The sequence below is a fragment of the Oncorhynchus masou genome, chromosome 28, assembly GCF_036934945.1.
Source record: "Oncorhynchus masou masou isolate Uvic2021 chromosome 28, UVic_Omas_1.1, whole genome shotgun sequence".
Lineage (NCBI taxonomy): Eukaryota > Metazoa > Chordata > Actinopteri > Salmoniformes > Salmonidae > Oncorhynchus > Oncorhynchus masou.
Genome location: NC_088239.1, coordinates 24,359,711 through 24,418,340, shown reverse-complemented (window position 1 = coordinate 24,418,340; position 58,630 = coordinate 24,359,711). Strand labels below are relative to the sequence as shown.

General features: G+C 43.5%; 2 protein-coding genes across 3 annotated transcripts; both read right to left on the bottom strand.

The window, feature by feature from the left end:
* Positions 1-5,863: 5,863 nt before the first annotated feature.
* Positions 5,864-22,934, bottom strand: nle1 (notchless homolog 1 (Drosophila)). 2 transcript variants are annotated; one of them, XM_064941641.1, is made up of 13 exons: positions 22,864-22,934; positions 19,804-19,977; positions 19,392-19,612; positions 19,233-19,312; positions 18,640-18,716; positions 16,200-16,297; positions 15,919-16,111; positions 15,657-15,792; positions 15,443-15,489; positions 15,142-15,344; positions 8,705-8,864; positions 7,304-7,374; positions 5,864-7,216 (listed from the first exon to the last, which is right to left on the bottom strand). In XM_064941641.1, exons 2-13 carry the CDS (start codon positions 19,936-19,938, stop codon positions 7,204-7,206), a joined length of 1,434 nt encoding a protein of 477 aa, XP_064797713.1. In that variant the 5' UTR covers positions 19,939-19,977; positions 22,864-22,934; the 3' UTR covers positions 5,864-7,203. The 2 variants fall into 2 exon arrangements, with proteins under 2 accessions (XP_064797713.1, XP_064797714.1); XM_064941642.1 differs by having other exon boundaries at positions 19,804-19,943.
* A 17,214-nt stretch (positions 22,935-40,148) lies between these two features.
* nell3 (NELL (neural EGFL like) family member 3) lies at positions 40,149-46,674 on the bottom strand. The gene is made up of 4 exons (XM_064941639.1): positions 46,526-46,674; positions 45,623-46,302; positions 43,077-43,712; positions 40,149-42,913 (listed from the first exon to the last, which is right to left on the bottom strand). The coding sequence occupies exons 1-4, from the start codon at positions 46,666-46,668 to the stop codon at positions 41,376-41,378; spliced, it is 2,997 nt and encodes a 998-aa protein (XP_064797711.1). The 5' UTR covers positions 46,669-46,674; the 3' UTR covers positions 40,149-41,375.
* Positions 46,675-58,630: the final 11,956 nt, after the last annotated feature.

Below are 58,630 nucleotides of genomic sequence, written 5' to 3'. Positions count from 1 at the left end.
ATTGCAGTAAATGTTCATGCACCTGGGGAAAAACCTCTTGATATGGCGACTCCAAGCCTAACATGGGTCTGGATTGATGTCATTGCATCCATGGCCTGGAGGGGGGCATGTCAATAGGGATGGCAATCATACACCTTCCATCTGTAACAACACACACACACAACTTATATGATGATGTTGTCTAGGTGAGGATGTACTCTGTGCAGGAGGAGACTGAGGAGGAATGTGAGCAGGATTCCTCAGGTCTGTGAGGAGGAATCTTGGGTCTGCTACACAACAGACTGAGGATATACACCTGTGCTTTCATGATCCCCAACATCTAACTAAACACACATGCCGATAGTGGGGTGGAGATATTATTCACCTGGGCAGGTATGGATCAGATGTAGATCGTCAACATATTTCCTGAGGATTGCAATTGTCTCTGGCAGCACTATCAATAACAGCAAGAAAGATCAGTGGACCAGTGTTCCCTGGGCCACACCCCTCTGAGTTCTTTCCAGTCAGAGTGGCAGTCCTAGTAGTGCACCCTTTGCTTTTGGCCAGCCAGAAAACTACAGAACCATGGTAGCATTGCTGGTCTCACGCCCAGTTGGATCAGACACTCTATTACTGTGGTGTGGTCAAAAGGCTTTGGAAAAGTCTGGTGATTAAGCGGGTATTGTGGATGGAGTGTCAGCCTCGTTGTATAGGCAATCAAGCATACGGACCAGGGCATGAGTGGCTGATCTGTTCAGCCTGCTCCAAAATTGTCTAGGCTCTACGTTTGGTGACATGTCCTCTAATCCAGGATGCGGCAAAATTCTCCGCTACTTTAGAGAGAGCTGTGGCGTTAATGACAGCTGTTTTTCTGTGTCTGATGGGCCGTGTGAGAGTAGAGGTTTCAAGCGAGGAGAATGCTTCTCCCAGACGTGTCAAATCCCATGGTAAGGGGCTGGGAACACCGGGGGACCAACGCAACCAAGCTGGGCTGCTCCCCAGAGATTTACCACACCTACTCGGCTATAATGATGCTGGTGGCCACGGCGGTCAGAGGAAGGAAAGACACCCACCTGGGGAAGGCCATTCTAGCAGGTGAATGTAGCAGCTAGCTACTGGTATAGAAATATGATGTAACACTGTAGCTCTAGCAGAGATGATTTCATTGCACAGCAGTTACTGTAGCTAACGTTAGGGGAAAGCTGTAATGCTAGACAGACAGCTCACCCCATGGAACTGCATTCTCTCATCTCAGTGAGCTAGCTAGTGGAACTAGGTTTAATGACCTCACCCAGTCATTCATTCTTTGACAAGACAAGCTGGCGTTGCTATGGCTAATGCCTAGCTAGATAGATACACAACATTGTGGAACAATGATCATGTCTATCTAGCTATTTTGACAAGTGAAGTTTGCTATCCTAGATACCTACAACATAGGATACGAGTAGCTATTGCCTGTCTATCACTCCCTCTCTGTTCAGGTTTGGGATGTTCTAGGGGGTGATACAACCATCACCTAGATAACACACGCAGCCCATGGTGTGGCCTGGTGGCAGGCAAAGCGGAGGCCATTATCGTCGTCTGTCCAATGAAAACGCTTAAGGTGGGCGAAGCTCCAAGTTAGATATAAAACATGACACATTGTAACAACTTGCCAAGAGATAGAACATTAATATTATGTATATTATCACAGCCAAATCACTATTCTGTTTGAAAAACAGCTTCTATCTCAAGGCCATCAGACTGTTAAATAGCCATCACTAGCCCAGAGAGGCTTCTGCCTTTATACATTGCTCGTCCATGTATTTATATATTCTTAATTTCATTCCTTAGATTTGTGTGTATATGTTGTGAAATTGTTAGATCTTACAACACTGTCAGAGCTAGAAACACAAGCATTTCGCTACACCCGCAATAACAGCTGCTAAACACATGTATGTGACCAATAAAATGTGACGCACACACACACAGGGACAGAGCGAAGCACTGTGTGTGTTTAGGAATTTGTAGGATTTATCGGTGTGTGTGACACAGAAGAAGCTTGAAAATACAAGCTAGCCACCTTACATTAGCAAACCTAATGCATAGCTGGAGAAAATGTATTTGGATAGTAACTAATAGTTACACAATATTTAGCAGGCAAACAGTAGTTGTGAATTTCAAGTGTACCTTGATCGCCTCTAGTGCTGCTCAACAGTGGATGGTCACACGTGTGCTTTTTGTAAAACAATCATACCATGCGACTGGCTCAATTGAGTTTATGACTAAAAAGAAATACCCTGATATACCACTGAAGCCTAACGTAGGGGTTGGAGGCCCACCAGTACAGCAGCACGATGGACTGTGCCTTCCAGATCCTCAAGAACAAAGGACCACAGTCGTGAGTAACACTCTGTCTTGCTCTTCCCCCACTCGGTCGTGTGGATGTGGCCATTGTCTAACCCAATCACCCTTTGTGCGTGGCTAGGTTCTATAAGGGTACGGTGCCGAGGACGGGCAGGATTTGTCTATCGTGTTTGTCATCTATGAAGAGGTGGTCAAACTCCTCAACAATGTCTGGAAGTCTGACAACTAAAATCAGGGGACAGGTGGAGGACAGAAGAGGGGGGGGGGCATGGGGAATGACTAGATTGCTGATGTGTTTGATAGGGATCACTCGAGTGGCACTTTTTTCAGGCAAAATGAGAATTGAGATGATCAGAGTGCACTTGTATCCCAACTACAGCTTGTAAATATTACAAAACCAATGTGCGCATCTTGTGTCTGCCGAGACCTGTTTTGTAACATGATTCGCTTTGAAATACTGCCAGTGTCGCTTGTGTTATATTTATGATAGTTTGACAGCTTGCAGATGAAGTTAGACATGCTTTTGTTCTCAGAAATCAGTCCTGAGCACACAGCCAGACTTGCCTCGAGACTGTATGCAGTGCACTGACTAGTTCTTCCCTGCACATTTTACTTAAATAAGAACAGCACCAAACACCTTAGCTAGATGTATAATTGCGTGACTAAGATCTCTTCATCTACAAAAAATCGAAATTAGTTATTTATTGAATTATCTTAAAGATTAATTCGTATTATTTTGAGGAAGTGGCTAGTTACTGAGAACAGAATCTGCCATGGTACGATATGCGAACATAACACACCCACATAAAACCCACTCCCATGGCAACTCTCATTTGGCATCGGTAATGGCTGCTAGCATTTCTTAATGAGCAATTTTTCAAACGAGTCCAAAACAGGAAGCACAATTATCCTTTACGTAACCATACCAAATATAAAACGTCATTCTAATTTGGAGTGTCACAGATATAACATTTATGTCACGTCTACGGAGGCCAGGCTGAGCACTTAGAATGTTTATACAACTTCTGTACAACATAGTGACCCAGCTGTCTTGGTAATGGCATTTGATGAGTATGCTTGAGCTACTGTGTCTACTCCAGGTCTGTATAAGTCAGCTTGTATCCATGATACTGAGTATTACCATAGACCAACACATGATGCTGTATTCCACACTAGCTAGCTGGCCCTATCGATCTATGGATGTTTGCCGTCTATAGGATATCCCATAGACAATTTTCCTGCAATTCTACAGTTTAACATGGGGAATCTATATTTATGAACAGAACCATTTTAGATTTTGCCACAAAGTATATTGAAAAGTGTTTATGACTAGATAACCAATCTACTCCCTTCCCTGAAAATCAGACCCCCAATATATAATACGGGTCTGAAACCCCGAGTGGCGCAGCGGCCTAAGGCACTGCCTCTCAGTGCTAGAGGTGTAACTACAGACCCTGGTTTGATTCCAGGCTGTATCACAACAGGCCGTGATTGGGAGTCCCATAGGGCGGCGCACAATTGGCCCAGCGTCGTCCGCGTTTGACCGTCATTGTAAATAAGAATTTGTTCTTGCCTTGCAAAATCAAATATTAAAAAAGAAATACCAACCCTGTGACTCAAACATCCCACCCATTTCTCTGATGAGCCCACCCACAGTGATCAATTGACAGGCAGGAATATTCATGTGGCCAGAATGAAGCATGACAATGAGGAAATAAAATAAAACATTTGGAGGAACAATTTTGTTTTACCCAATAAAAATAATTTTGTACTTGGTAGGTTAAGCAAAGGTTTGTCACAAATAATGCAATCATAATAATGTAGTACAATTTGTTATCAGGTAGGGCACTGAACAAGAACTTCCAACTTGAAAATGCAAACTGAAGTATTTATTTATAATGATCAAATGAGATTTTTTTGTGAGGGCGGCTTTATTTATATATACAGTATATACACACACATACATATACACACACATACATACACACACAAATTGCAGCCATAATCTGCAATAAAAAATTATATATAGCTCTAGTAATATGGGTCACTGACAAAATGAAAAAAGGTTTTTAGAAAGGTTTGCATTTTTTTAATTTATAAATTGAAATACCATTTACATAAGTATTAGGACCTTTTACTCAGTACTTTATTTGGCAGCGATTACAGAGTCGAGTCTTCTTGGGTATGACGCTACAAGAATGGCACACCTGTATTTGGGGAGTTTCTCCCATTCCTCTCTGCAGATCCTCTTAAGCTGTTAGGTTGGATGTGGAATATCGCTGCACAGCTATTTTCAGGTCTCTCCAGAGATGTTCGATTGGGTCCAAGTACAGACTCGGCCACTCAAGGACCTTCAGAGACTTGTCCTGAAGCCACTCCTGCATTGTCTTGGCTGTGTGCTTAGGGTCATTGTCCTGTTGGAAGGTGAAGCTTCACCCCAGTCAGAGGTCCTGAGCAGGTTTTCATCAAGGATCTCTGCTCTTTGTTCTGTTTATCTTCCCTTCGATCCTGACTAGTCTCCCAGTCCCTCCCACTGAAACAAAATCCCCACAGCATGATGCGGCCACCACCATGCCTGATTGATGGAGTGCTGCAGAGATGCTTGTCCTTCCATCTCCACAGAGGAACTTGAGGTCTGTCAGTGACCATCAGGTTCTTGGTCACCTCCCTTTTGGTGATTCCAAACATTTCCCATTTAAGAATGGAGGCCAATGTATTCTTGGGGACCTTCCATGCTGCAGACTTTTTTTGGTAGCCTTCCCCAGATCTGTGCCTGGACACAATCATGTCTCGGAGCTCTACAGACAATTCCTTCAACCTCATGGCTTGTTTTCTTCCTCAGACCTGCGCTGTCAACTGTGGGACCTTACAGACAGGTGTGTGCACCTTTATAAATCATGTCCAATCAATTGAGTTTACCACAGGTGGCTCCAAGTTGTAGAAACATCAAGCATGATCGAAATGGTCTCTGATCCATGTTCCTACTTTTTTTTTTAAAGGTATCTGTGGCCAACAGATGCATATCTGTATTCCCAGTCATGTGTAATCCAGACTAGGGCCTAATTTATTTATTTAAATGAACTTATTTCCATATGAACTGTAACTCTGTCAAATCTTAAATTGTTGCGTTTATATTTTGCTTCAGTGTATTCTAATACAGACTAACTCTAAACATGTGTAGCTGCTCCATTTGCTCAGGCACCTATCACTATGTCGACAATGCACCTTTTAAAAGGCAATGTTCATGACATTTGAAGAGATCACATTGACGGTAAATGCTGCAGATGTCATCTCAAAGGTATATTACCAAGAGCAATGTGCTTCTCTACAAGGTGCCTTGGAATGAATCCCTGACTTTAGTCCAAAACCGGCAGGAGATTCAACACTGCATCAAAATAAGCATGTGGTCACCCAATTAGCGTCGATTCTTGAAGTCGGGTAAACCAATCACAAAGACTGTTCTGTGAAAGAGTCCATTTTATTGCTCTCTGGTTCTATAAACTAAGGAACAAACACAAATTGACGTCCACAAAACGACAGTACTCAGAACCTTCGATATCTAAGGTGTTTAATGATGAAGCACGATGATCTTGGTTTACATAGTAGAATACAGAGGGAGAGGTCCTTCAGACAGTGACTAGATCAGACACAGCAGATAACTTAAAAATAGAGCCATCGGGCTAGGTATAGAGGACCAGTCAGTCAAAGGACAGAGCAGCTAATGATCCTGTCACTAACTGTCCAGTCACTAACGTAGAGGGAAGCAGCAGGGCAGGACCTCGCCTTTCAGTTGACTGACCACAGAGGATTAGAGCAGAGACACAGCAGGTGTCAGGAACGTAGGCTGTATTAGTCAAGAGAGAACCAGCAGGTCAGAAGCAGCCAGGACCAGGGAGGTGATTATAGTTTGAGTTGTATAGAAAAATTGCTATTTCGTTTGTATATTATTTAGTTTCGGTTTTAGCTTTAGTGTTAGAGATAGAAAGCATGTGTGGGAGGCTAGGAGAAGGGGGGGGGGGGTAACTTCTTGCCACTGGGGGGGCAATAATACAAAATGAGATGGTCATTTGGGTTGTTTAAATTATAAAATGTGGTGCCAAAAATATAGTAGAAGGAAACCCTGTTGCACACGTTTACACCAATCCAATACTTTTCAACTTTAGTAGTACATTTAGATGTTTTCCTGATAGCTAGTGATAACTAGTGATACACAAGCCAGGCCTATTTGAAATATCGCCATCTTCTGGCAGCATTTACCCCCCAGATTCAGTAGCTTGAACCCCCCCTAAACCTTAAACCCAATTACATTTGTGCAGAACATTAGGGGGGAAAACTAAAACTGATCATTCATGATGGCTTTTTTTTTTTAAAGTCGTTTTGGAGTCAAATATAGTTTGCATTTTTCAAACAGGTTTGTTAATTATAATTTATTAAATCCCTTTTTCCTGATTAGTTTTACTTTACTATGTTAACCTTGACAGAGGCGGGATGCATTAATAGAAGACACCAGGTGTTCCAACGACCGGTATTAAGACTCCTTTACTCCTACAGTCCCCTTGCTGTGTACCTGCCAGCTAGGGCTCAGGTATAGACGTCAACACACACCTATTAGATATAGTACCTTACTAGCCTCCGGCTCCCTCCACTACTTCCATGCCTCTGGTTATATCCTCCCCTCAATTTCTCATCACTCTCTCCCTCCTACATCACTTTGATCGGCAGTCCTCAGTAAGTGTGGTTGTTGTTGACAGGTAAAGCAGGGCATTATGTTCCAATGTAGGACCAGGAAGTCTCAGACCACTGGCCCCGCCTTCTGTCCGTCATCCTGGCTTCCTGATTGGTGGAGACAGGGGCTAGTAAGGCAAGTGATTGGTGTGGCTACCTCCTCCATCTGTTAAGATACAGGAAATAGAGCGGTTACTCTACTGACCACGAGAGAGATCGTGTGAGGTAGTGACTGTGTGAGAGAGGGACTTACATTCTGAGACACTTGTCTTTTCCTCCACTGACTACTCTCTGGCCATCAGGACTCCAGTCTACTGCAAACACCTGTGAGTGAGAGAGTGACAAACATGTGCATCTTCAATATGTACCCATTGTTTCTCTTTAGTTAATTTAACTATATATATGTCACAAGTAAAAGCCTTGGGTAGCAAGTTGATACAATTCCAAGTCTGGAAGGTTATAACCACCCTCCGTTTTAGGAAGTATAAAATAAAAACATTTAAAAAAACTTCCCTTTTTAGTCTACACATTTTATCTGCCCATATAAAGTCTTATGACCAAGAATACTTTTTTAAAGGATCTACTCAGTAGGGTAATTGTTATTACCAAAAATAAACAAAAACTTTGGGAGCAATGCCAGTTATTATTTTTCTTACTGCCATCATTTCATACATTTTATATCCTTAGATTTTAGAGTATTCTGATTCTTTTTTAGCCAGGGGGCCATTGTGTTTTCAATATTGGCCAGGTATAACAGGAAACCTGCTAAATTTGTTTATATTCATGTTTACCAATACCTGTTACCTTTGGGTCCTGTCTAATTCTTTCTGCAAGTGGTTCATTTGCCAGTGCAAACAGGAGGGGGGAGAGGGTACATCCCTGTCATGTGCCGTTTAAAAAGGAAATCTGCTGGTTTTTAAAACAATAACACTTAACATAATTCCCAGTCAAATCCTATTGCGTGGTATGATGACTAGGGAGCAATGAAGTTCTAACGCAGTCACACAATAGCTTGAATTTTGTACCGAAGTTGACAATCACGTTAACTGTTGTCCCTTTCATTTGTTATGTGCATAAAGCGACTCAACAACAAAAATGACCTAGCAAGTGATCACAGCTCTTTCCCTTAGTTACGGGTCTCACTCAATTTCGATCCGACCGCACCCAAGATCCCATTAGGCTTACAGAAATGATTGCCTATAAAAACATATCTAACAGATGGGATACACAAACAAAACTGTAACAAAGCTACATTCCTTGCCAAATCGCAACACTCTAATCACAAATACAAAATGGACTGGTTGATTAAAGTAGTGTTCCAACCATGAGCTGCAGCTTTGGAATAAATTAGTCTCGTCTATGTTGTGTTTTTTCCCGAACTGCTATAGTGTGCCATTTAGAGTAGGTTCTAACCCCCAACAGACTCTTACAAGATTCTTTAAGAAGAAATTAGTGGGCCAGTTAAGTATTTAAAAAATAAAAATAACACTGCAATTCACAAACAGTTGCAAACACTTGTTGAAATTCTTTCACTTATTTAACTGATGGAGGTGCCATTACTTCTCTTAACACGTGTGGACCCAGAACTTAATTGAGCATCTCTTCTTTTAATTTTAGAGCCCCATTTGTGGAAAACACCATCCCTCCCTCTCACCTCATCTGCGTGTCCAGGTAGATCAGTGTGTAGTTTGCCAGTCTTGATGTCCCAGACCTTCAGAGTGGAGTCACTGGAACCACTGACCATCAGTCTACTGTCTGCTGACCACGCCACCTGGTACACTGCTGCTACATGACCACGCAGAGACTGTAGGTACCTACACACACACATAGTTAGAGTAGGTTTACATATTGTACCAATGTTTTTATTCTCTGTAAAACAGAACTGGTGCTTAGTGAATCAAATGTTCAGTGTGAATCAGAATAGAACAGAGATCTGGAATCTGTCATTATGCAAGCACAGTCGATAGAACATGGTGCTGGCAGCCCCAAGGTTTGTCGGCTCAAATCCCGCTGGGGCCATCCGTATGTCAAAAAATGTATGTATGCATGTCCAAGTCACCTTGGATAAAAGCGTCTAATAAATGGCATGCATTATGGATTAGAATTCCCCCACTACTATACATACTCCCCAGAGCAGTTCCCCCACTACTATACATACTCCCCAGAGCAGTTCCCCCACTACTATACATACTCCCCACCACTATACATACTCCCCAGAGCAGTTCCCCCACTACTATACATACTCCCCACCACTATACATACTCCCCAGAGCAGATCCCCACTACCATACATACTCCCCAGAGCAGTTCCCCCACTACTATACATACTCCCCAGAGCAGTTCCCCCACTACTATACATACTCCCCAGAGCAGTTCCCCCACTACTATACATACTCCCCAGAGCAGTTCCCCCACTACCATACATACTCCCCAGAGCAGTTCCCCCACTACCATACATACTCCCCAGCGCAGTTCCCCCACTACCATACATACTCCCCAGCGCAGTTCCCCCACTACTATACATACTCCCCAGAGCAGTTCCCCCACTACAAAACATACATACTCCCTACCGCAGTTACCCCACTACTATACATACTCCCCAGAGCAGTTCCCCCACTACTATACATACTCCCTACCGCAGTTCCCCCACTACTATACATACTCCCCAGCGCAGTTCCCCCACTACTATACATACTCCCCAGAGCAGTTCCCCCACTACCATACATACTTCCCAGAGCAGTTCCCCCACTACTATACATACTCCCTACCGCAGTTCCCCCACTACTATACATACTCCCCAGCGCAGTTCCCCCACTACTATACATACTCCCCAGAGCAGTTCCCCCACTACCATACATACTTCCCAGAGCAGTTCCCCCACTACTATACATACTCCCCACCGCAGTTCCCCCACTACTATACATACTCCCCACCGCAGTTCCCCCACTACTATACATACTCCCTACCGCAGTTCCCCCACTACTATACATACTCCCCAGAGCAGTTCCCCCACTACTATACATACTCCCCACCGCAGTTCCCCCACTACTATACATACTCCCCAGAGCAGTTCCCCCACTACTATACATACTCCCCACCGCAGTTCCCCCACTACTATACATACTCCCCACCGCAGTTCCCCCACTACTATACATACTCCCCAGAGCAGTTCCCCCACTACTATACATACTCCCCACCGCAGTTCCCCCACTACTATACATACTCCCTACCGCAGTTCCCCCACTACTATACATACTCCCCAGAGCAGTTCCCCACTACCATACATACTCCCCAGAGCAGTTCCCCCACTACCATACATACTCCCCAGAGCAGTTCCCCCACTACCATACATACTCCCCAGAGCAGTTCCCCCACTACTATACATACTCCCCACCGCAGTTCCCACACTACTATACATACTCCCCAGAGCAGTTCCCCCACTACTATACATACTCCCCACCGCAGTTCCCACACTACTATACATACTCCCCAGAGCAGTTCCCCCACTACTATACATACTCCCCAGAGCAGTTCCCCCACTACCATACATACTCCCCAGAGCAGTTCCCCCACTACCATACATACTCCCCAGAGCAGTTCCCCCACTACCATACATACTCCCCAGAGCAGTTCCCCCCACTACCATACATACTCCCCAGAGCAGTTCCCCCACTACCATACATACTCCCCACCGCAGTTCCCCCACTACCATACATACTCCCCAGAGCAGTTCCCCCACTACCATACATACTCCCCAGAGCAGTTCCCCCACTACCATACATACTCCCCAGCGCAGTTCCCCCACTACCATACATACTCCCCAGCGCAGTTCCCCCACTACCATACATACTCCCCAGCGCAGTTCCCCCACTACCATACATACTCCCCAGAGCAGTTCCCCCACCACCATACATACTCCCCAGAGCAGTCCCCCCCACCACCATACATACTCCCCAGAGCAGTTCCCCCACCCCACACAGTTCCCCCACTACATACATACTCCCTACCGCAGTTCCCCCACTACCATACATACTCCCTACCGCAGTTCCCCCACTACCATACATACTCCCTACCGCAGTTCCCCCACTACCATACATACTCCCCAGAGCAGTTCCCCCACTACCATACATACTCCCCACCTCAGTTCCCCCACTACCATACATACTCCCCACCGCAGTTCCCCCACTACCATACATACTCCCCACCGCAGTTCCCCCACTACCATACATACTCCCCAGAGCAGTTCCCCCACTACCATACATACTCCCCAGAGCAGTTCCCCCACTACCATACATACTCCCCAGCGCAGTTCCCCCACTCTTATTACATACTCCCCAGCGCAGTTCCCACACTACCATACATACTCCCCAGCGCAGTTCCCCCACTACCATACATACTCCCCACCGCAGTTCCCCCACTACCATACATACTCCCCAGAGCAGTTCCCCCACTACTATACATACTCCCCAGAGCAGTTCCCCCACTACTATACATACTCCCCAGAGCAGTTCCCCCACTACTATACATACTCCCCAGCGCAGTTCCCCCACTCTTATACATACTCCCCAGCGCAGTTCCCCCACTACCTATACATACTCCCCACCGCAGTTCCCCCACTACTATACATACTCCCCAGCGCAGTTCCCCCACTACTATACATACTCCCCAGAGCAGTTCCCCCACTACTATACATACTCCCCACCGCAGTTCCCCCACTACTATACATACTCCCCAGAGCAGTTCCCCCACTACTATACATACTCCCTACCGCAGTTCCCCCACTACTATACATACTCCCTACCGCAGTTCCCCCACTACTATACATACTCCCCAGCGCAGTTCCCCCACTACTATACATACTCCCCAGAGCAGTTCCCCCACTACTATACATACTCCCCAGAGCAGTTCCCCCACTCTTATTACATACTCCCCAGCGCAGTTCCCACACTACCATACATACTCCCCAGCGCAGTTCCCCCACTCTTATTACATACTCCCCACCGCAGTTCCCCCACTCTTATTACATACTCCCCACCGCAGTTCCCCCACTACTATACATACTCCCCAGAGCAGTTCCCCCACTACTATACATACTCCCTACCGCAGTTCCCCCACTACTATACATACTCCCCAGCGCAGTTCCCCCACTCTTATTACATACTCCCCAGCGCAGTTCCCCCACTCTTATTACATACTCCCCACCGCAGTTCCCCCACTACCATACATACTCCCTACCGCAGTTCCCCCACTACTATACATACTCCCCAGCGCAGTTCCCCCACTCTTATTACATACTCCCCACCGCAGTTCCCCCACTACCATACATACTCCCCACCGCAGTTCCCCCACTACATACATACTCCCCACCGCAGTTCCCCCACTACCATACATACTCCCCACCGCAGTTCCCCCCACTACTATACATACTAGCAGTTCCCCCACTACTATTACATACTCCCCAGCAGTTCCCCCACTCTTATTACATACTCCCCAGCGCAGTTCCCCAGCGCAGTTCCCCCACTCTTATTACATACTCCCCAGCGCAGTTCCCCCACTCTTATTACATACTCCCCACTCACCCAGCGCAGTTCCCCCACTCTTATTACATACTCCCCAGCGCAGTTCCCCCACCCATACTCCCCAGCGCAGTTCCCCCCACTCTTATTACATACTCCCCAGCGCAGTTCCCCCACTCTTATTACATACTCCCCAGCGCAGTTCCCCACTCTTATTACATACTCCCCAGCGCAGTTCCCCCACTCTTATTACATACTCCCCAGCGCAGTTCCCCCACTCTTATTACATACTCCCCAGCGCAGTTCCCCCACTCTTATTACATACTCCCCAGCGCAGTTCCCCCACTCTTATTACATACTCCCCAGCGCAGTTCCCCCACTCTTATTATTACAGTTCCCCCACTCCCTCCCCAGCGCAGTTCCCCCACTCTTATTACATACTCCCCAGCGCAGTTCCCCCACTCTTATTACATACTCCCCAGCTTATTAGTTCCCCACTCTTATTACATACTCCCCAGCGCAGTTCCCCCACTCTTATTACATACTCCCCAGCGCAGTTCCCCCACTCTTATTACATACTCCCCAGCGCAGTTCCCCCACTCTTATTACATACTCCCCAGCGCAGTTCCCCCACTCTTATTACATACTCCCCAGCGCAGTTCCCCCACTCTTATTACATACTCCCCAGCGCAGTTCCCCCACTCTTATTACATACTCCCCAGCGCAGTTCCCCCACTCTTATTACATACTCCCCAGCGCAGTTCCCCCACTCTTATTACATACTCCCCAGCGCAGTTCCCCCACTCTTATTACATACTCCCCAGCGCAGTTCCCCCACTCTTATTACATACTCCCCAGCGCAGTTCCCCCACTCTTATTACATACTCCCCAGCGCAGTTCCCCCACTCTTATTACATACTCCCCAGCGCAGTTCCCCCACTCTTATTACATACTCCCCAGCGCAGTTCCCCCACTCTTCCCCCACTCTTATTACATACTCCCCAGCGCAGTTCCCCCACTCTTATTACATACTCCCCAGCGCAGTTCCCCCACTCTACATACTACTCCCCAGCGCAGTTCCCCCACTCTTATTACATACTCCCCAGCGCAGTTCCCCCACTCTTATTACATACTCCCCAGCGCAGTTCCCCCACTCTTATTACATACTCCCCAGCGCAGTTCCCCCACTCTTATTACATACTCCCCAGCGCAGTTCCCCCACTCTTATTACATACTCCCCAGCGCAGTTCCCCCACTCTTATTACATACTCCCCAGCGCAGTTCCCCCACTCTTATTACATACTCCCCAGCGCAGTTCCCCCACTCTTATTACATACTCCCCAGCGCAGTTCCCCCACTCTTATTACATACTCCCCAGCGCAGTTCCCCCCCTTATTACACTCCCCAGCGCAGTTCCCCCACTCTTATTACACACTCCCCAGCGCAGTTCCCCCACTCTTATTACACACTCCCCAGCGCAGTTCCCCCACTCTTATTACATACTCCCCAGCGCAGTTCCCCCACTCTTATTACATACTCCCCAGCGCAGTTCCCCCACACTCTTATTACATACTCCCCAGCGCAGTTCCCCCACTCTTATTACATACTCCCCAGCGCAGTTCCCCCACTCTTATTACATACTCCCCAGCGCAGTTCCCCCCCTTATTACATACTCCCCAGCGCAGTTACATACTCCCCAGCGCAGTTCCCCCACTCTTATTACATACTCCCCAGCGCAGTTCCCCCACTCTTATTACATACTCCCCAGCGCAGTTCCCCCACTCTTATTACATACTCCCCAGCGCAGTTCCCCCACTACTTATTACATACTCCCCAGCGCAGTTCCCCCACTCTTATTACATACTCCCCAGCGCAGTTCCCCCACTCTTATTACATACTCCCCAGCGCAGTTCCCCCACTCTTATTACATACTCCCCAGCGCAGTTCCCCCACTCTTATTACATACTCCCCAGCGCAGTTCCCCCACTCTTATTACATACTCCCCAGCGCAGTTCCCCCACTCTTATTACACACTCCCCAGCGCAGTTCCCCCACTCTTATTACACACTCCCCAGCGCAGTTCCCCCACTCTTATTACACACTCCCCAGCGCAGTTCCCCCACTCTTATTACACACTCCCCAGCGCAGTTCCCCCACTCTTATTACATACTCCCAGCGCAGTTCCCCCACTACCATACATACTTCCCAGCGCAGTTCCCCCACTACTATACATACTTCCCAGCGCAGTTCCCCCACTACGATACATACTCCCCAGCGCAGTTCCCCCACCTTATACATACTCCCCAGCGCAGTTCCCCCACTACTCCCAGCGCATACATACTTCCCAGCGCAGTTCCCCCACTACATATACAGTTCCCCCACTTCCCAGCGCAGTTCCCCCACTACTATACATACTTCCGCAGTTCCCCCACTACTATACATACTCCCTACCGCAGTTCCCCCACTACCATACATACTCCCCAGAGCAGTTCCCCCACTACTATACATACTCCCCAGCGCAGTTCCCCCACTACTATACATACTCCCCAGCGCAGTTTCCCCACTACCATACATACTTTCCGGTGCGTCCGTCCCAGATCTTGATGGACTTGTCGAAGGAAGCAGAGGCAAGGAGGCGTGTGTCGGGGGAGAACAGGACCTCGTTGATCAGAGCGCTGTGACCCGTCAGTCTCGCCAGAGGCTTCTTATCCTCTGCTGGGTTCCAGAGGAACAAGGTGAAGTCATCAGAGCCCGACACAAGACGCTCCGGGGCCTCACCCTACACAAAGCGTAAGAGGTTCAGTGGACCCCAGGACCCCCTTGGTGGCAGCTAGTGGGGATCCTAATAAATACATAGCAGAGACAGGAGACACTCACCCTGACTTTGTTGTATCTCTGCAAGGCTTTCTCTTTGAGTTCCTCAACTGTAGAGAGAACATAGGTGTCAAAACTATGTTCAATATCACTACCCCAAGAGTTGGGCAGAGCCAGAGATGTACGTATAAAGTTGGAAAGAGCAAATAGAGAGGCACAGAGGAAGGAGAGAGAGGCACAGAGGACAGGTGTACGCACAGAGGACAGGTGTACGTACATGTGCCAGTCTGGTCCTGGGGGTTGATGGTAGCGTCGGCGGGTTCAAAGGCGCCAGTCCGTAGCACATAGTCAGTACTGAGAGCCAGGGTGTTGACCCAGTGAGCATGGCCTTGAAGAGTCCTGCACTGGACCCCCTGAGGAGGAGGGGGAAGAGGAGAGGGGTTAGATGAAGTAGAATGTCTGCCTCCCAAATGGTACCTTATTCCCTATATAGTGCACTACTTTTGACCAGGGTCTCAAACACACACACACACACGTACGTCTTTAGCCCTCCAGACTTTAATGGTCCTGTCCTGTGATGATGTGTATAGCAGTCCGTCTCCTCCCCACTTCACACAGGTAACAGACTGGGTGTGCCCCGTCAGGATCCTCTCACAGCGCCCCAACACAACGTCCCAAACCCTGACCGCCCCGTCCTTACTGCTGCTAGCCAGGTAACGGCACTCTGGGTTACTGAGAAGAGAGCGCACAAGATAGTTATATTAGAGAGAAAGGAGAAAAGAGATCGAGATGAAAAGATAAATAGAAGAGTAAATCTTACAGGTGTAGAGGTTCCCAGGAGATCCATGTGATCCACTTGGTGTGTCCTGTCAGGGTCCTCCCCATCTGCTGTCCTGTCACTGGGTCCCATATACAGATCTACACAGAGAGACACTGGTTAACACACACACACACACACCTGAGACTGGGTCCCAGATACAGATCTGAGGAGAAACAGTGAGTGTGTGTGTCAATTCCAATGTCATTTCAATTCTGGAGTTGAAGCAAGAAGTGGAGAAATTACTTAGAATTGCAGCAATCTTAAATACTATTTGGGGAATTGAATAATAATTTAGACTGTCTCAATTGGAATTGAAAAAGAAAGCCATCCTTGGAATGGAATTATAATTTCAAAACTTGAATTGTATTATAATTGTGCAAATTCCAAATTACTGGAGTTAATGCATTTAGCATTGAAATGGAATGAAACTTTTTTTTAAATCAAATAATTATAACCATGAACGTGTATACATTATTTGTTACGTTTTCTAATGAGGAATTGACGTGCAATATATTTCCAGTTAGATCATTTTTTTGTCCAATTAAAGTGATAGTTCAACTAAATTACACATTGGTTTCCTTACCCTTAAGCAGTCGGAACTATTGCGGTGTCATTTTGTCATTTGGGTGAACTATCCCTTAAAGGGTAGGAAGCACGAGTTTTTACTCACCAAAGAAACAGTGTGGTCAAAGACAGTTGTAGTCACAATCTGGTTACATATAACTACAAACAGTTACGTTACGTTTTTTTATACATATTTATTAACTTATCTGCAAACATCTTCTAAACTACCCACAATGCACCATTCTTCAACATCATATGGAACCCAATATACTGCCGTTACAAGAGCCATGCTCTACTGAGCTACAGAGGACTACAACATGTTGCATTGCTTACTTTTAACTTGGAACAATTCTGGTGTCAGGGGCTGATTAACATGTTTCCCTGCATGCCGTTTGACCGGTCCATTTTTTACAATTCTTTGTGTCGGTGTAGATCGAACGCTCTTTATATTATGCCGCACAAAGAAATATATATATATTTTTAATCTACTCCAACCCGTCAGTGGTTGGATTTACTGCACCCGTTGTTGAGATGGTGGAGCCAGTTCATATGGTTTAGGTTGTCTGGTCAACTTGCAATCAGTCGGAATGCAAAAGGTGGGTGATGAACGATCCTAAATACTGCAAATTCAACAATTGGTTGGATTTCAATGGGAAATAAACACCACCCTGAAGGTTATCATGCATCTTCTGGTATTTGAATGAACTTACAATTGCATATTACATTTACGCAGCCCTTGATAAGAGGCTGGACATGCAAGTGAAGGCTACAAGGTTGATAACAATTGAATGCAACAATCATCACAAACAAAACAGTCATGAGTGGTAATTCCAGTGTTCACTCCTTAGGCACACTGGGATATATGCAAATATCTGCATATATCCCAGAGTGCCTGTTAGTGAACGTTGGAATTACCACTCATGACTGTGTCTGCTAGTGATGGTTGTTGCATTCAATTCTTATCAACCTTGTAGCCTTCAACAAATGAGCGCCTAAGCGAATATAGTATCCTTAAAAATGCAACCCTTTATGAAAATACATTACATATCACAAGGCTATACCACAACAGTCTAGTTTTACCCTAACACAGATACTGAAACAAACAATTTTTATAAAATAAAAAAAATCTACCTGCAATAAAGTATGCTGGAAAATATGATAATGATGGGTGTGGTTTTGAGTGTCTGAGTGTAACTTTACACAGTAAAGTAAAAAGACAATCACACTCAGCTCAGTTATTAACACCTAGGGGTTATTTTACAACACTGAATGTTAATTTAACTCCTAAACAAATAAACCTCTCATCCATTTTTATTGAGAGTGGAACTCCACTCTACTTTCAGTATCGCTGCTTTCACAAAAGGTGGAGATGGGAATTGAACCCTGGTCTCCGGTGGGGAAGCACACATTTGCTTGTTGCTGGGAGTGTTGCCCACATGACCACGGCTGGCTGATGTGAACAAGCCTCTTATTTCTATAATGAATCTGGTTGTAAACTATGCATTTAAGCAATTAACAACATGTTTAAATGTTACATAAAGGGTATATTACATAAATGGTTGTTTGAATAAAATAAATAAAAAACGTAGCAAATGGTTTAGCGATTGTAATAATTTATAGAGCATGGAGCTTTGTTCCCACACTGTGACAAACAAATTGGGGAAAAACCTGTATAACGAACACAGTAGCCATTACCGCGTGGAATAGAGCATTTCAAGCTGTTCATATTAAACAGCTTTCATTTATCTAGAATAATGAATTAGGAATTGTATTTTTGAATAATTAGAATTTGAGATTAGTTGAATTGACGGGTTTTCTAGGGAGAGGGAACTTAATTTGTGGAATTGACCTCAACCCTGGTGTAAGTGTCTCTCACCTGGCTGTTCTTGCAGCCAGAAGCCAGCTTCCGTCCGTCAGGTGACCAGGAAATAGTCAGCACCCAGTGGGAGTGGCCTAAAGGAGGAGAGGAGACAGTGAGTGTTCACAAGGGTCAGGTCGATCAATTCTACACATTGCTCTCTGTGTGTGTGATGGCCCGATTATTTGAATATTTGAACGGACGTTAGTATTCGATTACCTGACAGAGTATTCATTTAAAAATAAATAATATACTGTACAAGTATTCACAACCCTGACTTAGGACTTGGGTCCTAAGTCTTAGGACTTGGGTCCTAAGTCTTAGGACTTGGGTCCTAAGTCTTAGGACTTAAGACCCAGTTCACGAGCTCTATGGCTTCTTCTACATGTCGCCAGTCTTTAGGCATTGTTTCAGGCTTATACTCTGAAAAATTAGGGAGATACAGCACTTTCAATGAGTGGACAGTGGACATTTCCAGACAGACAATTCCAGCACCTGCTGGTTAGTCTGGCTTAAACACTTTTTTGTTGTGGTATAGTTTTCGGTATCGTCATACTAAACCTGGTATCGAAGTAAAAATTCTGGTACGGTAACAACACTAGTGCGTGTACCTCTGGAGGTATGTTGTGGTGTCTCGGTGGTCAGGTCCCAGAACCTCACTGTAGTGTCTCCAGAACCACTGGCCAGGTACCTGAGGAACACACATTACAGCTAGCCCAGCGTGTGTGTGTATATATCTCTGTCTTTTGTGTGTGTGTGTACATACTTACTTCCCAGTAGGGCTGAATGCGGCAGAGATGACAGCCTCTGTGTGTCCCTGTAGTGAGGAGGTACAGCGAGCGACAGCCCTGACCCTGAACACCGCCTGGGGTTGGTACACTACGGGCAGAACCGTCTCAGTCTCCACCCCCAGGGCCTTCACACACACCCTCAGGCTCTCCACCACCTCCGCCTCGCCACGCACAAAAAATGCCAATGGTACCGGCTCCTCCTGGAGTGATATTGAGAAGAGGTATTAGTCAAATCTAACGGGGATCCAAATAAACTATCACAACAGCCCAGGACAGAGGAGAGGGAAGGGAGTAAGAGGCAGGGTTAGAGAGATGGAAGTTAAGTGTGGATCATGGGGCTGTCCTTGGGGATTTAAAGCAATACGTTGCAGTGTGTGAGCGTTGTGTGTACCTTCTGTAGCAGTGCATTGCAGACCAGCTGTAGTTTGTCAGGTGTGATGTCCAGCGGGACATCAAAGGGAGAACCCAGCGGCTCCCCCGCTTCATCCTGAAACTGGATCAACAGCCGTTCCACATCACTGGACATCCTTTCTGCTCAGGGATGGATTAGGGGTTGGAGCTAGAGCTGGGACGATACAAGTAGAACCATGTTTTTCCATTGTAAAAATAAAAACACACGAAGCAGACCAAACTCATTGGTCACTAAAAAAAATTATACATGTCAAACAGCTTGTAGTATTGCATGGTATACCAAAACTTCTGTACTTTACCCCATACTAGACCATGAAAAACAGTCCAGTACTAGAAATTTGTTACTTTCGGTACTTCTATCAAATGTGTCTCATGGATCAACTCGCATACTCATGTCTATCAGCACAGCCGAGGTCCGTCCCCCTTACAGCGGGAGACAGGCACTGTGCCCTGCTCCAGTTACCCATTGCTAGCCTGCCCTGCACTGGGAGTCTGGGCTGCATCATAGCTCCTTAGTCATGCTGCACAGAAGTTAACACACTAATCATGTCTACACACCATGTAGAAAATGTTGAAACTCAATAACTAGGGATGAGAAAAATTGACAGTTCAGGTTCATGAGTCTGCGTTTAGGGTAGCCTAGTAACCGGAAGGTTGCAAGTTCAAACCCCAGAGCTGACAAGGTACAAATCTGTCGTTCTACCCCTGAACAGGCAGTTAACACACTGTTCCTAGGCTGTCATTAAAAATAAGAACTTGTTCTTAACTGACTTGCCTGGTTAAATAAAGGTAAAATAAAAAAGTTGTAGTGTAGTCTACCCTGACAGACAAACAAACACGCCATAATAAGGGGCCACAACATTATATCTGAAAAGGGTAATTGATGCAATTTCATATTATGAGACAAAACACCCCCACCCACTCAGCAACAAAAAAGACTAGCCAACCACATACATGCAAGACTGGCCCAAAGATACTGTATCACTGACACCGGTCCCATAAATGGCCTAAACTAGGATATTCTACACACAACAGACCGAAGACTGAACACATCCAGTCATTAGAAAACAGTAGGCAGGCCAGGGAGAGAAGAGGAGCAGGCAGAACCGTGGGCATAGACTACCGGTCAAAAGTTAAAACACCTACCCATTCAAGGGTCTCTTATTTTTACTATTATCTACATTGTAGAACAATAGCGAAGACATCAAAACTATGAAATAGCACATATGGAATCATGTAGTAAGCAACAACAACAAAAAAGTGTTTAAGTCAAAATATATTTTACGTTTGAGATTCTTCAAATAGCCACCCTTGGCCCTGACAGCTTTGCACACTCTTGGCATTCACTCAACCATATTCATGAGGTAGTCACCTGAAATGCATTTCAATTGACAGGTGTGCCTTGTTAAAATAATGCATTTCCTTCTTAATGCGTTTGAGCCAATCAGTTGTGATGTGACATGGTATACATAAGATAGCCCTATTTGGTAAAATACCAAGTCCATATTATGGCAAGAACAGCTCAAATAAGCAAGGAGAAACAGACCATCAGCTGGTCTTCAAGACATGAAGGTCAGTCAAAACTGAACATTTCAAGAACTTAAGAATGTTCCTTCATGTGCAGTCGCAAAAACCATCAAGCACTATGATGAAACTGGCTCTCACGAGGACCGCCACAAAAATGGAAGAGCAGAGTTACCTCTGCTGCATAGGATACGTTCATTAGAGTTACCAGCCTCAAATTGCAGCCCAAAAAACACTTCACAGATTTCAAGACATCTCAACAGCAACTATTCAGAGGAGACAGCGTTTATCAGGCCTTCATGGTCAAATTTCTACAAAGAAACCATTACTAGAGGACACCAATAAGAAGAGACTTGCTTGGGCCAAGAAACAAGCAATGGACATTAGACCGGTAGAAATGTGTCCTTTGGTCTGGAGTCCAAATTTGAGATTTTTGGTTCCAACCGCCATGTCTTTGAGAGCCGGTGTGGGTGAACGGATGATCTCTGCATGTGTATTTCCCACCGTAAAGCATGGAGGTGTGATGGTGCTTTGCCGGTGACACGGTTAGTGATTTATTTAGAATTCAAGGCACACTTAACCAGCATGGCTACCACAGCATTCTGCAGCAATACACCATCCCATCTCGTTTGGGTTTAGTGGGACTATCATGTACCTGTCACCTGCAAAATAATTTAAATACCTGCTGACTTCAGTTAGTATGTATGCAACATGTGCACACATTTACTCATGACCGAAGGCACGAGCACAAGACAGAAGTACGTGCACACTAAGTGAAGTCAGCAGGCTTTTACATGGCTTTGCACATGTGTAACCGGTGTGAAATGGATAGCTAGTTAGCGGGATGTTGTTTCCCATACTCTGCAAGGGCCGAGGCTTTTGTGGCGCGCTAAGTAACGATGCTTCGAGGGTGTCAGATGTGTGCTGAGGGTCCCTGGTTCGAGCCCAGGTAGGGGCGAGGAGGAGAACGAAAGCAATAATGTTACATGCACCAGGTAATATACATGTCTTCTTTAGCACCGCACTCTAGAAAGTGGGTTAAACATTAAGTTACTTTTCCGTGGATTTTTTTCTCAAAATTCCTACATGTTTAGGACAGACACCACAGACAACCGGTAGAGTACGATCAAACGTAAATGTAAACATTCTGGCTTGGAAACAACTTTTACACGATTTTGCAGTGTAACTATCCCAAATAATTAGGCGCTCGTAATCCACTAAAGTATGTGAAGCAACAGGGAGAGATTGCTTCCCATCTAACGTTATGCCAACAAACTAACGTAAATAATGATAATAATTGAAGTCAATAAATTATCATATTTGGTTCAAACAGTAGCCAGGCTAACATGCTAGCTTATTTCCCATACATGTTATTGTGGCTAACTATGCCGGTTCTGATCATTTGTTTCGGTTCCTCCAACAATCACATCCTCCTAACAGCAGCTGACAACTCAACCTTAAAACCAAACGATTTTACAACTTCAATCCGTAACGTTAAACACAAATAGATAAATACCTTTTCAGTGTTCCAACAACTTCTGAAATGCACGTGTGTAGGAAATGCACGCAACGGAAGTTTCTCCACGTCACTAAAATGCGACTGACTTGGTTAGAAGTGGATAACAGAAGTCTGTGGCTTTATCGTACAAATTCATTAACAAATTATAGCTTTAGGGTCTTAATTGAATTTTAGGTATAAGCTTAGTGTGGTTGAGGATAAGGTTAGGTTTCAAATCAGATTTTAAGAAGATAAATTGTAGAAAAGGCGGGGTTTATGACTTTGTGGCTGTGTTAACTAGTGACGATCGAAATGGAGAGGCTATACAAAGAGTATCTATTATATTGACAAGATAGAACTGTCAGTCGACTAATTGTCCGTAAAAGGCAGGCGGGAGGAGGCGAGAGCAGGTGGGACCATTCTAGCCAATGAGTGGCTAGATTTGCGCGTGAACAGACAATTCCGATATAAAACTGTTTTGGTCAAAATCGCCAGAATGCCACGTGCATCCATTTATAGCAGTACATTTGTAGCCAGTAGATGTGGTGGGTACAATCACTGAGGAAGCCAGATTAAGTTGTTTACTTAAACAATTCATTCATACACCACCATGATATACAATAAGGCAGTGACAACAAAAAGACAACAGTCACATAGAGGCAGAATAAATTCAACTACACATACTTTTGTCAGGTGAAGTCCACAAAGGAAATATTGCATGAAACAAAACATATAACCTGCAGCATGGTCAAGGATGTTAATGTTTTCAACAGTTTACTAAAGAACTACTGATTTAGAACCAGAGTTACTGCAAGTCAGAACAAAGACAACATGAGCATTGCCTCCACTATTCCAGCACCATAAACAATAAGGCTATATGTTTAGTTTAATATACTGAAAACAAACTTAAAGATTACAAAAATAATAATAATATTAAGTTCAATCAATGTTGCTCAATATTATGTGGCTGGCCAGGATTTCTGTCTGTTTAAAACAAAAGAATGTCGACTCACCCTACTTGTAGACTTGTTGAACGCCAATGCCATCCTCCTTGTTGGCAAAACGTTCTGACTATGGCTCGGTCATACAGTACACTTTTTTATTTTTGTTGTCATAGGCTACCGAGCTAAAATGCTAGCTTAACTTCCTTGCATGGGCAAAAATAAACCACAGAACCAGCAGGGTAGCCTAGTGTTTAGAGTGTTGGACTAGTAACCAGAAGGTTGCAAGTTCAAACCCCAAAGCTGACAAGGTACAAATCTGTTGTTCTGCCCCTGAACAGGCAGGTAACCCACAAGGCTGTCATTGAAAATGCAAATTTGATCTTAACTGACTTGCCTTGTTAAATAAAAAATTTAAAAAACAGTGCATTTAAAAGTTTTCAGACCCCTTGACTTTTTTCACATTTTATTATGTTACAGCCTTAATCTAAAATTGATTAAATAAAAAATCTGAAATCTACACTCAATATCCCATAATGACAGAGCAAGAAAAATAGTTTTTTCAAAATGTTTGCAAATGTATTAAAAATAAAAAACAGAAATACCTTATGTACATAAGTATTCAGCTCAAGTGCATCCTGTTTCAATTGATCATCCTTGAGTTTCTACAACTTGATTAGGATCCACCTGTGGTAAATTTAATTGATTGGACATGATTTGGAAAAGACACAAACCTGTCTAGATAAAGTCCCACAGTTGACAATGCACGTCAGAGCAAAAACCAAGCCATGAGGTCGAAGGAACTGTCCGGAGAGCGTTGAGACAGGATTGTGTCGAGACACAGATCAGGAGAAGGGTACCAAAACATTTCTGCAGCATTGCAGGTCCGCAAGAACACAGTGGCCTCCATCATTCTAAAATTGATGAAGTTTAGAACCATCAAGACTCTTCCTGGAGCTGGCTGTCCAGCCAAACAGAAATTGGGGGAGAAGGGAATTGGCCAGGGAGGTGACCAACATCCTTGTATACCATGGTTTATATTTGTACCTATGTTAGCAAATGTTGTAAACAAAAATACAGTTTAAAAGTCACACACAATATATAAATGTATAAACCATGGCAAAGGTTTATACAAAGAGAAAAAATATATAAACATACCTTTTATAACAATTCTACTCATTTTGCCATGTGGAACGGAGAACGTTTGGCTGTTTTAAGGCACGTTTTCTGCAGTTCTACACACTTTGCCATGGGGTGGACAGAAGTTATTGCAGTTGTAAAGGGCAATTCCACCACTTTTCAATCTCATAGTCACAATCTCTGCTGCAAAACCCCCTGAATAATCAGAATAAAAAATTTGTAAAATATTGGGTGAATGTCAGTGACAAAACAAGAGAAAAACTGTTGATGCACAACCACATTTTCAAACCCCTTGTGTATTCTGCTATTCTAACAGTTGAGACCCCAACTGAGCCCTAGCTGCCGGGGTCCCGCTTTATGCCTGGAGCCGGCCCTGGACAATGTAAATGAGGCTAATCATTATACCAGATTTTGTACATTCCTTGTGCTGACATGAAATTGTTTAGTGCAAATCCATCTGGAAGCAGGAGATGATGAGATCCTTAGCATACACACAACTACCAGTACAAAGTTCAATGCCAGATACTTTTCTCCCAGAAGGCCTGAGTGGCACTGTGCCACTGTGATAAATGAACATGGTTTGCATAAGACTACTACAACAATTTAAAATGTGTTTAAATTGTAAAATTAAATACAAATAATTGGACTATAAGAAATACATTGTATTTAATGGGTTAAGGCAAAGCAGAGATAACACACACACACAATACTTTTCATTTCACACATACAACATAGTACAGAATGTTTACAATATCATAAACAATATTCTTTTGCATGTTGTTCCAAATTATATTTCATTTATTAATGTGTACATAAATACATTACTGTGAAACTGTTTCTGTTTGATCAGCAGTTATTGATACACCCTTCGTTCGGTTCAATGGGGCACTCTTGTCACGAAGACAAAGTGAAAGGTGCTCTCTACTCAAATGGCACAGCATCATCATTCAGATTCACAGCATATGGCAACCATTTAGTCTACCGGAGGGATGTCTCCTTTTCATATCTGGAAAAGGTAGAAGCCGACTCTGCTGCAGCATTGCTCATCTTCACCGTGGGAATCCAGTCAACATGTGTGTCCTGATAGAGGTCAGCTAGTGAACCTACAGTACACAACTGAAAAGCCACCTCATGTTAGAATATCACTTCTTCCGGTCACCTGTACCATCAGGGCTCTTAATTGTTCGGTTGTGCTTAATTAATTCAGGTGTTTTAGTGGCATATAAAGATTTGATCGATTGTTAGATTAAACACATCCAATTGTCCTATTCCGTTGAGGCCTTTGCCCTATGCTGTAATATCCATACATTTTCCCTCCACTTTGAGAAACCAGTTTTTATTTTTGTATTTGTTTTTACAATGTCCTCCAGGCTGGATGGATGTCGTTTATTGTACAATGTGTGTCTCCCCTTTTCAAAGGCATCGCTTTTAATGGTTGCATTCAAGACAAGGTTGTTGTTATTGATCTGTTTGTCGGTGTCAGCAGAATTGGCTACACTGTGAGTTGTCATGTTAAAAAAGATTCTGCTAATGTCTCCAGCCATATAACGTGGAATAGAATTGCATGAAATGTGTTTATCAAAGGCCACTTTTTTTATCTCTGTGCAAATTAAAGAGAAGTAATGTCTCTGGTATAGCCTCTAGGCCTATGCTACTATGAGCTCAGCCATAGACAGTGATTAGATTGAGCTTTAATAGCCTAGATTATGACTATCCAATCCACCCATCACGTTAGGGGTAACAGGCTTGCAGTAGTCTGCAAATGCGATGATAGATGCATGCAATGCTTTATTTATGAAGATGCATTCTTATGGTGAAAACAATTGCCTCCCCAAAACTTAACACACGCACCACCTAGGAGAGAGACGCATGCTAATAGCTAGACTTCAAGCATCTAGCAAGCTAATGTTGACTAATTTAGTCTTGTTAACACTTGGTTAGCATGACCGCTAACAGCTAAACTCGAAATTGATCTGATTTACCAGTGATGAAATGATTGGAGCTGACTCTGTACTGACGGCTGTCAGTACAATATTATTTTGCTTTTCTGACAGTTTGTGCATCTTATCTCCTTGGTGTTTCATGATTTCACCATCTGGAAAGGCTGCTGGATGTTATAGGCACGATGTGTCAATAATTAAGGTGGCTCTTGTTTTTTTTCACTGACTGGTTCTCAGCTATGTCTCTCACTTAAACACCCACATGGACTGTCACACACAGCCTCTGAGTGCCACCCCCTTCCAATGCAATGTTTGGATTTTCAAATCCAAACAATGTGAGGTCTCCCCCCCAGGAAAGAATCAATCAAAGCTCAGTCCATTTCTGCGTGAATATTGCAGTAAAAATGGACTCCTGTTCAGACTAGTGTGTCACAGCTCTCCCTTGCTGTGTACCACGTCACGTAACCCAGGCTGTAAAAGTAGTGCCATATTTGGAAAAGGGTGTGATATGAGATATATATTATGTTGTTTTGATCAGTATGGTGGATGTGGGAGGTCAAAGTGGAGGAAGTGGATCCAACATTGAGAGTTTCTTAACATCATTTTCCTGGTGGCTCTCAGTGACTTATGACCAGGTTCTCTATGAGTGGGCCAACATGGTGAGCTCTTCCTCCCTGGTCACATAAAGTCACAGAATGATTTTGGGTACTGTAAAAACCCACTACTGGTACACAATTGTAAGCCTATGTTTACAATGAAACATTTGTACGTACACTGTAAATATAATTGTTACATTAGCTTCATAATTAAGAAAATACAGACATTGTTTCTCTTTATGGAGTAATAGAAGGCAGTTTAATATTTCATGACTACACAGAGACATCTTATAGAGATCAATTACATACATATATTTAGACATATAGTCGGTATAGATACTCATAGATGATTTAAGGACATTTGAAGGAACTGTTTGAGGACAGTTATAACATAAAGAAAGATGATTGGTCCAGCCAGTATGTTGATGTAAATACACAGTGAACATAAACCAATGATATCACTGCCCAGGGAAGAGTGGTCAACACATCATTAATAAACTACACTCTTTACAGTAATAATACATATACTAGGTACAGTAGTCCATAGCGACAGTCCTATATGTTGACTAGTGGTATCAGACATGCATACATATACATGGTCATGCGCACACACACACACACATAAAGAAGCAAATTATACAATGTCATTTTGAACATCCATTTGAACATAAGTTCTGCAATTTTTGTTTCATTCTTTAGACACACAAAGAAATAGCATCCTGGAGTCATCCTGATAGAGAGCAATGTTACAGACTGATAAGATAAAACACACCATATTTCAAGGAAACTATTCATTGTAGTGTAGCTTTTTGCATTAATCCATTGTGCACTTTTGTGTGATAAGAGTACGGTACAACTTTTTATTAAGATGTTGATTGTTTCAACACTTATACAACAAAAATATTTATGGGGACGGCACTTGGTACTATCCCTGATTTGGAACCCCAATTTACATTTACATTTAAGTCATTTGGCAGACGCTCTTATCCAGAGCGACTTACAAATTGGTGAATTCACCTAATGACATCCAGTGGACCAGCCACTTTACAATAGTGCATCTAAATCATTTAAGGGGGGGGTGAGAAGGATAACTTTATCCTATCCTAGGTATTCCTTAAAGAGGTGGGGTTTCAGGTGTCTCCGGAAGGTGGTGATTGACTCCGCTGTCCTGGCGTCGTGAGGGAGTTTGTTCCACCATTGGGGGGCCAGAGCAGCGAACAGTTTTGACTGGGCTGAGCGGGAACTGTACTTCCTCAGTGGTAGGGAGGCGAGCAGGCCAGAGGTGGATGAACGCAGTGCCCTTGTTTGGGTGTAGGGCCTGATCAGAGCCTGGAGGTACTGCGGTGCCGTTCCCCTCACAGCTCCGTAGGCAAGCACCATGGTCTTGTAGCGGATGCGAGCTTCAACTGGAAGCCAGTGGAGAGAGCGGAGGAGCGGGGTGACGTGAGAGAACTTGGGAAGGTTGAACACCAGACGGGCTGCGGCGTTCTGGATGAGTTGTAGGGGTTTAATGGCACAGGCAGGGAGCCCAGCCAACAGCGAGTTGCAGTAATCCAGACGGGAGATGACAAGTGCCTGGATTAGGACCTGCGCCGCTTCCTGTGTGAGGCAGGGTCGTACTCTGCGGATGTTGTAGAGCATGAACCTACAGGAACGGGCCACCGCCTTGATGTTAGTTGAGAACGATAGGGTGTTGTCCAGGATCACGCCAAGGTTCTTAGCACTCTGGGAGGAGGACACAATGGAGTTGTCAACCGTGATGGCGAGATCATGGAACGGGCAGTCCTTCCCTGGGAGGAAGAGCAGCTCCGTCTTGCTGAGGTTCAGCTTGAGGTGGTGATCCATCATCCACACTGATATGTCTGCCAGACATGCAGAGATGCGATTCGCCACCTGGTCATCAGAAGGGGGAAAGGAGAAGATTAATTGTGTGTCGTCTGCATAGCAATGATAGGAGAGACCATGTGAGGTTATGACAGAGCCAAGTGACTTGGTGTATAGCGAGAATAGGAGAGGGCCTAGAACAGAGCCCTGGGGGACACCAGTGGTGAGAGCGCGTGGTGAGGAGACAGATTCTCGCCACGCCACCTGGTAGGAGCGACCTGTCAGGTAGGACGCAATCCAAGCGTGGGCCGCGCCGGAAATGCCCAACTCGGAGAGGGTGGAGAGGAGGATCTGATGGTTCACAGTATCGAAGGCAGCCGATAGGTCTAGAAGGATGAGAGCAGAGGAGAGAGAGTTAGCTTTAGCAGTGCGGAGCGCCTCCGTGATACAGAGAAGAGCAGTCTCAGTTGAATGACTAGTCTTGAAACCTGACTGATTTGGATCAAGAAGGTCTTTCTGAGAGAGATAGCGGGAGAGCTGGCCAAGGACGGCACGTTCAAGAGTTTTGGAGAGAAAAGAAAGAAGGGATACTGGTCTGTAGTTGTTGACATCGGAGGGATCGAGTGTAGGTTTTTTCAGAAGGGGTGCAACTCTCGCTCTCTTGAAGACGGCAGGGACGTAGCCAGCGGTCAGGGATGAGTTGATGAGCGAGGTGAGGTAAGGGAGAAGGTCTCCGGAAATGGTCTGGAGAAGAGAGGAGGGGATAGGGTCAAGCGGGCAGGTTGTTGGGCGGCCGGCCGTCACAAGAAGCGAGATTTCATCTGGAGAGAGAGAGGAGAAAGAGGTCAGAGCACAGGGTAGGGCAGTGTGAGCAGAACCAGCGGTGTCGTTTGACTTAGCAAACGAGGATCGGATGTCGTCGACCTTCTTTTCAAAATGGTTGACGAAGTCATCTGCAGAGAGGGAGGAGGAGGGGGGGAGGGGAAGGAGGATTCAGGAGGGAGGAGAAGGTGGCAAAGAGCTTCCTAGGGTTAGAGGCAGATGCTTGGAATTTAGAGTGGTAGAAAGTGGCTTTAGCAGCAGAGACAGAGGAGGAAAATGTAGAGAGGAGGGAGTGAAAGGATGCCAGGTCCGCAGGGAGGCGAGTTTTCCTGTAGGTTCATGCTCTACAACATCCGCAGAGTACGACCCTGCCTCACGTCACCCCGCTCCTCCGCTCTCTCCACTGGCTTCCAGTTGAAGCTCGCATCCGCTACAAGACCATGGTGCTTGCCTACGGAGCTGTGAGGGGAACGGCACCGCAGTACCTCCAGGCTCTGATCAGGCCCTACACCCAAACAAGGGCACTGCGTTCATCCACCTCTGGCCTGCTCGCCTCCCTACCACTGAGGAAGTACAGTTCCCGCTCAGCCCAGTCAAAACTGTTCGCTGCTCTGGCCCCCCAATGGTGGAACAAACTCCCTCACGACGCCAGGACAGCGGAGTCAATCACCACCTTCCGGAGACACCTGAAACCCCACCTCTTCAAGGAATACCTAGGATAGGATAAGTAATCCTTCTCACCCCCCCCCCCTTAATGATTTAGATGCACTATTGTAAAGTGGCTGTTCCACTGGATGTCAGAAGGTGAATTCACCAATTTGTAAGTCACTCTGGATAAGAGCGTCTGCTAAATGACTTAAATGTAAATGTAAATGTGAGTGTAATAGTTTCTACAGTGCTGCTATTCGGGGGCAAGCACACACCGTAACCAATCTCACACACACCATATCGTATTGTACTTTTACAGGACCTTCAGTAAGTATTCACACCCCCTTGACTTGTTCCACATTTTCTTCTGTTACAGCCTGAGTTTAAATGGATTAAATTGAGATTTGTTGTCACTGGCCTACAGACAATACCTCATAATGTCAAAGTGGAATGATATATTTTCTAAAGTTTTACAAATGAATTGAAAATGAATAGCTAAAATGTCTTGAGTCAATAACCCCTTTCAAGCCTAAAATAAGTTTGGGAGTAAAAATGTGCCTAACAAGTCACACAAGTTGCATGGACTCACTCTGTGTGCAATAATAGTGTTTAACATGATTTTTGAATGATTACCTCATCTCTGTACCCCACACATACAATTATCTGTAAAGTCCATCAGTCGAGCAGTGAATTACAAACACAGATTCAACCACAAAGACCAGGGAGTGTCACGCCCTGGCCTTAGTTATCTTTGTTTTCTTTATTATTTTGGTTAGGTCAGGGTGTGACATGGGGGATTTATGTGTTTTGCCTGGTCTAGGGGTTTTTGTATGTTTATGGGGCTGTGTCCTTTCTAGGTAGTTTGTAGGTCTATGGTTGCCTAGATTGGTTCTCAATTAGAGGCAGCTGTCTATCGTTGTCTCTGATTGGGAACCATATTTAGGCAGCTATATTCTGTGGGTATTTTGTGGGTGATTGTCTTCTGTCTTTGTGTCTATGCACCAGATAGGACTGTTTTGGTTTTCACATTTGTTGTTTTGTATTTTGTAGTGTTGTCATTTATTGTCCTTATTAAAACATGTTGAACTCTAACCACGCTGCATTTTGGTCCTCCTCTCCTTCAACGGAAGAAAACCGTTACAGGGAGGTTTTCCAATGCCTCACAAAGAAGGGCACCTATTGGTAGATAGGTAAAAAACAAACAATGAATATCCCTTTGAGCATGGTGAAGTTATTAATTACACTTTGGATGGTGAATCAGTCACTATAATGATACAGGCATCCTTCTTAACTCAGTTGCCTGGGATGAAGGAAACCGCTCAGTGATTTCAACATAAGGCCAATGGTGACTTTAAATAAGTTACAGAATTTAAAACTTCTCAGGGCTAGGTGTCCCATCAGCGGGACACCTGTCGACAAGTTCCGGTGAAATTGGAGGGTGCGCAATTCAAATAAATAATCATAAAAATTATTATTGTTAATCTAAATGCATTGTCCGATTTACAATAGGCTTTAGAGCGAAAGCATGCCATGCGATTGTTTGAGGACAGCGCCACATATCAAAATATTTTTCAACCAGCACAGGCTTCGTAAAAATAACAAATAGCAATTAAATATTCACTTACTTTTTGAAAATCTTCCTCTGATTTGCAATCCCAAGGGTCCCAGCTACAACATGCATGGTTGTTTTGTTAGATAAAATCCTTCTTTATATCCCAAAAAGTCGGTTTAGTTGGCGCCATTGATTTGAGTAAACCACTTGTTCAACATGCAGAGAAAGGAATCCAAAAAGCTACCGCTAAACTTTATTAAAAGAAGTCATAATACGTTTCTACTCAATCTTCAGGTACCCTAAAATGTAATTAGACTATAATATTTCATACGGAAAGAAGTATGTTCAATAGAAAAGCTAAATTAGCAAGTGAGCGTCCTCTTCACCGCACACGCACAGACTGATTTCCAACTCTGACTACCTGTACCAAAACTCAAAATTCTTCCATGTTTGGGAAGAGACAAGCCTGGAACCTTGAACAAAGACTGTTGACATCTAATGGAAGGCCGTAGGAATTGCAATTTGGGAACTGGAATTGCATAGGATCCATAGCTTTCCATTGAAAGAGCATGGGCTCTCAAAAAACAATATTTTCTGGTTGGTTTTTCTTTGGATTTTCTCCTACCATATCAATTGTGTTATAGTCTCATACATCATTTTAACATTTCTACAAACTGCAAAGTGTTTTCTATCCAATGGTACCAATTACAAGCGTATCCTGGCTTCTGGGCCTGAGTAACAGGCAGTTTACTTTGGGCACGTCAATCAGACAGGAAGGGGAGAAAAATAGACCCTAGCCTGCGATATAGGCATCCTTCTTAACTCAGTTGCCGGAGATGAAGGAAACCGCTCAGGGATTTCACCATGAGGCAAATGGTGACTTTAAAATAGTTACAGAATTTAATTGCTGTGATAGGAGAAAACTGAGGATGGATCAACAACATCATAGTTACTCTACAATACTAACCTAATTGACAGAGTCAAAAGAAAAAAGCCTGTACAGAATAAAACATATTCCAAAACATGCATCCTATGTGCAACATTACACTAAAGTAATACTGCAAAAAATGTGCCAAAGCAATATACCTTTTTGTCCTGAATACAAAGTGTTATGTTTGGTGCAAATACAGCATATTACTGAGTACCACTCTCTATATTTTCAAGCATAGTGGTGACTGCATCATGTTATGGGTATGCTTCTAATCGTTAAGAACTGGGGGGGGGGGGGGGGGGGGGGCAAGGCACAGGCAAAATCCTAGAGGAAAACCTGGTTCATTCGGCTTTCCACCAGACACTGGGAGATGAATTCACGTTTCAGCAGGACAATAACCTAAAACACAAAGCCAAATCTACACTGGAGTTGCTAACCAAGAAGATAATGGTTGCGTAGCAATGATCAACAACAAATTTGACAGAGCTTGAAGAATTTTTGAAAGATTAATTCGCAATCCATGTGTGCAAAGCTCTTAGAGACTTACCCGGGAAGGACTCACAGCTGTAATTTCTGCCAAAGGTGATTGCAACATATATTGACGTGTGTGTGTGTGTGCGTGTGTGTATAGTTATGTAAATGAGTTATTTCTGTATTTCATATTCAATGAATTTGCAAACATTTCTAAGAACATATTTTTACTTTGTCATTATTGGGTATTGTGTGCAGATAGGTGAATTCAGGCTGTAGCACAACAAAATGTGGAATAAGTCAAGGGGTATGAATACTTTCTGAATGCACTGTATGTATTGTAGTGGTGTAATGTGTACGCTGGGAGTCGGGAAGCAAGTTCAGGGAGTGTATTTAAAAAAATATATATATAACATAGGCCAAAACAAGAAAACCGGGTAGCCTACAGCCATGAACACTGGAACAGAAACAATATCGCCTAGGGAAAGAACCAAAGGGCGTGACAGATATAGGGAAGGTAATCAGGCAGACGATGGAGTCCAGGTGAGTCTCATGAGGCGCTGGTGCGCTTAACGATGGTGACTGGTGTGCGTAATAATGAGCTGCTTGGTGACTTCGCGCATGCGTGACAAGGGAGAGGGAGCATGCGTGACAAGCGGTGCTGTGTGGCTTAGATAGTAAGCGCATGTCACTAGCAACACCAGAGTAGTGAGTTCGATTCCCACTTGGTTTATGACTCGCTGTCGTCACTTTGGATAAAACACCTGCTATGTAAGGGGTATGAATTACAGCATTGGCCAATGCATTTTCAGTTAAACAGTGTGAAAAGACCCCAGCAACTTTATTTCGGATGCATGTTTACTGCATAGGGCATGCATTACATGCAAGTACATCTCTGACCTTGTCAATTTCTGATTTTGTTTCAACTTGCTGTGAAGTAAATATCACAATAGTTATGATAATACATTACAGTAAATCATACTTTTATATATTTATGCAAACATCGATTTTCATTAAATAGTTCATAATCTGTTGTAGACAAACCCGTTTAAAATGTATAGGTTTACCAAAGGTGATTAGGTGATTATTGATATAGGTGATTATTGATTAAGAGAGGTTGGATTAAGTTATAGTAAAATGTATTTTAACAAATGAGAAGACAATCATATCAAAAATGATGTGAGCATTGCGAAAAGCAATTACTTTATATTAACGTGTATTGCAATGTGAAACATATGTTTCTAGATAAAACACTAATTAAGTTTGTTTAAAGTGACTATGATTTTATGTCTTGTACTTAGTCAATTGAAGATGTACTTAAAGTTTTGTAACAACTGCATTTTTGATGATCTGTTTTGAGTTTTGTTGTAAGCGTTGTGAAAAAGTACCACATACTTGTGAAAATGGTACCAAAGCAGTTGAAAAAAAAAACAATATCAAAGTTTAACCGGACAAAGTCTCTGCCACACGAGATTTACTGGTGAGAGCGACAGAATGTAACGCATGAATAGTTGTCTTTAGAGAGGGATTCATTCCCTGACGAATCCCAAAAAGATTATCATGGACCCGTGAACCATTAGCATCTCTGCTATGTTATTCCTATTTTAAGTCGTGCATGTGATTATATTACCTTCCTGCAGTAGGGTAGCTAAACCTAAACAGATGTTTGTGTGTTTTGGGGTAGGTGTTTTTCATCTCACACTGTCTTCTAATGCTATGAGGTTGAAGCAATATATCTGATGTCTGGGTCGTCTTCTCCCCTTCATTTCTACCTATGACTCTGTTCACCGGATCCTTGACGGGATGGAAACAAGGTATAGGGGTCACACGAAGAGTGTCAACATCGTTGATGCCCTATTTCAACTGGGCAGCTTTATTGTCTTTCCAATTCTTTGTCTTGTGTTTTGTGTTTCTAATGGGCTCTTCTTCTTCGGTAATGTAATGAGCTTCCACTTGGGGGAAGTATCTGTAAGATAATGGAGTCTGACTGTTACAGACGGGGAAAGGGAAACGTCTGCACAGGTTCCACTGACCTGTTTTAAGCAGTTATAGGCTGAGCTAATTTGCTAACATCTATAACAGTGTCAATGCTCTTGTAACATAAACAGCTTTGTGGTCGAATGCACAATGCATATTCACAGACCTCAACCGGCTGCGATCAGTCATTTGTGTGGAATCAGAGATAGATCATCTGTAAGCGCCTGCTGGAGAAGGCAATTAACTGTAGAGTCCACCAGGGAGTTCATGTGAAATGGGGAGCATTCATCCACTGTTTAAAAAAAATACACCACGGGGACATGCTTGCTCATATCCAGCCAAGAAGCTATTTATCGTCAGCGTTCTAATTGGTTATTCATGAAGATGGCCGCAATCTCTCTCTGACATGTTTTTATAGAGACACACAGCTTTTTCCCAGCCTCATTGAGATTCTGCATGACTCCATCATTCTGATTGCTTTTGACACCAACATGATTAAGGTTGTAAAAAGAGTATGCAAATTAAATGGTACGATCTTGGTAATCAGAGAATTATGCCAGAAATCAGGGTGAAATATGCAGAGCTGTGGCCAAAGCTGAGAATCAAAGATATTGTGAATTGAATTATTTTTTTAGCTGCCCCAATAACTGGCCCAAACCTTTACTGATAAGAACATAAACTTGGTCCAAAATGTGTCCAGAAAAGGCATATTTCATAGTTCTAGTAAAGGGTATTCTTTCCCTGCAGCAAATGCTACTCTTTCAGCATGCTGTGAGCAAATGGGAGTAGAAGAGAGGGGGCAGGCAGGCACGCAGAATTTTGCAGCCTTCTGAACTGAAAGGCTTTTGCTTGGGCCCGTTAACAGTAAGTTTCAGCCTGTGTTTGTGGCTAGTGACCTGCTACTTCATTCCAGCATGCATCACTAACCCCTCTGAGGGATAAAGAGAGTGAAAGACTTGCACAGATGGAGAGAAGAGGAATGAAAGAGAGGAAGAGATTATCTATAGCCCCATTTATACCTGCCGCTAACATGCGTCCTGATATTGTCCTGATCTTGTTCTTATCTTGTCTGTTAACAAAATAAGATATGACCTGTCTAAAATTGTGAGCACAGTCAGAATGTGGACAAGATCAGGACAAAGGACACACAAGGTTTAAACGGGGCTTTAGAGCAGGAGAGAGAAACATAATATGGTTATAATACTGTGTTTAAGGAGATTGAGACGTAATCAGTGGCCAAGAACGTTAGACTGAAACCTCTCATCAACTGGTCATAACCCTGCAACCAGCGGTCAGAGGGGTTCACGTGCACGCATACGCACGCATATACACAGCCATACACACACTCTGCTGTTAGCTATAATTGGTGAACCATTAGTTTCTTATTAGCAGAGAGAGTGGGCGGTGTCATTATTAAAGTAGCCAAGCATGGAATGTGGTCTGTAGCAACCAACTGAGATAGTGTCGCAAAGTGCCCCTGTCTTTTAAGAAGGTGCGTTAGCATAATGGAAAATTCCTACTTTCACTCTACTACTCCAACAAGAAATGTCAAAGCTGTTAGATACAAGCACCAGTGGAGTTTTAGAGCCTCACAAAAAGCTAAATACACACTATGAACATTGCAACAGTACATAACTCTCATCCAATCCAAACAGACACATTCAACTTGTTCTTCTAATGGATTATGCTCATCCAGTACAGTGCAGTATGTCTGCTGGTTGAGTAAATCATTATGGATATGCTCTATTTAGAGTGAGCCGTCACAAATGGGTTTTCCCCCTTTACCCTCTTTTCAAAGTGACGCTATGTAATGATGTGGTGTCTGTGACGTCACATCCTCTTAAAATATTTTGGGGGGTTAGACGTCAACCTTGGGCCGGAATTCTTTTTTTAATAAAGAAGAAAAGGCCACGTTTAACAGTATACAACACGAAGACACAGACAGCCAATCCATGTTAGGCTAACCTCCTGTATTGTGTTTATTTGGTGGCTTGTGGCCTCAGAGAAAAAAAGCCCACATGGCTTACATTGACTGCAGACAAGAGGATTGACTGGCTTTCACATCCGCTTTTGATTAGACTCCTTCACTGGGTTTGTCCTTTTTAAGTCAACATTAGAGTAAAAGGGGCCAGGATTGGGTTTGGAGAGGGTTCAGCGAGGACTACAAATCACTGCAACTGATGTTGCTATAATAGATAGGCCATGGGGAGCCATGGAACTAGCTAAGGCTTCAACCAGGATTCCTGGAAAACCAGGGAACTTATTGAACGTTCCTGGAATATTGCAACCCTAGGTCTAGCTATCATACTGTACATCCCAGTGTTGCAGTTGAGGATGCTTAATAAAGTTTATAGTAACTAAGTCCATGTAGTTACTCTAGCCTATTTCATTGTGGTAATAAGAATGTAATTACTCAATATAATTTCTAGATACGTAACGTTATGGCAGTTAAATAGCACTCAACACCCTCCCACAAGTGAATGCATTGCAATCTAATAGCATCCAGTTTAGTACTCATTCAGAAGACTGTTGTGGAAAAAAGATGAGGATGGAGTTGGTTGTTTGTCAGTGTGACCTCAAGTCTTAATGGCCCACTGCAGTCAAAAATGTTATTTTTCTGTGTTTATATATATATATATATATATATATATATTCACACTATGAGTTTGGAATAATACTCTGAAATTCTGAACATTTTGATAATAACCTTTTAGTGTAAGAGCTGTTTGAAAAGACGGCCTGAAATTTCAGCCTGTTTTGGTGGGACGTTTTGGCCTGCCTGCTGACATCATTAATTGTCCAATAAGAAAGAGAGTTCCAAACCTCTCTGCCAATAACAGCTAGTTTTCAGTTTTCAAATTCAGTCTAAGCTAAATTCTTGTTTGAGAAATACTCTTTGCCAAGAAGCTATTTTTGTTTCTTTTTGACCATTTTAATGAAAAACAATCATAGTAAGGTACTTCATTGTTACCCAGAAATGATTTGATATTAAGATAAGAATGGCTACATTGGACCTTTTTAAAGGTTTAAAACAGGCAAGCAAAGTAAAGGACTTAAGCCCAATTATTTATATATATACTAGATGACAGAAAGGGTGCAATGTTTTGAAACCACCGGGCCTCCATCTTGACACTCCCCCACCTTCGTAAAAAATTATTTTGTAAGCTATAGAAATGCAATTGTAAATATCTACGTTAGTTTTTGCCACATATATTCTATTACAGACACCTACCTTCATGCATACATTTACATTACATTATGTGAGCTAAAAAATATATAAAACACTTCCTTAATGTATAATTTTGTGAAAGTACTAAGTTACTGTCCCCACTGCAAAAAAAAAATGCCTTCAAAGCCTGTCATTGGCAAATTCATTGCATCAGAAATCCAGGGTTTATATACATCAGTGGTTAAGCCATAAGAAGGTAAATAAACTCACTTCATATATATGCTTTGTGGTGATGAATGATGTCTCTCCAAGCACCACTGGATAAGTTTACAGTGATTCAGGTTTCATAGCACCTTAATGGTCTATCTTTTAAATGATACTGGACTGTCTTTTTATGAATTAACACTGACTGTCTCTCACACACACACACATGATTTGTGTCAAACATTTGAGTGTTAATAAGTATGAGAATTGTAGAAGAAACACATGGTTCACATTAAAAAGTGAAAATTCAGTTTGAATACTTCTGTCTTAACGGTCCATAGTTTATAATGCACACTATTCTATTGCTCTAGACACGTGCACAACGTACTTACAGGTAAACACCCACATACACGCAGATGCACACAGACATCCTCTCTCTTCTCGTTTTCCCTCTCTCGCTCGCTCACACACACAGCTCTGTCTCTCTGCTGCCTTTGATGTTTCCCCTCATACACTGTGGGTCCCATTTGATCGACAACATGAGAAACCTGGAGCGTCGCTCCATCTCACACACCTGTTTTCAATTCAGACTGCAGACAGAAACAGTCGATTATTTCTCACAATCAGTTTTCGTTCCGATTCAGCCGCTATTAGTCAGTTTACCTGTGTGTTAAATATGATGGATTGATTCTAAAATGATTCAAGACCAATAATTAGTACAACTGTATGATTTCTTTCTGCAATTTGGACACCTACTTTGCTTAAAAAGTTGATTTCAAATAGGTTCAATATGTTTGGGACTCCATGACATGAGTAATGTCTGGCTGTTAAGTTTTCTATTTAAGCTGTGGAAAATACTGGGTATTTCATGTATGATGGTTGTCAGGGTGGTGGGGTCAGTTTTAAAGCTGTCATGGTTGAAAAGACTGAAGAATTAGGCTCATATGTGATGCAGTCACATGGTGGAGGTGCTGTCATTCACATTTTTAATCAAAGCCTCTATTTCAGGACATACATGTTCTACATGAATGACATCTCAATCAATCTCAGTTCATCCCAAAAATCACACCTAGATGCTGACCTCTTCATCACTTTTTGGTACGTATTTTATTTTTTTTTAAAGCAAGAGGGAGAATCAACATCGTACAAAATTTGTGAATTTTTATTTGGCTTTGAAAAAAACAAGAATACACTCATTGTTGTTCTACAATACATAGAACAAACAAATCACCAAGCATTGCATGGCGAAGTGAAAATAAAGCAGAAGTATTTCAGTGACCGACCGCTTTGCTTCGCTGCCAAATCGCTGAAACACTTCATTGTGTCTAATTGTTTGGGGGAAAGAACATGCACAAAGGCAATTAAGAATGCTATGCATAGGCAGCACTTCCACAGGGCCAAGAGTTTTGAGGCTAAAGCACAACATACATTATGCAGTTAACGGTTAACATATTGTTGCTACATAAAACCTGATTTGTGTGAATTATCAAATGTAAAAATGATAATCTGAGGATAAACTTTCCCTACACCATTTATGTAAGTATATGTAATGTATACTACACTTATACTGTAGTTCCATGGTCACATAAATATTTGTAACATAATTATATTGTTTGACATACATGTATCCGAGAAGCACAGTATTGACACAACTGTGATTGTTTTATCAAGCGATTGAAGTACAATTCTGTTTATGAAGTAAGGTATTGTTTCCAATAGTATATCGATACATTTTTTTTCCCAATGTTCCTCTATTATTTTAAGTGACATAAAATTCAGAATAAGTTATTGAAAATATGAAATAAAAATAACAGCCTGGTGAAAGTTAAATATAATACATTTTAAAATATTTAAATGCTCTTTTATCAAAATACTCTAATACACACGCATTGAAAGGCAACATTTCATATTCATGTGCAGGAAATTGATGGAATAAGATATAGCATAATAAAAAGCATAACACACATTATAAACACACACACATCATTCAGCTTACTTCATAGAAAATAATTGGTCACTGATCAACCAGCCGAAGTACTTCGAGCAACATCAGTACTTGTCCTCCCCAAAAAAATCAATGAATCAACAAAGTATCAGTCATAAGATACAAACAACATTAACATAACAAAAATGTTAACATTAGACAAAACACAACCTTCCATTTCAAAAAAGTTCCTCTACCTTGGAAGCATCTGTGACGTTAAGTGAGGTTCCAATTTGATCTGTAATTTGAAATTGTGCGAAACTATGTATGTTTCCAAAACGTGTTGACAAAATGTGACAGAGTCAACAACAAAAAAGGTCCTCTTTTTGGATCACAACGCCACCCAGAGGATGGATATGTTAGTGCCTCCCTTGTGGGTGATCTGGTTAACACGACCACGTACGCAGTCCAGTGTCACATAGATGGCTGTACCGTTTTGGACCTGGAAGGAGGCCCTCAGGCCCACGTTGGCCCATTCGCTGCCCTCAGGCATGTGCCCAGAAATCTGCTGGGCCACGGGTGTAGCCTGTCCACCCTCCCCGCTGCCCCCCTGCCGGTGAAGAGTGAGCTTCACCACGTTACACGAATGGATCAGCTTCAGGTTGAGGGCAACGTTAGCTGTCCCATCCCCCCAGAAGACAAAGTTCTTTTGGGCGTTGGGTTCCCCAGAATGGGCCAGGCGCACTTGGTCTGATTCTGGGCTGACCTGCTGGAAGAAGAGGGCTTTGTTGCGAACGACTCCAGAGGGAAGGCCTGTCCTGGACACTGTGGCAGTCAGGGCAGAGGAGACAGCTGAGGGGATCCAGATAAGGCTCAGAATACTGATCCCAGTACTGTCTCCAAAGTAGCGGATATTACACTGAGATGGGGATAGGATCTCGAAACTAAGCGAGTGCCCACTATCCACCCTGACAGCCCCAGAAAGGGTGATGGATGTGTCCCTGTAGTTGACGCCCGACTTGAATGCCTGCATCAATTCCTGGTTGGTCCCGTTGCGGTTGGCATAGGCCACCAGAGAGAAGCCCTCTCGGATGCAGGTGTGGCCCATGGAGTACAGTGCTTGCTGTAGGACAAATTTAACCACGCCACTCTCTGTGAAGCGCACCCCGCGGCTGTCGTGGGTCAACCCCACCATGTAAGGGTCAGAGACGGAGGTGATGCGGAAGGTTGGACGGTAGTTGGTCTGGTAGTGGGCTGACATTGACATCTGTGCTGTCATGGCCACGGCTCCAGTATCGTGGGACAGCCAGAGCATGCTGAAGGAAGGCCCGTTGAGTTCGTAAACATGAAGGTCCTTGCTCTGGTTGCAATGCTGGTTGGGACTCTTCAGGAACAGAGTCAGCATGTGGTTGGGCTCGACCTCTGCGATGCCACTAACACTAACTCCCTGGAAGTACTTCCCGTCTGGCTGCTCAATGCGGACCCCACTGAGGTCATGGCCCTCCTCCTCTTGACTGCTGTTGAGTCGCATGCCCACCTGGAGGAAGTTCCTGCAATTGTGCTTTAGGGCAAAGTTATGGTCCAGCCACATCAAGCCGTGCTGCTGGAAGGATAGCCGGCCGGCATGGTTGGACAGCAAGTCGCTGGCTTCTTTGCTCTGGACATTGAGCTGGAGGCCAGGGAAGATGTGGCTGCCGGGGGCCCTGGCTGGGGGCAAGGTCACGGTGGCACTCCAGGACTGGGACATCAGGTTGTCTGTGAAGGGTCCACAGACAGAATCACTGGTGGCTGTACAGGGGATGGCAATGGGTTCTCCATTGCAGTCAGAACAAGCCTGGCACTCCGGAAGCTCCTGGTTGTAGAAGTAGTCATGCCCACATACTCCAGCAGCAGCCTCCCTTTCTGACATGCCCAGGCACCTGAACCCTCCTGCTCAGCATCAAACAACGACAAAGAGATGGGAGAAGGAGATCAGAAATATGAGCATGTGCCAAATTGCTTGATACTCTTAGTTGACTATTCAATAAAAGGACTTCTGGAACCAGGATGGATATCATGTCTAATTACAAATTATAAATGTTATAAGCCTTACCTGGAGTGTTGATGCACTTCACTCCCTGTCCACATAGGTTTGGTAATTCAAGGCATTCGTCTCTGTCCTGACATATTCTGTCTGCATTGGGAGAGCACTGGGAGACCAGGAAGAAACCAGGTGGGCACATGGTACACTTCTCACACTGCGGCGGCTCCCTCTGGAAGTCACAGTAATCCTCCGGTCCACACGGGGCGCCACACCCCAGCAGGGGGTGCGGAAGGTGGGCTTCCCCGACCACATCCATCAACTTAGCATCTACATCCATGTGCATGTCCTTGCGAACGGCATAGGACTTCTGCAGGTGGCTCCGAGCCTGGCTCTGGAGGCCTGCCAGGTGGCTCTCGAAGTAGCTCTGGAGTTCCCCTTGGAGGCCTTGGAAGGACACCTGTTTGACGGTGTCAGAGAGCAGGCCATACTGTGCCTTGACCACGTCCATCTGCTCGTACATGCGCCGCTGCTGCTCCAGGATCTCCCGCTGCTGGGCCAACAGCGCCCCCTGCTGTTCGGTTAGCTTTTGCTGCAGGTCGCGGATGATCGTCTGCTGAGCCTGAAGGGCCTCTACCAGTTTCTCCTGCCCCTTAGCCAGTTGGAGGTGTAAGATGAGTGCATCCTCTGAAGGCACCTCATTCTCCCCTGTGAGATGGAAGAGGGCAGGGTTTAACGTGTGGAGTAGTCAGAGATAGGATGTGGAACTATGTATAGCTAGCTATTAAACTGGAATCAAGTACTAATAATGTGCTCCTGTACTCTAAGATGATTCAAAACAGTTCAGCAAATCATTACTGAAATTGTGGTTAATGTTAAGTTAAATATACTGTGAAATTATGATAATACAGTACATCCCTTTTTGAGATTAAATACTTTTTAAAATTTTTGTTAAACTATTTTGCCACAAAATCTAAAAGTCCAACATCAAGTAATGGAAGTTTCCTAGGCCGGCTTTTTATAGACATCAAAGCATTCTAACTTTTCTTGACTGCCAGACATTTTTCTAGTTCAATTGGACTGTAGTCAATGATGTCTAATCTTGGGTCTCAAACACAAGAAGATGGTAGCAATGATGCCTAATGTTGCGTGTTTAAATTAATCCCAAATAAATTGAAAGTAATTAAAGGAATATTATGTGATTTCCATTTCACCATGTCATTTCTAAACAAATCTATGTAGCCTATAAGACAATAATCACGATGAAAACCGCTTGTTCTGGAATGAGACCACTTTGGTTATTTTGCATACGCATTGTGTAAAGGGGTTCCAAATTACGCACACATCCACGGAGTTCAATCTGGCACGAGTTGGAAACCCTTTTACACACTATGTATCTTCCCTCGTCTGTCAACTACGTTCTCCTCAATAGACAGCCTACACTGTAAAGGTGTTACTGGGGATTTGACAGTAGATTACAGGCAGCTCGTGGCAAGTAAAACTCTGTATTACACATTACAGTACACCTAATGTAATATAAATATGGCATCAAAGCAAGTACTGTGTAATTACACAAAGTACAATACCATAAAATGTACTGTATTATACTGTAAAAAAAAAGAAGGTAAATGAATGGATGAATGAAATTCATTGAGGGAGGAGTTAAGGGATTGGTGCAAGCATGTTGGCTGCTAGGTAAAGTGTTTACACATTATAGCATATTAATTAATATTTGGGTATTTATATCACTTGCACTTCTAGAGGTCTTACCAAAGGCTTCCAAACTGGCATCGACTACAGGGCAAAACAGTAGTGATGTTACGTTGAATGCTGGAGCTCCAAGGCATGCGTTGAAATCGTGAAGCAGTGTGCCGATGACTGTATCACTTTATCAGAAGCATGTGATCAATGATGTCTGAAGTTTTGCTGAACAACCACCTGATTGGTTTGGTATTTATTTGGCAGAAGACAAAGGCTACACTACGCTCATGCTATGGGACATCGTCTATAGTAATTTGGCAGCTCTAAATTATTTTGACCAGCAGGTGCCACTAGTGTATAGTGTGTTGATCAAAGCCTTGAATGATGAACTTATTTTCAACACAATTGGATGGAAAATCTCAATGCTTCAGGAAGCTCCCATCACTACAAAACAGACCAAAAGGACATGGTAAAGGTTTAATAGTTGCTGCCCATCCAAATTGATGGGGCACTATAACCACAGAGTACAGCATTCTCACTCAAGGGTGCAACAAATATAGCCTACTACAAGCCCAACCCTCAAAATATGTTAATGAACCAAAAACAACAATACCATGCACCCACTAGTGGTCAAACGGTTATTAGTGCACCAAAGATATGGTATGGTATTGTATTCTGTGGGGTGGAATGACAGTACCATACGAAATACAACAATGTTTTGCTATGCGCAAAATATTTTCCCACAATGCACCATAATGTATAGTATGATGCAGTAAAATGTTTCAGAGTATTTGACTGTTTATAATACCCCAAATGACCATATAATTTACAGTTTTCTGTTACTGTGTAGTATGTTAATGCATTATACCACTAATAATAATATATTTCATATACAATTGATGTGGGTATATACTAACCTGGTTTAATGTCACATGTGAGCTGCACTCCCAAAGGCGCACTGCCAAGTTCAGATGCAGGATATCCAAACTCTGGAAATTCTCCCAGAAACTGAGCAGCTCTGTCCGGCATATGGACAGGGGAAGGCTGTCTGGAAGCTGCGGCATCATCAGTCAGACAGCCGACTCCCACACAATCTTTTGGACGGGGCTTTGGCCGTATCCTTAGTGGTAATTTACATTCGATTCCTTTGCAGTCTCTGGTGTCGTTAAAAGCGTGGAGATGTTTCTGAGGAGTAACGCAATCCGCTCCAGTACATCCTGAAACGAAAACTTCAGACGTTTGCATCCTTGCGCTTTCTCTAACGCTGTCACTATGCCTACCGCGCTGTGGTTGAACAACATACGTGTCTGTTGTGTCTCCTCTTGACTGAGAGCTGTGGTACACATGGTGCTGGCTGGGGACTGCCTGTCCCGATCTGCCCTGTGTTGTTGGATTATATTGCCGCGGTGGTCTGGATGATCTACCCCCCAGGCATTGGGCTCCGACGCACGGTCTGGGATCCCCAGTCTCGCCACCGTGGCAGTGAGTCCCCCGGCATATCTCTGCGACACCTCTTACTGTGTCATGTAATGATAACGAGTACACCAATAACAACAGCACTGTTCTGGACAATGCCATTTTGCATTTGTTTATCTCCCTGGAGAAAATGAAAACGATGTAAATGTCAGCATCTTTTCGCTCTTATGACACCAGTGCGCAAAAATTTTGGATAGACATGCTTATTTGATTAAATTAGATTTGGTTTAGTCTGGATTCCTCCGTATGTATTTTCTTGTTTATCTATAACAGATAAAGTAGGCTACCTGAAATCCAGATATGACAAAGTAAACTCCAACAGACAAAACAATAGGGAACATTACCTGTGGCTCTGGTATTTGGTGTGGATGCCCTTTTTGAATGTCGTCAATAAAATAAGAAAACAATTTGAAACGTGCATCGCTCCCCTCACTCCATGTCTGACCCACTCTGAAGGCTTCTGGAATAGAATGCTAGTATGTGACATTCCAAAGACTTAATTACCATCAGGTTTCCCCAGCCGCAAATTAACCCTTCCCCTTCCTATTCTTCCTTCCTATCGGAACACACTAAAAACAAATGGTTCCATATAGTGCCAAATAAGGGTTATTGGGCTTGTAAGAATAGCGGAATCGTTTCTGGTACTTTACACTCTTCAAATCAAATCCAGCTTCATTATATAGCACATTTCAGACATGGAATGCAACGCAATGTGCTCTACAGAAAGAAAAACAACAACAAAAATAAAGAAAATAATAAAAACTGAAATATTTACTACACAACAAACATAAATGGATATAAAACAAAAATAATAACGCAAACTGAATGAAGGAAAAACAAAGCTAAAAATGTGTGTTTCAAGATCTCTTTGAAATATGTCCACAGTTTCTGCCCCCCTCAGGTTCTCTAGAAGGCTATTCCAGGGGCATAGTAACTCAAATCAAATCAAATCAAACCAAATCAAATTTTATTTGTCACATACACATGGTTAGCAGATGTTAATGTGAGTGTAGCGAAATGCTTGTGCTTCTAGTTCTGACAATGCAGTAATAACCAACAAGTAATCTAACTAACAATTCCTAATCTACTGTCTTATACACAGTGTAAGGGGATAAAGAATATGTACATAAGGATATATGAGTGAGTGATGGTACAGAGCAGCATAGGCAAGATACAGTAGATGGTATCGAGTACAGTATATACATGTGAGATGAGTATGTAAACAAAGTGGCATAGTTAAAGTGGCTAGTGATACATGTATTACATAAGGATGCAGTCGATGATATAGAGTACAGTATATAGGTATGCATATGAGATGAATAATGTAGGGTAAGTAACTTTATATAAGGTAGCATTGTTTAAAGTGGCTAGTGATATATTTACAACATTTCCCGTCAATTCCCATTATTAAAGTGGCTGGAGTTGAGTCAGTGTCAGTGTGTAGGCAGCAGCCACTCAATGTTAGTGGTGGCTGTTTAACAGTCTGATGGCCTTGAGATAGAAGCTGTTTTTCAGTCTCTCGGTCCCAGCTTTGATGCACCTGTACTGACCTCGCCTTCTGGATGATAGCGGGGTGAACAGGCAGTGGCTCGGGTGGTAGATGTCCTTGATGATCTTTATGGCCTTCCTGTAACATCGGGTGGTGTAGGTGTCCTGGAGGGCAGGTAGTTTGCCCCCGATGATGCGTTGTGCAGACCTCACTACCCTCTGGAGAGCCTTACGGTTGAGGGCGGAGCAGTTGCCGTACCAGGCGGTGATACAGCCCGCCAGGATGCTCTCGATTGTGCCTCTGTAGAAGTTTGTGAGTGCTTTTGGTGACAAGCCGAATTTCTTCAGCCTCCTGAGGTTGAAGAGGCGCTGCTGCGCCTTCTTCACGATGCTGTCTGTGTGAGTGGACCAATTCAGTTTGTCTGTGATGTGTATGCCGAGGAACTTAAAACTTGCTACTCTCTCCATTACTGTTCCATCGATGTGGATAGGGGGTGTTCCCTCTGCTGTTTCCTGAAGTCCACAATCATCTCCTTAGTTTTGTTGACGTTGAGTGTGAGGTTATTTTCCTGACACCACACTCCGAGGGCCCTCACCTCCTCCCTGTAGGCCGTCTCGTCGTTGTTGGTAATCAAGCCTACCACTGTTGTGTCGTCTGCAAACTTGATGATTGAGTTGGAGGCGTGCGTGGCCACGCAGTCATGGGTGAACAGGGAGTACAGGAGAGGGCTCAGAACGCACCCTTGTGGGGCCCCAGTGTTGAGGATCAGCGGGGAGGAGATGTTGTTACCTACCCTCACCACCTGGGGGCGGCCCGTCAGGAAGTCCAGCACCCAGTTGCACAGGGCGGGGTCGAGACCCAGGGTCTCGAGCTTGATGACGAGCTTGGAGGGTACTATGGTGTTGAATGCCGAGCTGTAGTCGATGAACAGCATTCTTACATAGGTATTCCTCTTGTCCAGATGGGTTAGGGCAGTGTGCAGTGTGGTTGAGATTGCATCGTCTGTGGACCTATTTGAGCGGTAAGCAAATTGGAGTGGGTCTAGGGAGTCAGGTAGGGTGGAGGTGATATGGTCCTTGACTAGTCTCTCAAAGCACTTCATGATGACGGAAGTGAGTGCTACGGGGCGGTAGTCGTTTAGCTCAGTTACCTTAGCTTTCTTGGGAACAGGAACGATGGTGGCCCTCTTGAAGCATGTGGGAACAGCAGACTGGTATAACTAAAGGCTGTCTCTCCATGCCTCTTGGTCCTTGGCTTTGGGATAGTTAAAAGGTCAGTGCCAGAAGACCTGGGGGACCTACTGGGTACATAACTTAAAAGCATGTCTGACATGTATTGGGGAGCACAATCGTGGATTGATTTAAAAACCAATAGAAGCATCTTTAAATGAATTCTAAAACTCAGGTAGCCAGTGCAGAGACATTAAAACCGGTGTAATATGTGCTCTCCTTCTGGTCTTGGTCAGTACCCGTGCTGCAGCATTCTGTATGTTTTGCAGTTGACTAATGGCTTTCTTGGGTAGACCAGATAGGAGAGCATTACAGTAGTCAGGCCTGCTTGTAATAAAAGCATGGATGAGTCTCTCTGGATCAGCCTAAGAGAGAATTAGTGGTGACTCGAGGAAACCTGGAGATCCTCAAGGAACCCATGGAGGTCCTCAAGGAACCATTGCTAGTCAATGGTTCATATTTGCACCTTTGGTTAGTTGAGGGGTTTTTGAGGAACCTTTTAATGGTTCAATGTAGCAATGGGTTCTTGGAGGAACCCCGGAGTGGAGGTGTGGCTTAGTAGGGGCGTGGCTTTAAGATATATATTTTTTGGGCAACCTGTTTGAGTCAAAATCATTGCTGTTCATCTGTTCAGTTGTATTGTTTTATCAATGAGAAGTAGTGCTCTTCAAATGGACTTAGATTTTTTTACGTCTTGTTCAGTTAAAAGAATGAATCCTATGACTAATTTTGTTAATTTGAGTCAGTAATCCTTAGAAAACACAGGACCCCCTAACGGCCAACGATGGACTGAAATCTTGAAAGAGTCATGATTCTACGAGTTTCTCGTTCACATGTTGTTCACCAGCTTTTTGGAGCTGTCATTGGTGACTGGGGCTTGTAGACGTGTGCTTTAAACAACATACATTTGTTGATTGCTAGGCATATAAATATGATTATTTCTTGATACATTTGTAACCTATCAAAATGGTATTTGTCACATGCGCCGAATACAACAGGTGTAGACATTACAGTGAAACACTTACTTATAAGCCCTTAAGAAAAACATGTTAAGTAAAAAAAAAAAATATTTTTCAATAAAAGTAACAAATCATTTAACAGCAGCAGTAAAATAACAATTGTGAGGCTATATACCAGGGGTACCGGTATAGAGTCAATGTGCGGGGCACCGGTTCGTCAAGGTAATTGAGGTAATATGTACAGCTGAAGTCGGCAGTTTACATACACCTTAGCAAAATACTTTTAAACTCAGTTTTTCACAATTCCTGACATTTAATCCAAGTAAAAATTCCCTGTCTTAGGTCAGTTAGGATCACCACTTTATTTTAAAAATGTGAAATTTCATAATAATAGTAGAGAGAATGATTTATTTCACCTTTTTTTTCCATCGCATTCCCAGTGGGTCAGAAGTTTACATACACTCAATTAGTATTTGGTAGCATTGCCTTTAAATTGTTTAAGTTGGGTCAAATTTCCGATAGCCTTCCACAAGCTTCCCACAATAAGTTGGGTGAGTTTTGGCCCATTCATCCTGACAGAGCTGGTGTAACGGAGTCAAGTTTGTAGGCCTCCTTGCTTGCACACGCTTTTTCAGTTCTGCCCACAATTTTTTTTATAGAATCGAGGTCAGGGCTTTGTGATGGCCACTCCAATACCTTGACCTTGTTGTCCTTAAGCCATTTTGCTACAACTTTGGAAGTATGCTTGGGGTCATTGTCCATTTGGAAGACCTATTTGCAACCAAGCTTTAACCTCCTGACTGATGTCTTGAGATGTTGCTTCAATATATCCAAATAATTTTCCTGCCTCATGATGCCATCTATTTTGTAAAGTGCACCAGTCCCTCCTGCAGCAAAGCACCCACACAACATGATGCTGCCACCCCCGTGCTTCACGGTTGGGATGGTGTTCTCCGGCTTGCAAGCCTCCCCCTTTTTCCTCCAAACATAACGATGGTCATTATGGCAAAACAGTTCTATTTTTGTATCATCAGACCAGAGGACATTTCTCCAAAAACTACGATATTTGTCCCCATGTGCAGTTGCAAACCGTAGTCTGGCTTTTTAATTGTGGTCTTGGAGCAGTGGCTTCTTCCTTGCTGAGCGTCCTTTCAGGTTATGTCAATATAGGACTCATTTTACTGTGGATATACACTGCTCAAAAAATTAAAGGGAACACTAAAATAACACATCCTAGATCTGAATGAATGAAATATCCTCATTAAATACTTTTTTCTTAACATAGTTGAATGTGCTGACAACAAAATCACACAAAAATTTTCAATGGAAATCAAATTTATTAACCCATGGAGGTCTGGATTTGGAGTCACACTCAAAATTAAAGTGGAAAACCACACTACAGGCTGATCCAACTTTAATGTAATGTCCTTAAAACAAGTCAAAATTAGGCTCAGTAGTGTGTGTGGCCTCCACGTGCCTGTATGACCTCCCAACACCGCCTGGGCATGCTCCTGATGAGGTGGCAGATGGTCTCCTGAGGGATCTCCTCCCAGACCTGGACTAAAGCATCCTCCAACTCCTGGACAGTCTGTGGTGCAACGTGGCATTGGTGGATGGAACGAGACATGATGTCCCAGATGTGCTCAATTGGATTCAGGTTTGGGGAACGGGCAGGCCAGTCCATAGTATCAATGTCTTCCTCTCACAGGAACTGCTGACACACTCCAGCCACATGAGGTCTAGCATTGTCTTGCATTAGGAGGAACCCAGGGCCAACCGCACCAGCATATGGTCTCACAAGGGGTCTGAGGATCTCATCTCGGTACCTAATGGCAGTCAGGCTACCTCTGGCGAGCACATGAAGGGCTGTGCGGCCCCCCAAAGAAATGCCACCCCACACCATGACTGACCCATCGCCAAACCGGTCATGCTGGAGGATGTTGCAGGCAGCAGAACGTTCTCCATGGCGTCTCCAGACTCTGTCACATCTGTCACATGTGCTCAGTGTGAACCTGCTTTCATCTGTGAAGAGCACAGGGCGCCAGTGGCAAATTTGCCAATCTTGGTGTTCTCTGGCAAATGCCAAACGTCCTGCACGGTGTTGGGCTGTAAGCACAACCCCCACCTGTGGACGTCGAGCCCTCATACCACCCTCATGGAGTCTGTTTCTGACCGTTTGAGCAGATGGGAGGTCATTTTGCAGGGCTCTGGCAGTGCTCCTCCTGCTCCCCCTTGAAAGTATTTCTAGAACAGCTTACCCTTTATTGACTGGCATGTCTCATTTGTCCTGAATTAACTCTCTGATGACCTTGTCGTCAACAGTGTTGTCCGAGGTGTCAGTAGGTTTTTGCTCTGGACATCTTTATTGTTGAGACAGCTGTTGCCCTTCCAATGTCTGTCACGTCAAACTCACCATGTCTCGGGTGGTGACAAGGGTAGTCAGGAAATGTCTATCTTTTGTTGAGGAGACCTTAGGTGAAAGTGTGGAATGTGAAACATTTAATATTGGACTTTCTCCCAATCTCATTAGAGGAGACTACAACTCTTGGGACTGGCTTGCATATCATGTAGTCATTAATATCTGATTTGAGTGAATATTTGAGACATTTTGTAGTACTGCCTATCAATCATTTTTACATAACTAGGCAAGTCAGTTAAGAACAAATTCTTATTTACAACAAAGGCCAAACCCAGACGATGCTGGGCCAATTGTGCACCACCCAATCACATTGATACAGCCTGGATTTGAACCAGTGATGCCTCTTGTACTGAGATGCAGTGCCTTAGACCACTGCGCCACTCGGGAGCTCCATAATAAACACATACAGTACACACAGCTATAAATATATATTATTTGAGTGTTGTTTGCTCTTTTGATTGCTAATGAAATCTTGTTAGAATTGCTATTTTCCACATAAACTCAGCAAAAAAAGAAACGTCCCTTTTCAGGACCCTGTCTTTCAAAGATAATTAGTAAAAGTCCAAATAACTTCACAGATCTTCATTGTAAAGGGTTTAAACACTGTTTCCATGCTTGTTCAATGAAACATAAACAATTAATGAACATGTACCTGTGGAACGGTCGACACTAACAGCTTACAGACGGTAGGCAATTAAGGTCACAGTTATGAAAACTTAGGACACTAAAGAGGTCTTTCTACTGACTCTGAAAAACACCAAAAGAAAGATGCCCAGGGTCCCTGCTCATCTGTGTGAACGTGCCTTAGGAAAGCTGCAAGGAGGCATGAGGACTGTAGATGTGGCCAGGGCATTAAATTGTAATGTCCGTACTGTGAGACGCCTAAGACAGAGCTACAGGGAGACAGAACGGACAGTTGATAGTCCTCGCAGTGGTAGACCACGTGTAACAACTGCACAGAATCGGTACATCCGAACATCATACCTGCAGGACAGGTACACGCTGGCAACAACAACTGCCCGAGTTACACTGGGAACGCACAATCACTCCATCAGTGCTCAGACTGTCCGCAATAGGCCGAGAGAGGCTGGACTGAGGGCTTGTAGGCCTGTTGTAAGGCAGGTCCTCACCAGACATCACTGGCAACAACGTCTCCTATGGGCACAAATCCACCATCACTGTACCAGACAGGACTGGCAAAATGTGCTCTTCACTGACGAGTTGCGGTTTTGTCTCACCAGGGGTGATGGTTGGATTTGCGTTTATCGTCGAAGGAATGAGCGTTACACCGAGGCCTGTACTCTGGAGCAGGATCGATTTGGAGGTGGTGGATCCATCATGGTCTGGGGTGGTGTGTCACAGCAATATTGGACTGAGCTTGTTGTCATAGCAGGCATTCCCAATGCTGTGTGTTACAGGGAAGACTCCTCCTCCCTCATGTGGTACCCTTCCTGCAGGCTCATCCTGACATGACCCTCCAGCCTGACAATGCCACCTGCCATACTGCTGGTTCTGTGCGTGGTTTCCAGCAAGACAGGAATGTCAGTGTTCTGCCATGGCCAGCGAAGAGCCCGGACCTCAATCCAATTGAGCACCTCTGGGACCTGTTGGATCAGAGGGTAAGGGCAAGTGCCATTCCCCCCCAAAATGTCCCGGAACGTGCAGGTTTCTTGGTGGAAGAGTGGGGTGACACCTCACAGCAAGAGGTGTGTGTGGTGGCAGGGTAGCCTAGTGGTTAGAGCGTTGGACTCGTACCCAGAAGTTTGCAAGTTCAATTCCCCAAGCTGACAAGGTACAAATCTGTCATTCTGCCCCTGAACAGGCAGTTAACCCACTGTTCCTAGGCTGTCATAAAAATTACAATTTGTTTTTAACTGACTTGCCTAGGTAAATAAATAAAGAACTGGCAACTCTGGTGCAGTCCATGTAGAGGAGCTGCACTGCTGTACTTAATGCAACTGGTACGGACTGGGACACCAGATACGGACTGTTACTTTTGATTTTGACCCCCCCTCCCTTTGTTCAGGGACACATTATTCCATTTCTGTTATTCATGTCTGAGGAACTTGTTCAGTTTATGTCTCAGTTGTTGAATCTTGTTATGTTCATACAAATATTTACACATGTTAAGTTTGCTGAAAATAAAAGCAGTTGACAGTGAGAGGACATTTCTTTTTTGCTGAGTTGAGTTATTTTGCCACAACACGATGAAAGGAAAAAATAGTCAGTCAATAGAGCAAAGTGATCAAAACCCTCAATGTTTCTGCCCTGACACTTTTAAACTTCTGCTCCTGCTGCTCCCCAATAAATGTACTCCTGTAAACATTTTAAGTGTTCAGACTTATCAGTCTTAAGAAAGGTTCAAGGTTGGTGGCATTGCCTACCCTCACACCACCCACCAAGTTCAGTAGCAATTAATATGAGACCAAAAGAAAGCTATAATGTTACCTCGCAGTAGAGGGTGCTACTGCGCACCTGGAAAACATATTTGTGTATATGCATAACTTGATAAAACACTGACCTGGGTCTTTGTGTTGAATTACATTTTTACAGACACTTTATTGTATTTCAATGAATGTTTTAGAGGTTTTCAAACTGCTTTTACGATTATCACACAGCACTTAGGTTTGGAAGGGCATTACTTGGAAAGCCAATGTGAGGTGTGGACTAGCACATAGCTTAAGAGAAATAACACGCTGGAGACATAATAATAATGGTTTTAAAGTATGCCGTCTTACCTTGCCTTTCATGTACGCCACAACCCTCACACCTTACCATCTGGCCTTTTGCAGTTATTTGAAACCTGGTGTGGATTTTCACAACCGCTTTCCTGTACTGAAGGCAAGACTGATCTTTGTCAAAGAGAGCTTTGTCAAAGTCCATTTTTCTATTCAAACTGCCATTTCACTGTATCAAATCCTGCCTCCATTAAATGTGTGTTTAAGTTTGCTGTTGAATCGGCACAGGCAATGGTCAGAAGTTAAGTTGTTGTTTCATGTTCCTACATCTCAGAAGCGTTATCTCAAACGTCTTCCTATTAGTCAGCTATAGATAAACAGAGTCAATGGTGCGGAAAGCCTGCTATTGTCAAATGCTTTTAAATAGATCCTTAAAGCAATAGGTGAAACGATGCCAGCCGCCCCAAGGGCATTTATTCTTGAATTTGTTCTACAGCTATGGATTCCAGCTTTAAAACACATGGTATGGGGATGCTATAGCAGGAACATAGCTCCCTCATCGTAGGGTTTATGGATGGAGCTGAAATCTGATGGATAGCTGACATCAACCATATACCGGCGAGGGTGACAACACAGTTTTTATTTACCCTCTCCGCTGACCACCTCCATCCAGTCAATGAAAAGTGAACGGACAGGAAAGGAAAGGGACAATAAGCATAGCTTCTTAACTCAACAATGGTGATCTTTCATTCAGTGAATTTATTTGGATAGGGCTCAGGAATAAGTAACATAAGAGGTCGATTAGGGCCCCATGCAGCTAGGGGGGTCCCGACCACACAAAAAAAAACAAAAAAAACAACAACTTTCTTTAGGGACTTTAGTAAACTTACTGGAAGTCGGTAGTGTGGTTGTGCATCAACAATTTTTCTGTTGTTATGTCAGTCACACCGTCAATCAATTAGCCATGTCAGCAAAATGGGTAGTATTGCAGGAAATCTTGCTTTGGGCCCCACAAAGGCTAGAGCTGGCCCTGATAGAGCTCTCCAAAATATGACTGTTAGCCTTTACGCTATCATATAGAGTTAATAGGGGCAGCAAAGGCAGCCTATGGCTACCATCTGTTCTTCAACCCCTGGGATAGGAAATAAGAGTGGGTGGAGCACATGCTTTCCCCAAGTGTTTATTTTATACATCACATCTGATGAAAGGCTCTAGACTCATTCAGAGCTATTTTGTTTCCCCCCATGGAGTTCAACCACACAACATGTTGACAGCCTCTCGCCACAGAGAGAGAGAGGGTGGTCTGTGTTTCCCATTGGAGCCAAAGGCCCCCAAGAGAAAATAGGTTCAAGCATTACAGCTCCAGTGCTCGTAATGGCTGAATAATGGACAGAAAATATGAGAAGCTGGCTGCTATTTTTCCACTTTTAGTGAAGTTCTTTCCACTGTTGGTTGCCAAGGTGGGGATGGGGGTCAGTTCCCTTTTAGTTCGGCTCATTAAGGGAAATACCCTAAATCCAGTTCACATTGAAAATGGACTAAGATTCCTTGTGAGGTTTTTCATCATTTTATAGCATTTTAACGTGACTGGCCTGAAATGAATCCTAACCATCTTGCTTTTAACTACAGTTACTCAAAGGAAGTCTTGCTCTTTTATGATCACTGATAATATCTGGCACATAAGTCATGATGGGTCAAGATTTTATTTTGTAACTAATGTTTTCTGTCTTCTTGGCCAGGCTTACTTGACAAAGATATTTTGAATCTTAATATAACCTTCATCAATTATATATTTGGATAAATATAAATGTCTGCGTGTCTGCCTTACTAGATAATGGCCCTGAGTATATTCATAGCTTTACAGTCCCAGCCCCTGTCTTTAAAACCTGCACAAATATGAACTCACACCACAATACACTGTATATATACACCAATATTCAAACAGCTTAAGAAAACAAAACGAGTTATTGGTATATTAGTATGTTTAGTCATCTTTCAGAGTTCTGAGTTTTTGTGCTCCCTTTCAGTAACATCTTTTTCTTTCGCATTTTTATTTTCATTAACGTTTTTAGAATAAACCTGTCCAATGACAATCTCACTTTTAAAAGTGAATAGTCTGTTAACTCGTGGCCAAATAATGTTGACTCATCTTATACTTGTATTTGTGGCTAAAGCATCCATTGGATTAAAAAAAAAACACTTAAAAAAACCTCAAACTGATATCTCAAACAGAGATCTATTTCTGTTTTGGGATCGGTGTCCCTGCCACGGGACGGTTGAGCTAACGGAGACTAATGCGATTAGCAGGAGGTTGTAAGTAACAAGAAACTTTCCCAGGACATAGACATATCTGATATTGTCAGAAAGCTTAAATTCTTGTTAATCTAACTGCACTGTCCAATTTACAGTAGCTATTACAGTGAAATAATACCATGCTATACCGTGCACAATTTTGAACATGAAAAGTTATTAATAAACAAATTAGGCACATTTGGCCAGTCTCGATACAAAATTTTGAACAATCTAAAACTTTGTACATACACTGCTGCCATCTATTGGCCAAAATCTAATTTGCACCTGGCTGGAATAATACATTATGGCCTTTCTCTTGCATTTCTTTTACCAGATCTATTGTGTTTTATTCTCCTACATTCCTTTCACATTTCCACAAACGTCAAAGTGTTTCCTTTCAAATGGTACCGTGAATATGCATATCCTTGCTTCAGGGCCTGAGCTACAGGCAGTTAGATTTGGGTATGTCATTTTAGGCAAAATTTGGAAAAAAAGGGGCAGATCCTTAAGAGGTTTAAAAAAATGCTTGCTATTTCCTCATAGAGAACGATGTTATCCTGCCTCATTGGCTAAACTGGCCAATCAGTGGTCTACTCGCATTAATATTTGTTGGGGTATGCCCACACAATTGCGACAAAGAAAATCTGCTTTTTAAGCATATTTAAATACGATTTTTGTGGAAGTTAAAGTATTCCCTGATCCACCTCTACGCAGACGACACCATCCTATATACTTCCGGCCCGTCCTTGGACACTGTGCTATCTAACCTCCAAACGAGCTTCAATGCCATACAACACTCCTTCCGTGGCCTCCAACTGCTCTTAAATGCTAGTAAAACCAAATGCATGCTTTTCAACCGATCGCTGCCTGCACCCGCATGCCCGACTAGCATCACCACCCTGGATGGTTCCGACCTTGTATATGTGGACATCTATAAGTACCTAGGTGTCTGGCTAGACTGTAAACTCTCCTTCCAGACTCATATCAAACATCTCCAATCGAAAATCAAATCAAGAGTCGGCTTTCTATTCCGCAACAAAGCCTCCTTCACTCACCTTATACCACCCACCACTGCGACTTGTATGCTCTAGTCGGCTGGCCCTCGCTACATATTCGTCGCCAGATCCAGTGGCTCCAGGTCATCTACAAGTCCATGCTAGGTAAAGCTCCGCCTTAACTCAGTTCACTGGTCACGATGGCAACACCCATCCGTAGCACGCGTTCCAGCAGGTGTATCTCACTGATCATCCCTAAAGCCAACACCTCATTTGGCCGCCTTTCGTTCCAGTACTCTGCTGCCTGTGACTGGAACGAATTGCAAAAATCCCTGAAGTTGGAGACTTTTATCTCCCTCACCAACTTCAAACATCTGCTATCTGAGCA

Bases quoted from the DNA above. Each gene is read 5' to 3' on its own strand.
- nell3 (XM_064941639.1), bottom strand. From the start codon at position 46,668: ATGTCACATACTAGCATTCTATTCCAGAAGCCTTCAGAGTGGGTCAGA. The intron at 43,713-45,622 runs GTTAGTATATAC...TCCATCTCACAG, and splicing joins CACATGTGACATTAAACCAG to GGGAGAATGAGGTGCCTTCA. The intron at 42,914-43,076 runs GTAAGGCTTATA...GATGCTGAGCAG, and splicing joins GAAGTGCATCAACACTCCAG to GAGGGTTCAGGTGCCTGGGC.
- nle1 (XM_064941641.1), bottom strand. From the start codon at position 19,938: ATGTCCAGTGATGTGGAACGGCTGTTGATCCAGTTTCAGGATGAAGCG. The intron at 19,613-19,803 runs GTACACACAACG...ATATCACTCCAG, and splicing joins GCAATGCACTGCTACAGAAG to GAGGAGCCGGTACCATTGGC. The intron at 15,793-15,918 runs GTACGTGTGTGT...CCTCCTCCTCAG, and splicing joins AAGTCTGGAGGGCTAAAGAC to GGGGTCCAGTGCAGGACTCT.